Consider the following 52,145-nt stretch of genomic DNA (forward strand, 5'->3'; position numbering starts at 1 on the left):
CTTACGGTATTTAAAAGGAGTAATAGCTTAACAGAAAGGGTAGCACACACACGAGAGCTCGTTAGACGAAGGATAAGACACCACAGTAAGACGTTATATTTCTGAAACCTCTATTTTCATTGGGCCGATGTAATCGCTGTACCCGCTTCCTCTCTTATTTTAAGGCTGATTGTATACTTGTGACTTGTTAGTGATCTATTGTCTTAACAATCATGAATGAAGTAGCTCGTTCCGAGGGAAAGTGTGGAAGCTGTGTGCCGGAGAATGAATCACAACCAAAGACTAAAGTACTAGGTCATGCTTGCTTGTTGTGTATAATTTTGTTAAAAAAAAAAACATAAAAAAATAGTAACTTAAGGCTGCCGCACACTAGCCGATTTTTTGTCGCGACTAACCGCGTTGAGGCTTAGGGCCGAGTCATCCAAAATCAAGATGGCGCCTATTCCACTGACGTGACTCTCGTGACATTTCCTAATTGGTTAAGGAGCGCGCGAGCCCCGACAAATTGTCTTGGTCCACCGCACACTAGCCGACAAGGCCCGACAAGACGTTTTGAGATCTAGAACCGTCAGATATCGCCCGACAAGCCCCGATCATGTCGCAGACTTGTCTGAATTCACCGTACACTAGACGACAGAGTGAAGATTTTTTGTCGGCCGACAAAAAATCGGCCAGTGTGCGGCGGCCTTTAATCTCTTTTATTTTCTGTCAAGTTCAAGACCCATGATCGGACGGATGAACTTTCGACAGAAAGTAGCGTAGCTAATGTTGGCTTTCCTTTTCATTTTGAAGCCAAAAAAAAATATGCCCATTTCATATTGACCTGGGAGAGGGGGGGGGGGGGTGCGTGGCGGGGCTCAATAAGTGTGAGTTCAACAGCAATAGTGGCCAAATGTCGTGACTTTTCAAAGTTATTGGGGAACATAACGTGACTTCACGTCCTTAGATTTTCTTTCCTTTTTTTCTGAAAAATACCAGCAATCCAAGATGGCGGATCCAAGATGTATGATGTCATTTTTATGATTTCATCATACCTAAACAACATTATGAAAACTATCTTGCAGTAATAAAAGGAACCAAAACGAAACGGAAAACAAACAAACGCTATTTGATTCAATTTTGTGGAGATCATTCCCGCTCCACAGTCTAGATGAACACACGTTCGGTTACGGGTCGGAACTTTTCTTTCTTGCCTTCTTGTTTTGTGTTTGGATGCCCCTGTTCACTGTTTTGACCGCTTAAACTTTTAAAGAACGGGAAAAGATATAAGCAAGGCCTAAAATAATATGCTCTTGTTTAAGAGATTAATTTCTTCACCTGACTTCCAAGTATAAAATAATTCTCTAGGAGACATATTGAATAGACATTTAATTCTTTCACCAAGGCAAAATGAAATTGCAGCATGACTAACAGTGAAGATAAATTTTGCAAGACGACGCAGTTGTACCAATCATGTCTAGATTGTCACGTGACTCCAAAAGAAGCTCCCTAAGCTCTCAGTAAAATACATGTTTCACGAATTCCAGCAGCCAGAAAAAAACACAGAAGGATGCATAGATGTGTTGAAATACACATAGCAGATTAAAGTGCCCCTATGATCAAATTCTCGATTCCACTTTCGTACGCAATAGGTCTTTCCTAATTATGTTGCCAAATTTCAATCTATTACGAACATCAGAACTCACGTTTTTTGGCCTTTACTTCCGAGAATTTGCGGCCGCAATTAAATTTCTTCGTTCCAAGTCTTGATTGAGAATTGGAGTAAATGACGTCATTTTCTCAAAAATACTGCATGGGTTGAAATTATGAAACAATTTAGTACAGCAATTCCCATAAAGAATAACAAAAACTTTGGCTCTTATATTCGTGCAATTTTTCTACACTAATTGTTATTATAATTGCATCCCGTGTGGTATTTTTGAGCAAATGACGTCATTTACTCCAATTCTCAACCAAGACTTGGAACAAGGAAAATTAATGGCGGCCGTAAATTCTCGGAAATGAAGGTCCAAACAACGTGAGTCCTAATGTTCGTAATAGATTGAAATTTGGCAACATATCTAGGAAAGACCTATTGTGTACGAAAATGTAAAAAAATGGATATCGAGAATTTGATCATAGCAGCACTTTACACGAATCCTCTGAGAAATTTTGTTAAATTGCAAACGCATAATTTAGGCCAAAATTTATCCTTGGTTCTGAATCTAAAACTTTCAAGATATCAATGACATATTCACAAAAAATTTTGCAGCATTCAAATGCTAAATAGGCAGAAGCTGTGATATTTGAGTGATTATTTGTATCGCAAATCGAATGTGTACTGCGTGGTGTAGTGGAGATCATTGTCACTCTTCAATCCGGATTTCAAGACGGTCACAGGTTCGAATAGAGGAATTTTATTTTTTCCTTTTTCTTTCCTTTTTATCTTTTTATTTTACTTCTGTTGTTTTTCAACGGACACACTTGTTTACTGTTTCTACCCCTTTCAAAATATTGAGATAGAATTTACAAAAAATCATAAAAGTAAACAATCAAAGAGTAACTGTCCGTGGTTGACTAGTAATTTCTCGGACTGACGACAAGTCAACTCAGTCAGGGCGGTAAATCAGCATTGAGATGAAGGTATGAATAATTCCACCGGATTAAATTTATAATTATTTGACAGCAGCTAAGCAAGGTTACCAAAATATCCACGTTGGACGATTATTATTCTTATTGTGTTCACAGTAGGAGCCATAGTTCTTAAATTATTTCAAAACGTTTATAACATTCTCAAACGGCAATCGCGTTTGGTTTGTCACGTGACCACAAGTGACGAAGGTCCTATAGAACAATGAAGGCACGAGCAAAGAAAATTTACATTTTGATTAACCGAAACAAACGAATAATTTTCCTCTCTTACTCTCGCAACATTTTTGCAACGAAATATAGAACACTTTCTCCATGTTTCTGTCAAATTACAGAAACACTTGTGAAAGTTTGACGAACACGAAAAAGATGTGGAAACATTCGCCTGGGCCTCGCATTCCTATAACTCGAAAAAACAAGGAGATTGTTTCTGTATTTTGAATGGCTTTTCACACATTTTCTCCTGAGTTGGGTTATCATAAGAAAAGTGAACGAAAACGATATTCAATCGCATATAATCCTCTGAAAAATTATTATAGTTATCTACGCCACCCTCCCCCAAAAATGCCGCGAACGACAGAAAATTCTACTTAAAGGGCCCTAGTCAGCCACACCTTTGTTTTTGCTTTCATGTGAGCGTTTGGCTACTATATTTTATTCGGAGCATGTCGAAACGAAGGAAATCACAGTGAAACTTTTAAAGATAATTACACAGACCCAATACACTTCCTTCCAATGTGGATAAATCTAAAATAGTATGGAACTTATAAAGCTGTGCCAGTTGACAAGAGTTCTCTCAAATCTAATTTCAGGAGGATAACAGAGCAACTGAGTCAGGTTACGTTTCGGATCGATCAATGCATAAGAACAAGTGTTTACCTGGGTCCTGGACTGCGATAAAATCATCAATCTTGAATGACGGTAAATGCGTTCATCCTCTTCTTGCTTTGTCCTAGTTTGTATCCGCCTGAAAATGAGAAAGACTGGTCAGAAAGATTTAGATCAGAGTAATGGCTGGCATTGTGTGCTGACTGGTTCCTAACACAAGGTACCTGGCCAATGTACCCTGGTAAGACACTTTACCCTCAGAAAGCGGCTGTCTCAGCCTAGGAGTATAAATGGGTACTACAGTTCTGTTCTAACCTCCTATGTAGACGCTCTTTGGGCTCGTCACAGAATCTGAATTTGCTGGGTGGAAGCAACCTTTTACAAGTCAGTTCTTACACCCAGCTCTTGTAAAAAGCCCAAATCCATTCGATAGTCCAGGTTTCAAAACAAGTCCTAATATTTTGTATCTCTTTTGTGGGACCAAGTCTGCATCACAGATCAAGAAACTCAGGAAGAGAATTTGCTGGGTGGAACCAACCCATTTACAGGTCAGTCTTTACACCCATCTCCTGTACAAAGCTCAAGATCCATTCAGTCATGAAGACAGTCCAGGTTCCGAAACAAGTTCTCATTTTGTACCATTTTTTGTGGGACCAAGTCTATGCTTCATAGATCAAGAAACTCAGGAAGAGATTTTTGGTGGAACCAGCTCCCTTGAGGGCCAGTTCTTACACCCATCTCCTGTACGAAGCCCAAGATCCATTCAGCCCATGAAGACAGTCCTGGCTCCAACACAAGTTCTTATTTTTCACCTGTTTTTTATGGGACCAAGTCTGGGCCTCACAGATCATGAAACTCAGGAAGAGATTTTGCTGGATGGAACCAACCCTTTTACAGGTGAGTTCTTTTACCCAAGATATCTCTTGTACTATGCTCAACTGATCCATTCAGCACTGGTGGTGCAACGATTAATCGAATTCTCCATTAATTGCGATTATGACCATTCGGTTCGATTCACAATTCTTTGATTCCTCGTTTTGATTTTGCATACCTTTCTCAGAGTGCCCTCAGTGAGTTATTATATTGTGAAGTCAGAATCCAGAACTCTTTAAAATGTGCGTTTTTGATTGACGAGTAAACATCCAAACATGACACCATGTCTCTACGTCACAGATCAAGAAACTTTTTACAAGTCAGTTCTTACACCCTGATCTCTTGTTAAAAGCTCAAGATCCATTCAACGTATGAGGACAGTCCAAGTTCCCAAACAAGTCCTAATTTTTGACCTTTTTTGTGGGACCAAGCCTCTGCCTCATAGATCAAAAAACTCAGGAAGAGAATTTGCTGAATGGAACCACCCTTTTACAGGTCAGTTCTCACACCCATCTCTTGTACAAAGCTCAAGATCCATTCAGTGCATGCAGACAGTCCAGGCTCCAAAACAGGTTTCTTATCTTGTAACTTGTTTTTTTTTGTGGGACCAGTTCTTCACTTCACCAATCAGAAAATTCAAAAAGAGAATTTGCTAGGTAGAACTAATCCCCATCTGGCCCAGTTCTTTCATTATACACATATCTCTTGTTCAAAAGGTCCATTTGGTACATGCAAAAAGTCCAGGTTCCTAAAAAAGTTTCTTAGATAATATCTTGTTAGTGTGATTCTGATGTTAGACTTATCTTTCTTGTCATATCGTACATCTAGAACTGAAATGTCCCTAGTAACTCTGTGATCACAGGCCAATATGTACACTTACCATACTGCTCTGATAGTCCAGCTCAGTGATCATTAAGATACGATGCTTAATTTGAATCTCCAGAAATTGTTAGGGGTCTTCACATAAGTCCCAATCCCTCTTCTATTATCTTCCCAGTGTTACAGATCCCTTGATCAAACAAAAAACAACATTAGTTTTAAAGGTCAAACTGATTCATCTGCCTAATATATCAAGTTAAATTGAAGCACACAAGTTTGGACCTGAAAAAAATAGCTATCTGGTTCAGCCGATTCCCATTTAGCAATTATAATACTATTACCCTGGGAACTCAATGTTTGCTTTAGTATTCTCTCATAACCCATTTTTGGCTGATCTATTTAACTTTAATACCAATAAAACTTTAAACCATTGACAGTTTTGCTTCAGGTGTCCATATAACCTAAATTAGGCAAGTCAAATTATTCTCACATTTTGATTAGTTCTTACTTATGACTGGATGATTAAAACACTTCTTGGCTCCTCTACTAGTTAAAACAGACTCCATGTTGCCATGCACTTGTTCAGTAAAAGTTCACAGAAGACATCAAAATGTGGCAAGAACATCAGTGACACACTCAGCTATCGCCTTGTGCCCCGTTTTTTTTGTCACCACATTTTGACGTCATCTGCAATCTACTACTGAACAGATGCACAGCAACATTTGTTAACAATCTATTTGTTTAATAGGCAATTTTAATGAAAAAGATTTTTCTCAATTTTCAGATAGATTGCTATGGGACCTTATGAAAAAAAAAATTAAAAAAATTAATTGGAAACATTGAATCTTTGAAACAAAGTCATTATTAAGCTCTAACTGACAGCTGTCACCAGACTCATCAAGATGTCACACGGTTGTTACCTGAAGCAGTGATCAGGACACAAGCACAGATGGTTTATTGTTGAGATATTTTTAGTTTTGTATTGGATCTTCTGCCTGCAGTTTGAGTACAGCTGTAGCTGTGCATTTGGAAAGTTTTAGCTAATATTTTTCATGTCATCAAAGTGTACTTCCAGGCCTGTGCTCTAGAAGCACCCAGGTGCCACAGGCAACTAACTTTGCCTTTAAGCGACTGCAAAAACTTACTTTTTTCATATAAGCTGAAGTGCTGGGCACTTTTAGGCTCCTAGTAATTCTTCTTAGACCACAGCACTGACTTTTAAAATAAATCCATACAGAATTGGCATTAAGCTTATTCCTATAGCTAAATTTAACACATCTGCTAAAGTTTATTTGTATCATAGTAACCTTAAATGGATAATCAAAGTGCTTACTGATTGGAGAACTTACCTCTTCTTCACTAAAAGTCTGCTTTCCTTACTGGTTCTGCAACTACATGTAAGCCAAGCTTGTGTTGTATTGCATCAGGAGAGAATGGTGTTTGGATGTTTAGACAAACCAAGTCCTAAAACCTAAGGAAGGAAATTGTACATACAAGGGTGAAGTTACTGAAAACAAGAGGAAGCTTTTGGCTGCTGCCATTTTGAATTTTGAATTTCTACGTTTAGAGTAGTCTGCATGTAGCTGTACCGATGCTTGTAGATAAGGGTAATTTCAATGGAATGTCGATCGCTGATATCCATTGACACTTGGTGTATGGCATCTGCAGATTGCAAACTGTCGACAGCACACTGCAGACTGGAGATTTTTTACCTAATAATGTACTTCCATTTATGTTACCAAAAGCTAACAGTAAACAAGCTAAACTGAGCACTATTCAGGTTAAGCTGAGCACTATTTAGGCTAACCTGACATCTATTCAGGCTAACCTGAGCGCTATTTAGGCCTAACTGTAGTCTGCAACTGGTGTCTGCAAATGTAATACACTGGTTGACACTCTACTGTGGGTGCCTTTAGTAGACATGATCATAGTGTATGACATTTGCAGACTACAGACTGCAGAATTTTCAACTAATATATGAAGGCTATGTCGTATTCCCCTTTCCATTTTTGAAAGCGAAAGGTAAACAGGCTAATGTGAGAACTATTCAGGCTAACCTGAGTGATATTCAGGCTAACTGGAGTACCATTTTGCCTTAAATGTAGTCTGCAGTCTGCAGCCTGCAGTCTGCAAATCAAATACACCAACATGATCCAAGCAAGAGCGTCCTTTGTTTCCCTTTATAAATTATCTAAGAACTAAGAATCTGTACAAAATACGGCCTGTAGCTGATCCAAACAGAGAAACAAGTAACGATTTTGATTTTAAAAGTTAAATATTACAGCTTTATAAGAAGTTACCTAATCAGCTTGATGTAAACAGACTCATCTCTAATGGGGACAATTTTCCACTATTTATCTTTCACACGTGCAAGATGGCGGAGACGAACTACGCTCGCAAAGATCAGAGGGAAAAAGCGGTTGGCAGACAGGAGGGAGAGGGGGGGAGAGGGGGGGAGAGGGGTTGTCTGCGCAGCGGGTGGAAGGGGTGGGAGAGGGCAAGCCGTCCCCAACAACTGTGGATCACCAAATTCCACCATTATCAAAGAGTTTAAGGTTTAGTTATTCAACAAGACACGAAAAACTTCGGCTCATCTTCTTGCGAACATTATAAATGCAGAACCGCAAATAATTCCAACTGACGAATTCCTGGATGACTGCTTGTTTGTTTGATTGTAGGAAACTGTTGAAAGGAATACCATGAAAGTGTCAGCATCAAGTTTTGCGGCGCGTTTGTTTCTTCCCCTAATAGGCTCGGATCCTGGGGAAAAAAATAAATGACCTTTTCAGAGTATGCTGAGTTATATGGTATCAGAGGCAACAGTATTCACAGGCTAGCTGAAATCCTGTTCACCTCTGTATTCAGCCGCCTCCGTAAACCCACTAGATTGCAAAGAATGCCAATTTTCCTCTATCAATCCGTTAAGCAAAATTAACGGTACGACATGTGCGAACCACGAGTACAGTAGAACCTACCGCTAACGGCCACCTCTCTACAACGGCCACTTTTTTGTATAAAAAAAAATAACAATAATAGCCACTCTACAATTTTGGGCAAAGATGGTCCCACACTCTGAGGCTTTAAGTTTCCACGCATGTAGTCCCATGCATCTCGGGTGCGAACAGATGATCCCATACTTCTCGGGCCAAGAAGAAGAATTAGAATACACATACTCCTAAAAACTCTATACAGATCCCTTGATCATTCATACTGACGAGAGAATACTTTCCCACTAATTTTCAAAACGCGGAAAAATTCAGTTCCTCAGGCTTCGTGTTAACGTCGCAGTTTCTCCCTACTTTAAGCGCTTTCTCCAGACGTTACATTGACTGTCCTTTCCTGTTCCAATTCTCTAACGCGTTTCCTTCCGAGTTTGGTCATGAAGTTCAGCTTGCATCGTCTTTTACATCCTGTATTAACTACTTACGAGAATTTTCTTCAGTCTCTGTGTTCATTAACTTGACGTTTCCCGGTTGTGTTCCTCCCCCAACCCCGCTTTCCGTATTCCTTGTTTTGGCGCCACTCCCAGAGCTTTAACTGTATCTAATTTTTTTTTTCAATACGCTACTCCTAGTACATTTGATCATCAGTTTAATTTGGTTATCTCTTGCCTCTTTTCACGTCTCCTCTTGTCCATTAGTTCGCGAGTTCCCTAGTGTGTGTCAGGTCCAACTCCCCCCCCCCCCCCCCCCCCCGCTTCTTAAAATGAAGTGGCGCTATATTTCGGCCTAGAAGCTCGAAATCCAACGTTTAAATATTTTCCTCTGCCCATTTCACTGAAAACCAAGACCATCACGAGTCAGTTTAGAGAATCCAGGACTGGAAAATATCCGCCAAGTTCCTGGAAATCGACCTAGAGTAGGTCAAAATTACGCTGCGCGTAAGGCGGTCCTGGCTACTTTTTCAGCCTTAAAATGAAAACGGACTACATTTCGGCCTAGAAGCTCGAAACTCAGCCTTCGAACATTTTTCCTCTGTCCATTTCACTGAAAACCAAGGCCAGCAGGAGTTAGTTTAGAGTCCCTGGGACTGGAAAATATCTCCCAAGTTCCGGCAAATCGAGCAAAAAAATGCTGAAAATCACGAGGCGCGTAAGGCGGTCTCGGCTACTCTATCAGTGTTGAAATAAAGTGGGGCTATATTTCGGCCAGCAAGCTCGAAAACGAGTGTGCAATTATCTGTCCCCTGGCGATTTCACTGAAAACGAAGGCCATCACGAGTTAGTTTAGAGTCCTTAGAACTGGGAAATATCGCCCAAGTTCTTGGAAATCAAGCCTAAGTGGGTCAAAATCAAGGTGTGCGTAAGACGGTCCCGGATACTTTTTTAGTGTTCAAAAGAAGTGGTGCTATATTTCGGCCAGTAAGCTCCAAACCGAACGTGCAAATATTTCTCCCCTGGCGATTTCACTGAAAACCAAGGTCATCACGAGTTACTTTAGAGTCCCTGGGACTGGGAAATATCGCCCAAGTTCTTGGGAATCAAGCCTAAGTTGGTCAAAATCAAGGTGTGCGTAAGCCGGTTTCGGCCAAGTTTTCAGTACTAAAATTAAGTGGGGCTATATTTCGGGCGGCAAGCTCGAAACCGAGCGTGCAATTATTTTTCCCCTGTCCATTTCTCAGCAAACCAAGGCCATCACGAGTTACTTTAGAGTTCTGGGGACTGGGAAATATGGTCAGAGTGCCTGGAAATCAAGCCAGAGTTGGTAAAAACCAAGGTGCGCGTAAGGCGGTCTTGGCTACTTTTTCAGTGTTAAAATTAAGTGGGGCTATATTTCGGCCAGTAAGCTCGAAACCGAGCGTGCAATTATTTCTCCCCCTGGCGAACTCACTGAAAACCAAAGCAATCACGCGTTAATTTAGAATCCCTGGGACTGGGAAATATCGCCCAAGTTCTTGGAAATCAAGCCAAAGTTGTTCAAAATCATGGGAGGCGTAAGGCGGTCTCGGCTACTTTTTCAGTGTTGAAATTTAGTGAGATATTTCTTAATTACTTGTAAGCATATAAATATAAGCGACAAGGTGAACAATATTTTGTTTATCACAAAACAATAACTGACGTGAACACGACTATTTCGCATTTCGCATTCAAAACTAGCCTAACATTTTTTAAATTCATGAAAGTGGAGTTAAAATACTTAGGATTTGCGAATTCAAATGATGCGATCTTCAAGACAGATCTTGAAAACTGTTAAAAACAAAATATAAAGAAATAAATACAATCAAAATCAACTAACACGTACTGTTGTCCTTGAAGTCTTACCGTTGCATTAAAAGACTGAACAGTTGAACGTTTTATTCACTGATTAATAAAACAAACTGCAGAGGTGTTGGAAGGCTACGATCTACTTTTTTCGTCCCCACCCTGGGACATTTAGACAGCTTATGTGTCCCCACCCCGGGATATTTGCCCATTTTTTTAAAAAAACCTAATGCCCGGGGGTTAGCCCGGGGGGGGGGGGGGGGGGCACTGCTGAAATTGACTGACGCATAACAATGAATTTTATTTCGCAATAGTTCAATACAGACTCGATCATTTTCGCGGCAATAATAAAAGGGATCGATAATCGCCCATGTATGTCAGTGACAGATTTTAACTACGAGGAAGACATTATTCTCCGGAAAAGAATGTTGGTAACATGTTATTTTTATGTATCGGCATTGCGTGACGGTTGTTGCGTTACTTTTCAGCTTGTATCAAATGCAAATGACTTCGCAAGGACGTCGACTGGGTAGACCGGGTAGTGGAAATTGTCAAAAAATATTCACTTCAATGTTCTGCCTGGAGACCAGTATTTTAATCCACGATATTTGGTTTTCTAATCCCGTGGGTTAGTAGGCCCTTAGTTACAAACAGGCTCTCATATCCAGGTTATCTACTACGTGCTACCCGGCATATATCTAGCCAGACGGTTTCCCCGTCATCATTTTAAAACCGGCATATTATCTTCAATTAACCATTTTGTAATGTTCTCTAGCGCGGCATCTTGGAGCGGCTTAATGATGGCGAGGTGTTAGTAGGAGATGGAGGAATGGTGCATGTTCTAGAAAAGCGAGGTTATGTGAAAGCAGGACTGTGGACCCCCGAGTGTACAGTGGAGCATCCAGAGGCAGGTCAGACAGTCTGTTATGAGTGAAGCATCTAGATTGCTAAACGGCCTGTAGTGATCCGTTCTTTTCAGGCCTATTATTAAGTATTTGTTATGTTTCAGTCTTCCATCGTGCGTTTCCAGAAAATATCCACACCCGCCGAACGTTAATAAAATTCGTAGGGTAATAGGTTTCAAGGAGGGTCTTCAAAAGCCGAATTTATTATAGTGAAGAATGTATCTTAACTGGATGAGCTGGTTTCAAACCAAGACATGTTATATCTTGGGATGGGGGGCGGGGGGCTATGGATATGGATTTCTATGAAAAAAAATGTTCGAAGGTAATTTTGCTGATGATGAATCGTAACATATAAATTTACGACATACTATATAAACCGTGGTTCCTTTAAACCCGGGTTTAAAGCATACCCACATTTACACGTAGTTTAATGCTAAATTTATTGACTGATTCCTTTGTCGTGTGACTAGTTCGACAGCTTCATCGTGAATTCCTACGAGCAGGAGCTGATATCATTCAAGCATTCACATTCTCATTGGAAGACAACCTGGTTAACTATTTAATTCCAAAAAGCTATTTTAAATATATTTTCTAGACATAAACAAGAACATTGACCTCTTTAAAAATTTGGCAACGAGTCAGTGATTTTCAAAGAAAAGATTTTTGGAAATTGTGATATTCCGGGTGAACGGGTTATTGAATTGCGTCGCACATTTGGATATTGTGTGTATTGGAAGAAGAGTTTCGTTCTGCTTGCTCTGTAATCTGTCAGTCTTCTGACGTTGCTTAGGCAAGGGAACTGTTTTTCTGACGTTTGTGGAAAACGCCAAGCGGTTCTTTTCGCGTTGTCGCCAAAGGACGTGACCATACTGTGCGTTCTGCTGGTGGGACAAGTTTTGGAAGTACTCGTGAGTACTGGTGCTAGTTTTTGATTGGACAATATGAACTAGAGACTCGCTGAGTGTTTGACCGATGAAATGGCTACAAATGACTCCTGTCCCCCTCACCCACCCACTCCGGATAAATGGATCACTTTTCCAATGTTTCAATACTGGTGTAACTAACATATCTAGCTATCTAATCAGTGGCAAGAATTCATCAATTGTACAAATATGCAAGAAGTGTATTAATGTACAAACTCGCTTTCAGCCCAACAACATAAACCAGGCGGCCTGTAACCTTGCAAAGGGCGTGGCCCAGGAAGGAGGGGCTTATTTTGCTTGCTCTATCTGTCAGACTGGTTTTCTGTGTTCACAAGGTGCTGGAAAAGACGTTGTGATGAAAAAGTTTAGGGAAGAAATAGAGTTTTTTATACAGAATAACGTCGATATGCTCATTGGTGAGGTAAGTGTGTAGCAAACCCGTGTCAATAATTATTATACCTAAGAGATTGTTTTGTTTGCAAGATTATAGTTTACTGATACTGCACAGCTAAAATTTAAAGTATAATTATCTTCGAAATGCTATTAGAGTTTGATTTAATTTGATGCTAATTATTGCGTCAAATTAAATCACCTGAAGCTGAAGTCCACGGTTGGATCAAGACGTTTACGCCTAAGATTACGGCTTTTAGAACAAAATTCTATTTTTGTGGAATGGTAATTAATTGACTAATATTTATTTTTCAAAATACGGACTTTTTTTCTTCCCTCTCCCTTGCCAATTCATTGTTATACTTAGCGTAACATACTGTCCCCTCTGTCCATCAAGTTCTTTGCGAATGTGGTAGAAGCTGATGAAATCCACAGGTAAACCAGCAGCCATTACAATGTGTATTGGACCACAAGGTGACCTCACAAATGTGTCCCCCGGAGAATGCGCCGTGAGACTCGTAAGGGCAGGTATTGAATATGTCGCATTCCGGTGTATAGCTTGTATGAGAAGTGAGGGAAAACGCAATACAGTCTTAGAAGAGGTTCCATACCCAGCAAAAACGTTGCTTAATTGCTTTGTGGTCCATGGCGTACTTTGTAGGAGGATGTTGACGAAGTCATTGCTCAGACTTTGCCATAGTACCATAATTATAAATACACGTGCACCTGATGCACAAACAGATAATAATAATGGGCATCCGTCAGTCTCGCGAGACTATGGACACGCGCTCTGCGCGCGCTCTTGATGTACTAACATGTATATACCGCAATAAATACCTCGAAGACCCTCCTAAGCCCTTCTGTGAATAATGATGGAAATGTTAACACATATATACACCGTTTGCCATTCAAAGTATAATCTCGCTCTTTTTGCAATGTCCAGTTAGTTATCGCTTACTAACATTAACACAAGTATTCTTTTTGACTAGGTGCTGATATCGTTGGTGTCAACTGTTGCTTCAGTCCCGATATGAGTTTACAGACCATTGGTTTGATGAAAGAGGCGTTAGACAAGGAAGGACTCAAGCCTCATCTGATGATTCAACCTGCCGGTGTTCACACTCCAGATGTCGAACGCAGAGGATTCGTCTCTTTACCAGAATTCCCTTTCGGTAAAGCCTAGTTTTCATTACGACATAAGCACAAGCTTGAACATTAATGTAGTGAGTACCACAACTCAAGCATGAGCACGTAGGTAAGCATGTGCAGAATGGTCTCAGAGATCTTTGGAAGTTCTCGTGTGATCTAGGAAAATAAAACAACTAAGATATCTTTTTGAGCAATATAAACATCGTTAAACAAACAAACCTTTACTAATTTGCCATCAGGATTTTCTTGGACTTGTAAATCATAACCAAATGCTGCCTTGCTGATAATATCAAGAGCTAGATTTTTCATCAACAAATAAACTTCCACAGATGATTTATCTGGCAAATCCTTCAATTTTTGGGTTAGAACTTCAGTTTTGTCCGCGATAACTTCCAGAGCATAGCTCAGGAAACCAGAATGAAACAGAGGCAAGATTAATCGCCTGTGCTTTTTCCATGTTGTTCCTTCCAGGGCATTCAGGCCGTTCTTTCCAATAAACATTTGAAAACGTGCCTGTGTAAGCTTGGAGATCGCATAGCTCTTGGATTTAAGGACTTCCTCACACAAGTGAGGATCAGCAACAGAGAAGATGTCTGTTCCGTACAATGGCGGTCTCCCCATTTGAATCCGAACCACTTTTCCATATTTCTTGTGAAGTTCCAGGAGTCGGATGTGCCTTTCTTCTACATTAGAACGGAAAACGGCTGTGTTTCCTGAAATCCAGTGAGGCGGAGGACCAGGCGGCAAGTCAAAGGTGGGTCTAAAGGAAAATTAAAACTAATGGCTTTAATGCGCGCTGCATGATCTAATTACAACATTTTGACAGCAGTGTGTGATTTAGCCCATTTGAGCAAGTTTGTACACTGAAAATGTCTTGCCACTTTAATATCAACCACTAAATAGACCAAGAAGATTAAACTGCCCTACTTTACACCGTGATATAAAAGGTCTTGTGAGAAGATCAACAAAGACATTCCAATGAATTTCTTGGCTGGTTGCTCCTGTCAAGTTTATTCATATTTACAAGACTCTCAGGCTAAAATAGAGCTATGTCAGGTACCTTTTCCTCGATAAGCGTGTTATTGACACTTTCAAGATGAACCAAGTAAGGAGAATGACGACCAAAGATAGAAAAACTTCCTGAAGAAACACAACACCACCGACCGCCATATTCTCTTCCATAGTCTCCTCCATATTTGCACGTCATGCATTCTCCAAGGTTCGATTTCCTTTGTGCGAACTCACGAAACGGTTGGAAAATTTACCAGGTTACCAGAGGATCGGAACTCGGGAAGAGTGGAACGAATGAATGAACGAATGCGTGAAAGATGCCCATTCCGAGTAAGACATCATAATAATAAAATAAAAAGAAAATAAAACGTAATAAAACGGTCTGGTAAATAAAATGGCCGTAAAATGTTCGGAAATCGAGAAATATCTCAAAGTTTCATCATCTGCGTTAGCACAAGGCTGGTCTCTGGAGGACACAACTTTTCACTGGTACTTACAAAAAAAATTAAAAATAACCGTTTAATTGAGAACCCTGAAGTCGCCTCAGCTAGTAAGGTAGCAGGAAACTCAAAGGAAGCGTGAGTATTACTGAGAACTGTAAAAATTTAAAAAAAAGATATAGAGCCAGGCTACTTTTTTTTATCCCGGCTGACGGTTCATTCACCCACTCTTATTTCCACCACTCTACAGCAGCCACCTCTCTGCAAAGACAAAAGCCACTAAAGCACGTCCCAACAGCCAAAATGACCCCTCGAAAACAGACAGTTAATCAACGACTGACGAACGTGTGTACAAAACCCTGTTTTTTGTGCAAAGGGACTCAAAATTTGATCCATACCGCGCGCCATTGAAACCTGTTTAGTTTCTGTTTTATTGACATATTTTTTACGTATTTACATGCTACACTAGGCACTTTTTAAAGATAAATGCTGAACCCCATGGAAACAAAAAAGAGGTGTTGTATTATACCCCTACCTCCCCATAACGGCCACCTTTGTACAGCGGCCACTTTCCTCTGTCCCTAAGGTGGCCGTTATGGAGAGATTGTAATGTATTCCAAGAACAAACTAACGTTGTATTAAACTTGACGTTTCGTGTGCTACAACATACATCTTCAGAACTGACGGTTATAAAATATGACAAGATTTAAAAAGACTAAAACTAAAGCGAGGTATTGGTAACTAGCTAGATAACAATGAACAAAAGAAACCATATCCGGTGTGAATTAATAAAGAAAGAGTTTTTCACTACCGACGATTTCATTTACGGCGTGTTACTAATACCTCGTTTTAGTTTTAGTCTTTTCAAATCTTGTCATATTTTGTAACTGTCACTTCTGAAGATGTATGTTGTAGCATAAGAAACGTCAAGTTTAAAATACCATGCGAAACTTAAGTTGTTCTAAAGATAGACACGTACGTACCGTTCATCTTTTGGGTGGAATTTCAATGTTCTGCTCCGGAAATTATTATTAGCTGGTTATAAGGAAGAATCAGAATATGTCCGCAAAGCCGGGATGGTTATTCTTATAGCGATACGATGATGAGTGACTCTTGCCAGGTTTTTTCTCCCTCGCCACTCCCTTCCCCCCGCCCCCGTCAACAAATTTCGAGTTTAAATTAGCCTGCGATCCACAGGCGTTCTTTTCTTTTCTTTTCTTTTTTTTTTCTCCTTACCCCTGCTGTTATAAAAAGAACGCCTGATCGCAGATTAAGTTTAAAGCGGTGACAGCAATAGTGAAAAAATACAGCTCACGTACGCATGGAATCTTTCATGCAGCGGCAACATCTTTATTTCCTAGGGCCCTCTAGTTTCTCTTCCCTAAATGCTCTTAAGATAAGGCGCGTGAACACTGTAGAGAGAAAAATATAAAGTGCACGCCTTTCAATTCCTTTCAATTTTTTTTTCTTTTCTCTGGAGGACTCTCCGGAAGGAACAGTTAGATTTTCAGTAAAAGTTTGGTCGAAAAGCGACAAAGACAAAGAAAGTAATGTGCCCAATTTATTTATTGTTTAGATTAAAAATCTGTCATGATGCCCTGTCTAATCATAGGTTGTTAAATAAAGTACATTTTTCACATAAACTTGATATCAGTTAGGTCCCAATCCTCCCGTTTCACTCAAAGACGGACAAAATGGACGACCACTGGCCGGTTTGAGATTCTCCCAGTAGCCACGGTTAGCTCTGTAAATAACACCACAGCAAAATCTCGAGGTCAGTGATCATCACTTTAAACCAGAAAAGAAAAACAACGTCCACAAATTCAATGATTGTCTACCTGTGTACAAACTTTTGCAAACACCTGCGCTATGTAACGCGATTTTCAATTATGAGTGACGCTGGAGTACAATCCTTAAAGAGAACTTTATTCGTAAAGTGGGATGCGTAAGATTCCAAAACACAAAACTCGCCTCTATCACCAAACCTCACCTTGCTCTAACTTCAGGTAGCGAGTGATTTTGAAGCGCCTCTCCCCAAGGGCCGTGCTTTTCGCTTGCAGCAGGAAATTTGCCTCGTTCTGTAGCCAGCTGAAAGAAGAACAACACTTTTGAGTCATGAATGATACCTTGTATAAAATTCCTTTCGTTCATTTTTTTTTGGTTATTTTGGATGCCTTCCAAGCTTCAATTCATTCAAAAAATAGTTGTCAGCTTTCAACAGCAACCTTCTTTCACGAACCCTACCACCTCCGCGATAACCCAGAGTGGTTAATTGAGCAAACATTTATTCATAAGTCCTACCTCTTCAGCAATAGCCCGGATGTGGTATGGTTAAAATCCACAGCAGCCTCCGATGTACCTCACTCCCATGTCATAGGCCCGCCGAGCGTACTTATGCACATCCCAGCGAGTTATCACATGCGAGGTTCCATAGCTATAATAATAACAAAATGGAACTTAATGGTATGTCACATCAGCACTTGCTATCGTTTCTGTTGGCTTATCTGGCAAAAACATCAAGTTGGCAATTGATCCAATTGCATGTTAAACACTCACTGTTCTCAGTGCGCAGTCAGATGAGTTTAACGTATTAATATTTTGAGTGGTTTGCGGTTAGAAAATCTCTATGAACACTCAATAAGACTGGAAAACAATATCATTTTTTTCTCCAAGAGTATTAATCGGAAACGATGGGAAGACGTGAGGCAGATATTCGAGAGAAAGTATAGCGCGCCTCAACAACAGCAATACATCTGACCTCTCGTTCAGTGCTGTTTATTTTCCTAGATCACACGAGAACTTCCAAAGATCTCTGAGACCATTCTGCACATGCTTACCTACGTGCTCATGCTTGAGTTGTGGTACTCACTACATTAATGTTCAAGCTTGTGCTTATGTCGTAATGAAAACTAGGCTTTACCGAAAGGGAATTCTGGTAAAGAGACGAATCCTCTGCGTTCGACATCTGGAGTGTGAACACCGGCAGGTTGAATCATCAGATGAGGCTTGAGTCCTTCCTTGTCTAACGCCTCTTTCATCAAACCAATGGTCTGTAAACTCATATCGGGACTGAAGCAACAGTTGACACCAACGATATCAGCACCTAGTCAAAAAGAATACTTGTGTTAATGTTAGTAAGCGATAACTAACTGGACATTGCAAAAAGAGCGAGATTATACTTTGAATGGCAAACGGTGTATATATGTGTTAACATTTCCATCATTATTCACAGAAGGGCTTAGGAGGGTCTTCGAGGTATTTATTGCGGTATATACATGTTAGTACATCAAGAGCGCGCGCAGAGCGCGTGTCCATAGTCTCGCGAGACTGACGGATGCCCATTATTATTATCTGTTTGTGCATCAGGTGCACGTGTATTTATAATTATGGTACTATGGCAAAGTCTGAGCAATGACTTCGTCAACATCCTCCTACAAAGTACGCCATGGACCACAAAGCAATTAAGCAACGTTTTTGCTGGGTATGGAACCTCTTCTAAGACTGTATTGCGTTTTCCCTCACTTCTCATACAAGCTATACACCGGAATGCGACATATTCAATACCTGCCCTTACGAGTCTCACGGCGCATTCTCCGGGGGACACATTTGTGAGGTCACCTTGTGGTCCAATACACATTGTAATGGCTGCTGGTTTACCTGTGGATTTCATCAGCTTCTACCACATTCGCAAAGAACTTGATGGACAGAGGGGACAGTATGTTACGCTAAGTATAACAATGAATTGGCAAGGGAGAGGGAAGAAAAAAAGTCCGTATTTTGAAAAATAAATATTAGTCAATTAATTACCATTCCACAAAAATAGAATTTTGTTCTAAAAGCCGTAATCTTAGGCGTAAACGTCTTGATCCAACCGTGGACTTCAGCTTCAGGTGATTTAATTTGACGCAATAATTAGCATCAAATTAAATCAAACTCTAATAGCATTTCGAAGATAATTATACTTTAAATTTTAGCTGTGCAGTATCAGTAAACTATAATCTTGCAAACAAAACAATCTCTTAGGTATAATAATTATTGACACGGGTTTGCTACACACTTACCTCACCAATGAGCATATCGACGTTATTCTGTATAAAAAACTCTATTTCTTCCCTAAACTTTTTCATCACAACGTCTTTTCCAGCACCTTGTGAACACAGAAAACCAGTCTGACAGATAGAGCAAGCAAAATAAGCCCCTCCTTCCTGGGCCACGCCCTTTGCAAGGTTACAGGCCGCCTGGTTTATGTTGTTGGGCTGAAAGCGAGTTTGTACATTAATACACTTCTTGCATATTTGTACAATTGATGAATTCTTGCCACTGATTAGATAGCTAGATATGTTAGTTACACCAGTATTGAAACATTGGAAAAGTGATCCATTTATCCGGAGTGGGTGGGTGAGGGGGACAGGAGTCATTTGTAGCCATTTCATCGGTCAAACACTCAGCGAGTCTCTAGTTCATATTGTCCAATCAAAAACTAGCACCAGTACTCACGAGTACTTCCAAAACTTGTCCCACCAGCAGAACGCACAGTATGGTCACGTCCTTTGGCGACAACGCGAAAAGAACCGCTTGGCGTTTTCCACAAACGTCAGAAAAACAGTTCCCTTGCCTAAGCAACGTCAGAAGACTGACAGATTACAGAGCAAGCAGAACGAAACTCTTCTTCCAATACACACAATATCCAAATGTGCGACGCAATTCAATAACCCGTTCACCCGGAATATCACAATTTCCAAAAATCTTTTCTTTGAAAATCACTGACTCGTTGCCAAATTTTTAAAGAGGTCAATGTTCTTGTTTATGTCTAGAAAATATATTTAAAATAGCTTTTTGGAATTAAATAGTTAACCAGGTTGTCTTCCAATGAGAATGTGAATGCTTGAATGATATCAGCTCCTGCTCGTAGGAATTCACGATGAAGCTGTCGAACTAGTCACACGACAAAGGAATCAGTCAATAAATTTAGCATTAAACTACGTGTAAATGTGGGTATGCTTTAAACCCGGGTTTAAAGGAACCACGGTTTATATAGTATGTCGTAAATTTATATGTTACGATTCATCATCAGCAAAATTACCTTCGAACATTTTTTTTCATAGAAATCCATATCCATAGCCCCCCGCCCCCCATCCCAAGATATAACATGTCTTGGTTTGAAACCAGCTCATCCAGTTAAGATACATTCTTCACTATAATAAATTCGGCTTTTGAAGACCCTCCTTGAAACCTATTACCCTACGAATTTTATTAACGTTCGGCGGGTGTGGATATTTTCTGGAAACGCACGATGGAAGACTGAAACATAACAAATACTTAATAATAGGCCTGAAAAGAACGGATCACTACAGGCCGTTTAGCAATCTAGATGCTTCACTCATAACAGACTGTCTGACCTGCCTCTGGATGCTCCACTGTACACTCGGGGGTCCACAGTCCTGCTTTCACATAACCTCGCTTTTCTAGAACATGCACCATTCCTCCATCTCCTACTAACACCTCGCCATCATTAAGCCGCTCCAAGATGCCGCGCTAGAGAACATTACAAAATGGTTAATTGAAGATAATATGCCGGTTTTAAAATGATGACGGGGAAACCGTCTGGCTAGATATATGCCGGGTAGCACGTAGTAGATAACCTGGATATGAGAGCCTGTTTGTAACTAAGGGCCTACTAACCCACGGGATTAGAAAACCAAATATCGTGGATTAAAATACTGGTCTCCAGGCAGAACATTGAAGTGAATATTTTTTGACAATTTCCACTACCCGGTCTACCCAGTCGACGTCCTTGCGAAGTCATTTGCATTTGATACAAGCTGAAAAGTAACGCAACAACCGTCACGCAATGCCGATACATAAAAATAACATGTTACCAACATTCTTTTCCGGAGAATAATGTCTTCCTCGTAGTTAAAATCTGTCACTGACATACATGGGCGATTATCGATCCCTTTTATTATTGCCGCGAAAATGATCGAGTCTGTATTGAACTATTGCGAAATAAAATTCATTGTTATGCGTCAGTCAATTTCAGCAGTGCCCCCCCCCCCCCCGGGCTAACCCCCGGGCATTAGGTTTTTTTAAAAAAATGGGCAAATATCCCGGGGTGGGGACACATAAGCTGTCTAAATGTCCCAGGGTGGGGACGAAAAAAGTAGATCGTAGCCTTCCAACACCTCTGCAGTTTGTTTTATTAATCAGTGAATAAAACGTTCAACTGTTCAGTCTTTTAATGCAACGGTAAGACTTCAAGGACAACAGTACGTGTTAGTTGATTTTGATTGTATTTATTTCTTTATATTTTGTTTTTAACAGTTTTCAAGATCTGTCTTGAAGATCGCATCATTTGAATTCGCAAATCCTAAGTATTTTAACTCCACTTTCATGAATTTAAAAAATGTTAGGCTAGTTTTGAATGCGAAATGCGAAATAGTCGTGTTCACGTCAGTTATTGTTTTGTGATAAACAAAATATTGTTCACCTTGTCGCTTATATTTATATGCTTACAAGTAATTAAGAAATATCTCACTAAATTTCAACACTGAAAAAGTAGCCGAGACCGCCTTACGCCTCCCATGATTTTGAACAACTTTGGCTTGATTTCCAAGAACTTGGGCGATATTTCCCAGTCCCAGGGATTCTAAATTAACGCGTGATTGCTTTGGTTTTCAGTGAGTTCGCCAGGGGGAGAAATAATTGCACGCTCGGTTTCGAGCTTACTGGCCGAAATATAGCCCCACTTAATTTTAACACTGAAAAAGTAGCCAAGACCGCCTTACGCGCACCTTGGTTTTTACCAACTCTGGCTTGATTTCCAGGCACTCTGACCATATTTCCCAGTCCCCAGAACTCTAAAGTAACTCGTGATGGCCTTGGTTTGCTGAGAAATGGACAGGGGAAAAATAATTGCACGCTCGGTTTCGAGCTTGCCGCCCGAAATATAGCCCCACTTAATTTTAGTACTGAAAACTTGGCCGAAACCGGCTTACGCACACCTTGATTTTGACCAACTTAGGCTTGATTCCCAAGAACTTGGGCGATATTTCCCAGTCCCAGGGACTCTAAAGTAACTCGTGATGACCCTGGTTTTCAGTGAAATCGCCAGGGGAGAAATATTTGCACGTTCGGTTTGGAGCTTACTGGCCGAAATATAGCACCACTTCTTTTGAACACTAAAAAAGTATCCGGGACCGTCTTACGCACACCTTGATTTTGACCCACTTAGGCTTGATTTCCAAGAACTTGGGCGATATTTCCCAGTTCTAAGGACTCTAAACTAACTCGTGATGGCCTTCGTTTTCAGTGAAATCGCCAGGGGACAGATAATTGCACGCTCGTTTTCGAGCTTGCTGGCCGAAATATAGCCCCACTTTATTTCAACACTGAAAAAGTAGCCGAGACCGGCTTACGCGCACCTTGGTTTTGACCAACTTAGGCTTGATTTCCAAGAACTTGTACGATAATCTAGTCATGTATATTTTAATAATAACAATAAAAATAGTAATAATAGTACTGATACTAATAATACTAATAATTTTATTTGTAAAACAAACGGTTTTTACCATCACTCGATCACTCATAACTCTGATCCATATTGAACCGTCTAAATGGAAAGTTTGGACTAAATTCCTGACTACCTTGAGTATCGGTGCAAGTATAACAAGTAAAGTAATCGAAATAACATTTTGTTTTGAGCACTTGTTTAGCGTGCTGTCTTTCTGTGTACACCATCTTGTAAACACAAAGCTTGGAAGCCCTGTATTCAAGGTGTTGCAAAAGATTGGGGACAAAAATTTTGTTCCAGGTCTCTTGCGAAAAAATTGTGGCAGGCTTAATGAAAATCAGCCCAGAGACCGTTTTCTTTGCTAAAACCCTGAAAATGTGTATAAAAATCACATTTACAAATACAATTTTTAAAACTGCTCAATGATGGTAGGGTCCTATAACTAATTTCACCTGACATAAACCAGGTATGAAATGCGCGCTGCTCATCAGTAACATACCACCCAGGTATAAAATTCCACCGCCTAGTAGACTGACTATTCATCACAAGATCAAAGTGTTTGCTACTCTGTAACATACCAATAAGACATAAAAACAAAGTGTATTATCCTGCAAGGTGACTTGATGAAACACAAAATCAATAAGTGTGCTACTAAGCAAGGCAGTTATTAAACCAAAATAAAAATTTGCAGTTCACTGAAATGAACTAGTCAAACATAAAAACAAAGGGTATGCTACCAGGTAAGCTGACTATTAAACACAAAATCAAAGTGTAGACTACGACCACACTGTAAAGTACCTGCATTAACGGGTAAAAACAAAGCTGATTACACTACAAGTCTGTAAAGTGACTTTTAAACTCTTAAAAAATATGCATATATGGGAAAATGTTCATAGCAACACTGTACCCATGTTTTAACATGGAAAAACTACGATATACAAATATATCTGCTGGTGTTCTAGACGACTTTCAACTGCTTTGGTTTTTCAAGTTAACTTCTCCTGGTAAAAAAGAAATGGATTTTCCGTGGCCCAAATGCAATTTTCACTTCAGTAGAAATAGGCCTGCTTTCATCCAACTTCAGTGAGAAGTTTTTCAATATCAGTGCAATTACAGCTTTCATCTCCACCACAGCAAAAGGCTGACCAGCACAACGTCTGTTTCCACCACCAAAGGGGAGAAATGAGAAGGTTCGCGCTGCCATTTTGTCTTCCCAGCGTGTCGGATCAAACTCTTCCGGTCTATCCCAAAGATCCTCCAGGTGATGAAGAACATAAGAGTCCAGAAATAATACAGAGCCCTTAGGAATGTGAAATCCTTCAAAACAGAGAAAGAAACTTTTTTAAATAATATTAAACATAATTTCATCTGTGCAATTTACAGTGCCTTAATTAAAATACTATTAGTTACTTGAATTCTAAAATAATAATTATTTTAGAGTTCAAGTAACTAATATTAGTCATTAATTATTAATATTATTATATTATTAGTTATCAGTCACTAACTATTTATAACTGGTCTATTGTAGAATTTCTTTCCTCATGATAACCTTAGTGATAATGATGGACATGATGACAGCACTGACAGGGATGAGGACCAGGATGACTGGAAGGACAGGATGGAAAACAAGGAGGGTGAGAAGGAGCAGGAGGCACAGGAGGAAGACGACGGAAATAAGGATGATGAGGGAGACAAGGAGGCAGTCAAGTCATTGACAATTTACTGGTGATTAGCTTTTATATTGCACTTTACATAAAATATAATTGAAGGGCTGTGAGGTCAACAGTAACAAGCTACGTATATTTTTTATGTTTTTTTTGCCCATATCAACTTTTCTTTGTTTTCTGTTTGAGGCATTGAATTCATACCATACCTATTTTGTTGTTGTTTGGCTTTCGTTTTGAAGAAAACAAATGAAATGCTCTTTGTCACGTTGTATGCAAAAATGGATCCATTTGGCCTTACTAAGAAGTCTATATTAATACAGTCTACATTCAAGCCTACAGGCATATCTCAGGTACTCACTTATCTCGGGGTGCTGTAACATGAAGTGCCTAAGATTATTTCTACTCATTACAGAATCGTGCCCACTGAAAAATGTTGCATGGGAAAATGCAAATTAGCAAAAAAGAAGACAGAGAGCATGCCTAAGGCCTGTCAATCAAGTAATCCCTAGTGTCGCCCGTTTGACAATGTTGTTCTAGTTCTGGGTAATCAAATTTTGCCCTATTCATCAGAGAAGAACAGAAGTAATTAGACAGTGTGTTTCAAAGAATATTTACGATGCCAGTAAGCGGAGATGTCAGATAATATTTCAATGTTCTAGGGAAAACATTCTCGCCTTCGCTACATACTTCTACTCTTAATTTGTGAATTGATATTTTAAATCACGTGTGCTTCATTACAAAATCTTCTGGAAAGTTTTAAAGTAAATCAATTGATTCAATTGAGTAAAGCGTGTCTTTTGAAGTTTGAAACTCACTTTCACACAAAATATATATGTAAGGTATAACTTCTTTGCTTAGTGTATTTTTGCCTCGTGGCTCACTGTCAGTTGCAAAGAAATTGATGTGACTTTACGTTTACTTTTCAAAAGCAGGCCTCAAGCGCGTTCAATCGGCAAGTTTTAAGGGCAAAAAATGTTTCCATAACAATGTCTGCCCTTCACACAGATTAGTACTTAAAGAAAAATTAAGACTAACTGGAAAGTTTTACTTTAAAACACAAAGAGATGACTGGATTTTCCCATGGGGTACACTGCTTGGCACTTTGATATTTTGCCGTAAAAGATAACTTGTGTGATTTCTGTAAACACCCAACATTCTGTTGATATGCATAAGTCAGGCCTTTTCAGATGAAAAGTGCATTTAAACACTTTCAAACAACACAAATTGCTCCAACTGTATAAGTATTGTATTGAAGTATGCCACGGGAGAACTTTAATTTCCTTTTTGGAATTTGTCACTTAAGGATCCTAAGTGACCGAAACCGGCAGTAACCTTTTTTTGAACCTTGTTGACAGGTCACTCTGCCTGTAAAGCATCGTGGGTACCCCACTTTTCCCAGGCAATCCTTTTCAATGGGTGCGAGTCTGTAATGTCTCCCAGATAAGATACTAGTTCATCACAAGGTTAAGAACACAACATAATGACCTCAGCAATGACTCGTACCTGACTCAATCTAAAGTTCATTGCACTAACTATTACAACACAGTATGCCTCTGCAACAGTACAACAGAAATCCTTTTCCAATTACAAACAATATTTTCAGCCACACATGCCTTTCTTTGTACTATACAGTAGAAGTGCTGTTACCTCCCAACTCTGCATCTTCAACAGCTCCTCTGCTGAAACCAGTTATAACAGGAACAAGTCGCTGAGACTCCTTTATACAATTTGCCACATACTTGAGTTCTTTTTCCATCGCTGAAGTCACAACACTTGAATCACCCAGTACTCTGTCAACCTCTTCCTGTGCTGTCACCTGAATTTCAGGATGTTGGGCTAAAAACAAATCAGACTAGCAAGGTCATAATAAGCAGCCACTTTAATTGATCAGCCTGGAACACAAAACACTGTTACACTGCCATAAATAGAGCCATACATGTAACTATCCCTAAAATTTGCTGTTCTAACAGGACCATGAAACTGCCCATTGAAAATTCTGAGGGGGTGGAATACATTAAAAGGCAAAATGTTTTAAGGAAAATATCAAAGCTTCTGGCTGCCATCAGCTGATTAAATTTCACAAAATCCACAACGTGCAACCAAAGGCACTGCTGTCGCCAACTTACAAAATGGTACAAAAACAGAAAATTAACTTGCCAACATGCAAAGGGTCTGGAAAAAAGAACTAATCTTGCCAACATGCTAAGGTACATGTTAAAGAACTGTTTGTACTAATAACTACCAAACTACAAACTCACAAACAAAAACTTAAAACATGTGTGACTCCCTAGGGAAAATGTCAAGTAATGTGATGTGTCACTTAAACAGGATATGAATCAACCAGAAGCAAAACAGTTGCCACAAAACTAAACTGGAATTTCTGGAGGGATGGAGGAGGAGATTAAAAAAAGGCCTTTGGTGGGGGTTTGAGATTTTTTCTGAAACAACACATGTTCCTTTTTTATTTTACTTCCAATAATAATTAGCTAATTACACACAAGGAATGGAAACAAAATGCATGGATTAGGCACCATACCGACATAGCTCCCTACACACATTGCATACCTACAGCATGAAGCATGCAGACCTGCCTGCTATGCATGTTAAGATGCAATAGGCTCAAAATGCATGCCAAGTATTATCATTCTACACTCACCCAGGTGGTATAGCACCCAACAGAGCTGTGATGTGGTGGTCTCAAATCCACCAAACAAAAATGTCAATATTTCATCATGGACTTCCATTTCAGACATTGAGTACTTGGACTCTGGGTCTTGTGCTTTCAACAACAATGTCAGTAAGTCTTTCTTGTCATCCTCATCATCTTTACCTTTGCGCTTATTAATAATCTGCTCAACAAGGTTGTCAAGTAGCTTACGCTGCTGACGGGCCTGAAATGCTTTGAAAGGATGCATCCAAGTCCATAATCTTGGGAGTGCCAAGAATGCAACTTCACCAGCATGCTCCAAGAATGACGTCACAGCCTACGGAGGTAGGAAGGTAAATCATACCATCATCTGTCTAGATAAGATAAGAATGTAGCTGACATGACAAGTATAGCCTCCTGGTACTATGTTCAGGTTGTGACTGACAATATGTCTGCACTAGTTTTCATTTTATGTACCCCAAGCTACCTGGCCATGGTTGAAGATGGACTCTTTCAAGAGAGTAAACATTAATTGTGTACTGGCAAGATGACAACCACTTGTGACATTGGCTACGATTATCCTGGATCTCATGATGCAATGCACTCTGTTACATTGAACCTAATGCCCCAGTAATATCTCTCCAGTGCCTGACAACCCTCCCTGAGTTACCCTGGGCTGGAGGGGGGGGTACTTTGGGAATTTCTGGGTGGGGATGTGCCGCTGGGACCCTGGAACCCTTAGCCTATACCAGAGCTAGTTCAGCTGAATTTTGCTACCCTATTCTAGAGTAAACTCCCCAAATCCCCCCATCTATCAACACTATTGAGGCTGATTTGCGTAAATTTAAACTTGCCGATTTGATTTTTTTATATTTTGAGTGGCAATTCCTGGTTTCCTTAGTCTAGATAAAATCTTCAACCACCAAGTCAGTTTTGGGAAAAATGATACCCTATTCTAGACCCAAACACTCTGATTTATATACCCTATCCTAGAGTAAACTGCTTGAAAAGCATACCCTTCACAGCGGCACATACCTATATAGCCCATATATGGCAGTGCCCCCTCCCCCGACAGCATCCAGTCAACATTCCTCTCTGAAGTGAACTCCACTTCTTTGACCAATGAAGAACAAACTTTATGTGAAGGCCCCTTAACTCAAAAGGAATGTTTCGAAGCCCTGAAGAAGATGGAGTCTGACAAAACGCCAGGCACGGATGGACTTCCCGCCGAATTCTACAAAGTTTTTTGGAAAGACATTTCTTTTTTTTTAATCTCGGCCCTCAACTATGCTTTTGACTCTGGCTGCCTCTCAGTAACACAAAGACGAGGGGTTATAAAACTAATTCCAAAAAAAGATGCGGAACTATACTTCATCAAAAATTGGAGGCCTATTACCCTTTTGAACACTGATTACAAAATCGTAGCAAAATCTATTGCAAACCGAATTAAATTAGGACTTCCAAACCTTATCAATCATGATCAAACAGGATTTTTGAAGGGCAGATTTATAGGCGAAAATATCAGACTCATTGACTCTATTATCCAATATGCCACAGAAAAGAATATCCCGGGCCTGTTACTTTTTATTGACTTTGAAAAGGCATTTGATTCTCTCGAATGGTCCTTCATACATGGAACATTAAGATCCTACGGTTTTGGTGCTTCGCTAATTAACTGGGTGAAAACCCTGTATAGTCATACTGAAAGCTGTATTCTGAATAATGGATGGGCAAGTAATTTTTTTGAAATTCAAAGAGGTGTTAGGCAAGGCTGCCCGCTCTCACCTTATTTATTTATCCTATCGGCAGAGGTGCTGGCCACGGCAATTAGGAAAAATACTAATATAAAGGGAATCTCTGTAAATAATGTGGAAATTAAATTAAGTCAGTATGCCGATGACACAACACTTATATTAGACGGGTCACCTTGCAATGCTTGACGATTTCAGCAAAGTCTCTGGCCTCAGACTCAATGATAAGAAAACGGAAGCTCTATGGATTGGCGCAAGTATTGGAAGTGATAAAATTCTGTTATCAGGAAAAGAGCTTAAATGGCCAAAAGACAAAGTAAAATCCCTAGGTCTATGGATTTCAACAGATCCCGAACTATCTGCCTCTTTAAACTACAATGAGAAACTTGAAAAAGTGAAAGAAATCCTGAGATGCTGGAAATACCGCTGACTCACATTGTTAGGGAAAATCACTGTTATCAAATCACTAGTGGTGTCCCAATTGGTTTATCTACTCTCGCCTCTTCACTCAAACTACAGGGTTTTAAAAGAAATAAATGATTTACTCTACACTTTTCTATGGAATGGTAAAGGCGACAAGATAAAACAGAAGGTAATGATCAATGATTTCGGTGGTGGTGGCCTAAAAATGATTGATATTAGTTCCTTCAATAAATCCCTCAAAACCACATGGATTAAAAAATATTTAGATAAGAACAATAAGGGAAAATGGAAAATCTTTTTTGATATAACCCTAAAAAAATATGGCTGTCAAAACTTTTTTTCCTACAACCTCAACGTTAGAGACACCTTATCGACAATAACAACTTCGGATGCCTTTTTAAAAGAACTATTAGGAATCTGGGCGGAAGTTAACTTTGAACCTGAAATAACATCGAAAGATCACTTTCTGGATCAACAACTTTGGCATAACTCCCTAATAAAGATAGCCAACAAAACAGTTTTTTTTTAAAATTGGTTCACCAAGGGAATAACTCGGGTGAAACATCTTTTAGGACCAGACAACAACTTTCTCTCGTTAAATGATTTCCGCTGTAAGTATGAAATAGACCCTCGCCCTCTCAGCTTCTACGGATTAATATCGGCTGTAAAGTCTCTTCGGACTGATTCTAATATTCAAGATTTACAGAACACCGACCACAAATATGAGCCACTTACAACAAGAATTTTGCAGGTCAAAAAAGCAACTACAATAATATATAAAAAACTGATTAGTAACAAGAGTTTAACCCCAGAGTCAAGTCAAAAGAAGTGGCTAGAGGATTGTGGCCTACCAATAAATGACAACATAAATTGGAATGCTGCCTATCTTTTAGCTAAAAAATGCACAAAGAACACTAAGCTGATAGAGTTTCAGTTTAAATTCTTACATAGACATGTACCAACCAATAACTTTTTATTTAGAATAGGTCTACAGGGCGATGAAAAGTGCAGTTTTTGTCACACCTCCTCTGAGTCAATAATTCATCTTTTTTGGTCATGCCGCCAAAATCTCACTTTTGGAATAAACTTACTGAATGGCTGAAAAACTTAAATTTACTTCCTAGAGATTATGCTTTGACAAATATTACTGCTTTGGGTCTGAGGCCAGATATCTCTCAATTTGCGCTTCTTATAAATTACTGCTTTCTCTTAGCATGATATCACATATGACTCGCTAAAACAAAAAATGATCATCCAAATCTTACGCTTTTCATATGCACACTAAAATTACAATATGAGATAGAAACAAAAAGTGGAGACACGAAGAAATGGAAACCTCTTACAGGATATATGAGGATTTAATTAATATTTTAGATTATATTTTCTGTAGGGTTATCTATCTCCTACCCATTAATCTATTTCTAATCTCCTGTCAGATGCATAACTCATTTTACTTTAAATGTACCACATGCCTTTGGTGTGTTTTTTTATGTTTCTGTACTACAACCTCAAGCTGTAATGATAACTAGCTATTTTTCTTCTCATTTTTTTTTTTTTTGCCGCTTGTCGTCACTGTATTTCTTAATTGTGTAAGTCGTGTAACTGTATTTGTTAGTAATGTAAGTCGTTTAGTTATTGTAATTTAAATAGTGTAAATAATTAGAGCAATATAATGTAAATAGAGTTAGTGTTGTAAGTAAGCATTGGTTTCCCTTGTGTTATTGCAAATAAATAAATAAATTAAAAAAAAAAAAAAAAAAGGACCCTGGGTGGGTTAACCTTTCACTGTTTTGTTTAAAAGTCAAACAACTGTTGATATGATTTTCCACAAGTTGTCTTTGGGGGGGGGGGGGGGGGGAGAGAGTGTTAATCCCCACAAACACAGAAGGTATCGGGCAAGGAACAAGCTGGCTAGAGTTAAAATAATTCTGAATCACAACAGCCCTTTGTCTCCCCACTTATTTTCTTCTCCTTTTGAGAGAAGAACAATTCAATCAAAGACTATCTATCAACTACCCTTAAAAATTTAACAATCTCTTGCTGGGAAAAAAATCAAAACAACTAAGATATCTTTTTGAGCAATATAAACATCGTTAAACAAACAAACCTTTACTAATTTGCCATCAGGATTTTCTTGGACTTGTAAATCATAACCAAATGCTGCCTTGCTGATAATATCAAGAGCTAGATTTTTCATCAACAAATAAACTTCCACAGATGATTTATCTGGCAAATCCTTCAATTTTTGGGTTAGAACTTCAGTTTTGTCCGCGATAACTTCCAGAGCATAGCTCAGGAAACCAGAATGAAACAGAGGCAAGATTAATCGCCTGTGCTTTTTCCATGTTGTTCCTTCCAGGGCATTCAGGCCGTTCTTTCCAATAAACATTTGAAAACGTGCCTGTGTAAGCTTGGAGATCGCATAGCTCTTGGATTTAAGGACTTCCTCACACAAGTGAGGATCAGCAACAGAGAAGATGTCTGTTCCGTACAATGGCGGTCTCCCCATTTGAATCCGAACCACTTTTCCATATTTCTTGTGAAGTTCCAGGAGTCGGATGTGCCTTTCTTCTACATTAGAACGGAAAACGGCTGTGTTTCCTGAAATCCAGTGAGGCGGAGGACCAGGCGGCAAGTCAAAGGTGGGTCTAAAGGAAAATTAAAACTAATGGCTTTAATGCGCGCTGCATGATCTAATTACAACATTTTGACAGCAGTGTGTGATTTAGCCCATTTGAGCAAGTTTGTACACTGAACATGTCTTGCCACTTTAATATCAACCACTAAATAGACCAAGAAGATTAAACTGCCCTACTTTACACCGTGATATAAAAGGTCTTGTGAGAAGATCAACAAAGACATTCCAATGAATTTCTTGGCTGGTTGCTCCTGTCAAGTTTATTCATATTTACAAGACTCTCAGGCTAAAATAGAGCTATGTCAGGTACCTTTTCCTCGATAAGCGTGTTATTGACACTTTCAAGATGAACCAAGTAAGGAGAATGACGACCAAAGATAGAAAAACTTCCTGAAGAAACACAACACCACCGACCGCCATATTCTCTTCCATAGTCTCCTCCATATTTGCACGTCATGCATCCTCCAAGGTTCGATTTCCTTTGTGCGAACTCACGAAACGGTTGGAAAATTTACCAGGTTACCAGAGGATCGGAACTCGGGAAGAGTGGAACGAATGAATGAACGAATGCGTGAAAGATGCCCATTCCGAGTAAGACATCATAATAATAAAATAAAAAGAAAATAAAACGTAATAAAACGGTCTGGTAAATAAAATGGCCGTAAAATGTTCGGAAATCGAGAAATATCTCAAAGTTTCATCATCTGCGTTAGCACAAGGCTGGTCTCTGGAGGACACAACTTTTCACTGGTACTTACAAAACAAATTAAAAATAACCGTTTAATTGAGAACCCTGAAGTCGCCTCAGCTAGTAAGGTAGCAGGAAACTCAAAGGAAGTGTGAGTATTACTGAGAACTGTAAAAATTTAAAAAAAAGATATAGAGCCAGGCTACTTTTTTTTATCCCGGCTGACGGTTCATTCACCCACTCTTATTTCCACCACTCTACAGCAGCCACCTCTCTGCAAAGACAAAAGCCACTAAAGCACGTCCCAACAGCCAAAATGACCCCTCGAAAACAGACAGTTAATCAACGACTGACGAACGTGTGTACAAAACCCTGTTTTTTGTGCAAAGGGACTCAAAATTTGATCCATACCGCGCGCCATTGAAACCTGTTTAGTTTCTGTTTTATTGACATATTTTTTACGTATTTACATGCTACACTAGGCACTTTTTAAAGATAAATGCTGAACCCCATGGAAACAAAAAAGAGGTGTTGTATTATACCCCTACCTCCCCATAACGGCCACCTTTGTACAGCGGCCACTTTCCTCTGTCCCTAAGGTGGCCGTTATGGAGAGATTGTAATGTATTCCAAGAACAAACTAACGTTGTATTAAACTTGACGTTTCGTGTGCTACAACATACATCTTCAGAACTGACGGTTATAAAATATGACAAGATTTAAAAAGACTAAAACTAAAGCGAGGTATTGGTAACTAGCTAGATAACAATGAACAAAAGAAACCATATCCGGTGTGAATTAATAAAGAAAGAGTTTTTCACTACCGACGATTTCATTTACGGCGTGTTACTAATACCTCGTTTTAGTTTTAGTCTTTTCAAATCTTGTCATATTTTGTAACTGTCACTTCTGAAGATGTATGTTGTAACATAAGAAACGTCAAGTTTAAAATACCATGCGAAACTTAAGTTGTTCTAAAGATAGACACGTACGTATCGTTCATCTTTTGGGTGGAATTTCAATGTTCTGCTCCGGAAATTATTATTAGCTGGTTATAAGGAAGAATCATATTATGTCCGCAAAGCCGGGATGGTTATTCTTATAGCGATACGATGATGAGTGACTCTTGCCAGGTTTTTTCTCCCTCGCCACTCCCTTCCCCCCGCCCCCGTCAACAAATTTCGAGTTTAAATTAGCCTGCGATCCACAGGCGTTCTTTTCTTTTCTTTTCTTTTTTTTTTCTCCTTACCCCTGCTGTTATAAAAAGAACGCCTGATCGCAGATTAAGTTTAAAGCGGTGACAGCAATAGTGAAAAAATACAGCTCACGTACGCATGGAATCTTTCATGCAGCGGCAACATCTTTATTTCCTAGGGCCCTCTAATTTCTCTTCCCTAAATGCTCTTAAGATAAGGCGCGTGAATACTGTAGAGAGAAAAATATAAAGTGCACGCCTTTCAATTCCTTTCAATTTTTTTTTCTTTTCTCTGGAGGACTCTCCGGAAGGAACAGTTAGATGTTCAGTAAAAGTTTGGTCGAAAAGCGACAAAGACAAAGAAAGTAATGTGCCGAGACACCCTTTATTAAAACCCAATTTATTTATTGTTTAGATTAAAAATCTGTCATGATGCCCTGTCTAATCATAGGTTGTTAAATAAAGTACATTTTTCACATAAACTTGATATCAGTTAGGTCCCAATCCTCCCGTTTCACTCAAAGACGGACAAAATGGACGACCACTGGCCGGTTTGAGATTCTCCCAGTAGCCACGGTTAGCTCTGTAAATAACACCACAGCAAAATCTCGAGGTCAGTGATCATCACTTTAAACCAGAAAAGAAAAACAACGTCCACAAATTCAATGATTGTCTACCTGTGTACAAACTTTTGCAAACACCTGCGCTATGTAACGCGATTTTCAATTATGAGTGACGCTGGAGTACAATCCTTAAAGAGAACTTTATTCGTAAAGTGGGATGCGTAAGATTCCAAACCACAAAACTCGCCTCTATCACCAAGCCTCACCTTGCTCTAACTTCAGGTAATGAGTGATTTTGAAGCGCCTCTCCCCAAGGGCCGTGCTTTTCGCTTGCAGCAGGAAATTTGCCTCGTTCTGTAGCCAGCTGAAAGAAGAACAACACTTTTGAGTCATGAATGATACCTTGTATAAAATTCCTTTCGTTCATTTTTTTTTTGGTTATTTTGGATGCCTTCCAAGCTTCAATTCATTCAAAAAATAGTTGTCAGCTTTCAACAGCAACCTTCTTTCACGAACCCTACCACCTCCGCGATAACCCAGAGTGGTTAATTGAGCAAACATTTATTCGTAAGTCCTACCTCTTCAGCAATAGCCCGGATGTGGTATGGTTAAAATCCACAGCAGCCTCCGATATACCTCACTCCCATATCATAGGCCCGCCGAGCGTACTTATGCACATCCCAGCGAGTTATCACATGCGAGGTTCCATAGCTATAATAATAACAAAATGGAACTTAATGCTATGTCACATCAGCACTTGCTATCGTTTCTGTTGGCTTATCTGGCAAAAACATCAAGTTGTCAATTGATCCAGTTGCATGTTAAACACTCACTGTTCCCAATGCGCAGTCAGATGAGTTTTACGTATTAATATTTTGAGTGGTTTGAGGCTAGAAAATCTCTATGAACACTCAATAAGACTGGAAAACAACATCCTTTTTTTCTCTCCAAGAGTATTAATAGGAAACGATGGGAAGACGTGAGGCAGATATTCGAGAGAAAGTATAGCGCGCCTCAACAACAGCAATACATCTGACCTCTCGTTCAGTGCTGTTTATTTTCCTAGATCACACGAGAACTTCCAAAGATCTCTGAGACCATTCTGCGCATGCTTACCTACGTGCTTATGCTTGAGTTGTGGTACTCACTACATTAATGTTCAAGCTTGTGCTTATGTCGTAATGAAAACTAGGCTTTACCGAAAGGGAATTCTGGTAAACAGACGAATCCTCTGCGGTCGACATCTGGAGTATGAACACCGGCAGGTTGAATCATCAGATGAGGCTTGAGTCCTTCCTTGTCTAACGCCTCTTTCATCAAACCAATGGTCTGTAAACTCATATCGGGACTGAAGCAACAGTTGACACCAACGATATCAGCACCTAGTCAAAAAGAATACTTGTGTTAATGTTAGTAAGCGATAACTAACTAGACATTGCAAAAAGAGCGAGATTATACTTTGAATGGCAAACGGTGTATATATGTGTTAACATTTCCATCATTATTCACAGAAGGGCTTAGGAGGGTCTTCGAGGTATTTATTGCGGTATATACATGTTAGTACATCAAGAGCGCGCGCAGAGCGTGTGTCCATAGTCTCGCGAGACTGACGGATGCCCATTATTATTATCTGTTTGTGCATCAGGTGCACGTGTATTTATAATTATGGTACTATGGCAAAGTCTGAGCAATGACTTCGTCAACATCCTCCTACAAAGTACGCCATGGACCACAAAGCAATTAAGCAACGTTTTTGCTGGGTATGGAACCTCTTCTAAGACTGTATTGCGTTTTCCCTCACTTTTCATACAAGCTATACACCGGAATGCGACATATTCAATACCTGCCCTTACGAGTCTCACGGCGCATTCTCCGGGGGACACATTTGTGAGGTCACCTTGTGGTCCAATACACATTGTAATGGCTGCTGGTTTACCTGTGGATTTCATCACCTCTACCAACCATTCAGCTTCTTCCACATTCGCAAAGAACTTGATGGACAGAGGGGACAGTATGTTACGCTAAGTATAACAATGAATTGGCAAGGGAGAGGGAAGAAAAAAAGTCCGTATTTTGAAAAATAAATATTAGTCAATTAATTACCATTTCACAAAAATAGAATTTTGTTCTAAAAGCCGTAATCTTAGGCGTAAACGTCTTGATCCAACCGTGGACTTCAGCTTCAGGTGATTTAATTTGACGCAATAATTAGCATCAAATTAAATCAAACTCTAATAGCATTTCGAAGATAATTATACTTTAAATTTTAGCTGTGCAGTATCAGTAAACTATAATCTTGCAAACAAAACAATCTCTTAGGTATAATAATTATTGACACGGGTTTGCTACACACTTACCTCACCAATGAGCATATCGACGTTATTCTGTATAAAAAACTCTATTTCTTCCCTAAACTTTTTCATCACAACGTCTTTTCCAGCACCTTGTGAACACAGAAAACCAGTCTGACAGATAGAGCAAGCAAAATAAGCCCCTCCTTCCTGGGCCACGCCCTTTGCAAGGTTACAGGCCGCCTGGTTTATGTTGTTGGGCTGAAAGCGAGTTTGTACATTAATACACTTCTTGCATATTTGTACAATTGATGAATTCTTGCCACTGATTAGATAGCTAGATATGTTAGTTACACCAGTATTGAAACATTGGAAAAGTGATCCATTTATCCGGAGTGGGTGGGTGAGGGGGACAGGAGTCATTTGTAGCCATGTCATCGGTCAAACACTCAGCAAGTCTCTAGTTCATATTGTCCAATCAAAAACTAGCGCCACTACTCACGAGTACTTCCAAAACTTGTCCCACCAGCAGAACGCACAGTACGGTCACGTCCTTTGGCGACAACGCGAAAAGGACCGCTTGGCGTTTTCCACAAACGTCAGAAAAACAGTTCCCTTGCCTAAGCAACGTCAGAAGACTGACAGATTACAGAGCAAGCAGAACGAAACTCTTCTTCCAATACACACAATATCCAAATGTGCGACACAATTCAGAAACCCGTTCACCCGGAATATCACAATTTTCAAAACATCGTCTCCTTGTTAATCACTGACTCGTTGCCAAATTTTTAAAGAGGTCAATGTTCTTGTTTATGTCTAGAAAATATATTTAAAATAGCTTTTTGGAATTAAAAACTTAACCAGGTTGTCTTCCAATGAGAATGTGAATGCTTGAATAATATCAGCTCCTGCTCGTAGGAATTCACGATGAAGCTGTCGAACTAGTCACACGACAAAGGAATCAATCAATAAATTTAGCATTAAACCACGTATAAATGTGGGTATGCTTTAAACCCGAGATTAAAGGAACCACGGTTTATATAGTATGTCGTAATTTTATATGTTACGATTCATCATCAGCAAAATTACCTTCGAACATTTTTTTTCATAGAAATCCATATCCATAGCCCGCCCCCCCATCCCAAGATCTAACATGTCTTGGTTTGAAACCAGCTCATCCAGTTAAGATACATTCTTCACTATAATAAATTTGGCTTTTGAAGACCCTCCTTGAAACCCATTACCCTACAAATTTCATTAACGTTCGGCGGGTGTGGATATTTTCTGGAAACGCACGATGGAAGACTGGATATGAGAGCCTGTTTGTAATTAAGGGCCTACAAACCCACGGGATTGGAAATCCAAATATCGTGGATTAAAATACTGGTCTCCAGGCAGAAGATTGAATATTTTTTGACAATTTCCACTACCCAGTCTACCCAGCCGACGTCCTTGCGAAGTCATTTGCATTTGATATAAGCTGAAAAGTAACGCAACAACCGTCGCGCAATGCCGATATATAAAAATAACATGTTACCAAAATTCTTTTTCGGAGAATAATGTCTTCCTCATAGTTAAAATCTGTCACTGACTTACATGGGCGATTATCTATCTCTTCTTTTATTATTGCCGCGAAAATGATCGAGTCTGTATTGAACTATTGCGAAATAAAATTTAGTGTTACCTTTGGCATGTAAATTTAAGATTGCAATTCCCATTGGATTATTTACATATAACGGATAAAAAGGGTAAGGGTTAGGTTGAAAGGCAACTAAATAAACGTTTATGTATGGAATCGAATATACACTTTACGGTTTCGCCAGCCAGACCAGGGTACCTTCATGTCACGCATAAATGATCCAAATTATGCAGTTTAGCTCAGTTTGTGAAACTTTTCCAATGCTAAATGTATTTACACAGCTACAAGTCTGCCCTCACCTTTTCAGCATTAGACATAGTGTAGGAGTCCAAATATTATTAAGAACTGAAGATAAACTTGGAGCTTGGAGCTTACACCCTCGGGCTCCAACAAAGCTTGCTTGCGTGACAGGGGACCCGAATTAATGACTGTTATTTACCACTGTTATTAATGATTATGTTATTGCTGATACAGTGTTTGGGTTCCCTGTGCTTGCATGCAGGCGGGGATGCAGGCTGGGTTACAGAGAGCTTTGTAAACTTTCTTGGTGGGGACTGTAGAGAAATCCTTCTTCACTCCCCTCTGATCTTCTCTCGTCCCTGCCTAACCTGTCAAGCCTGTAAGAAGGGATGCCGCCACATCGCTTCCCTCTTCGTCAAAGCTGAAGGTGACCCTGCTCGCAGGTAGTAGTTTACAACGTTTTTTGGAGGAAAGGTCCGTTCCAAGTTTATCCCCAATCTCTACAAATATTTAAACTCTGACAGAATGCCAAATCCTGAGGTGAGTCATCACTGATGCGTGTAAACATATCGAGGTTTGAAACCGTAAATAGTCGTCAAAAATGTTTTCCCACAATGTTTTAGCACAAGGAATATATATATATAAGGTCATGACGATTTTAATAGCCAGAAAATCAAGGAAAATTCAAAATGCAAGCTATGTGAGGCTTTGTAATCTTGAATTCGCATTCTACAAATCAGCACATGTCACTCTATTTCGCAATAATCGGAGCTCCATGAGAAATAACACGCAAACTGCGGTGATAAACGTGGCAATAAAACGCATGTTTAAAAAAAAGTTCATTTACTTGACGTTTCGAATGTTTCAACGTACATCTTCAGAAGTGACCGTTAGGAATAGAAGTAACAACTAAATTTAAGTAATTAACAATAACAATGACAGAAGCTGAGAAAAATTTGCATATAAACAGTGCAAACTAATAAAGATAAAGCTTTTCGCTGCTTACATTATCATTTAGGGCGGGTTTTAATTCCCTCATTAGCAGAGTCTCTTTTATCTTGCAATGTGTATCTGTCCGACCTTTTGCTAATATATCCAAGTGGTCCCATTTGAAGTTGTGACCAATTGACGTGACGTGGTCTGCAATACCAGAAGCATGACAGCTACTCGTGATCGATTAAAATGTTCAGTTTTTTAAAAATCGATCACGAGTTTATGTATGTTGAAACATACGAAACGTCAAGTAAATGAACTTTGTTTTCTTAACATGCGTTTTATTGCCATGTTTATCAACGCAGTTTGCGTGTTATTTCTTATTAAGCTACGATGGCCAAAGAAGAAGAGTATTTACGACAATCTGATTGAAGTTAAACGAGTGAGGGTGTGCTGCATAAAGGGTGTGCTGCTCAAGCTAACGTACGAAGAAAAAACTCTCGTTTTGTCGATTTCCATTAAGCCGTTACTCGTTAAGCCGTTACTTAGCCAGCAGAACAGGCCGAATACGGTTTACAATAAATTCCCCAGTGAGGATTTGTGTCACGCAATCGAACCCGTGAACTCCTGCGTTTCAGCAGGACGTGTCACAAAACACTGGCGGTTTAGACTAGCTGCGACGGAGGCCATGTACAAAATACTTAGAAAATATATTAACAATAGTGAAATGGTCGTAAAACCCAGCAAACTTAAGAAGAGCAGACGCTAGGATTCATGGTAAAAGGTCAGCGACCGAACATGATCTATTCTTGTAATTTGCGTTCATAACTTATGCAAGAATTACGCAACCGAAACGTTTCTACTGGTTTAGCTGTTCACAAAGGGTTAAACAGGTATTGTATTTTGTGCTCAATCAAGGTCAATAAAGCGCACAAAAGGTGGAAAGCAGAAGATTTTTTTCAAACTTTTTCTTCCCATGAATGCAAAAGTGGCGTGACATATAAAGTTAAATCCTGCAAAGGAAGGTGTACCTGCCTATGAGCCGTCGCTTTAAGGTCAAAAGTATTTAGCCCTAATGGACTAATAGGCCCTTTGCACGATCCGGTCACATGGTACGGAATTAATTATGCTGGCACACAAGTTACACAGTGGGACTTCCAAAACAAAGGAAAGTCGGGCTGGACTGGTACGAGTTCCTTTGTTTTGGAAGTTGCGTCCCAGCATAATGTGACCGGATCGTGCAAAGGGCCTACTGGGGACACTAAACAAGAGTAAAATGCTAAAAATGATTATTTAAAATTACAATGCTTTAATAATCAGAATTATAATCTATTCACTGCACTGATTGATAACATAGTCTGATAAGTTAAGATTTCTAATTTTGTTAGTAGTTAGAGTAGGGGCATTTCTTATATCTTCACTTAATTTAGACCATAATAAAGAGCTATAAAGGTCCTGCGTATCTAATAGCATGTTTACCATAATGTATGGTATTGAAACGTGGTAACAAAATCACTGTTCCGTGGCGAGTGCGTAGAATCTTTACGGACGAATAGGGCGGAGACGTTAGGGCGGAGACGTCTGGTGCAAAACCGTTCTTAACCTTATACAGGAGTACAGCGATATCTTGCAGACGCCTGGTGACCTTAAATTATGTGAAAGACAGTTGACATTGTTTTCCGACCATTCCTTGTTTCAGCTTGGTATATTGGAGCGGCTTAACGCCGGTGAGGTGTTAGTAGGAGATGGAGGAGTGACTTATGCTTTGGAAAAGCGTGGATATGTGAAAGCAGGACCTTGGACTCCTGAGAGTACAGTGGAGCACCCAGAAGCAGGTCAGTTGTCTCGTTTACTCTGAAGAAAGACTAACACTCAGAACGTCAGCTTTGAAGTCTTTGAAAACGATGGTGTTTCCCATATCACCAATTTCAGTTGGTAATTAGCTAAAAATCTTTTTTTCCCTCCTTAATTCTTTCCCTTCTTCTTTATCTTCCTCTCTCCCTTCCTTTGTTCCTTCCACCCTCTCTCCCCTTATTCCGTCGGTCCTTTTTCGGTAGCTTTTAGTTCGAAAAAAATCGGAGAAAAGTAAAACAAATTTCTTTTCAACAAACGGAAACGATAACACATCTCCCAAAAAACAATTTACACCTGCAGGACAACAACTTAACTCGCGAACATACACGTGTAATGCTAGTGGGTTTCTAAACACATTTTTGTTTGCTCCACCCTTCCTCTCTATCTTCCTCTGTCGTTCCCACCTTCCTTTCTTCTTGCCATGAACGATCTTTCAATTTTGTTTCAGTTCGACAGCTGCATCGGGAATTCCAGCGAGCAGGAGCTGATGTCATTCAAGCATTTACATTCTCGATGGATGATGACTTGGGAAGTGACCAAGCTAAATATGGAGTGGGTATAATTATATAGATATTTTGTGAGCACCAATAAAATTGTTTTTACATTTAACAACTTAGTAACAAAGTGAAGATCTTCGTGTAATTTGAAAGACAACAGACACAGTACATTCGCGGATCCAGACCTTGAGCTAAGGGGAGAGGGGGGCGGTTTTGTTTTCCTTGCCCTGCCAGCTTTCCTTGCCATCTCCAAATAGTAATTACAGAACAGCTGAAAAATGAAAAAAGCTCTCGCCTACGCGTACGGGTCATGCTTTTAACATTTCTCGGCCACATATTTTAATTTTATGACTATGCTTTCTAATTCTGGCTTTCCTCCCAATGTTTTTTGGCTTTTTTGTTTTTTTGGCTTTCACTCCTATCTGACGTTGAATTTTCCTTTCAGACCGAGAAAATAAACCAGGCAGCATGCGATCTTGCCAAAGAGGTGGCCAAGGAAGGCGGGGTGTATTTTGCTGGCTGCATCAATCAGACTGCTTTCCTCTATTCACAAGGTGCTGGAAAAGACGTGGTGATGAAGAAGTTTAGAGAGCAAATTGAGATTTTTCTCCAGAACAATGTTGATTTAATTGTTGCTGAGGTGAGCTGTTATTTATATATAGATAAGATTAAAGTTGACGACGATGCGAACGACTCTTGCCAGTGTTTTGACTTCAGCATTGGAACCTGCTGTAACGTTCATTCTTTTATCATTTACCGAGTAATTAACGGTCAAAACTCAGTCAATTTGCTCTACACTATTCAAGATTACCAAGAAGGAGACAAGCGACGAGCGCCTAAAAAAGTTATTTAAAAGTGTTATTCGTTGCTTCATCCGACTACAGTTTGTAGATTTGGGTGACCTGTGATCATTTAAGTTACTGTCTTTTTCTGGGGATACCATTACACTTTGCTATATTTATCTTTCCTCTCTTTAAACATTAATGTCTTCAGCCATAACTGTTTCCTCTTCCTTCAGTTCTTTGCACACGTAGAGGAAGCTGAATGGGCAGCAGAAGTTTTAAAGTCCACAGGCAAACCAACGGCCATAACGCTGTGTATTGGACCTCACGGTGATAAGAAAAATGTGTCAGCTGGAGAATGTGCTGTGAGGCTAGCAAGGGCAGGTACTGTGAAACAATCCAGTGTAGCTCACATAAGTGAAAATGGAGATGGAACAGGGAAGTCCTCTTTATGAGAAGAGGATAAGACTGAAAGGACTGATTCTAATGACCCAGCGGTGCTGGGCAACCAAGCATGCCCAGTAACACCCAGCGAATTTGAAAATTACTTCTGACGACTACAAGAGATTAGAGCTACTCGAATTGTACAAAAGTTGCGAGTGCTCGCTACGCAATCAGTCAAGCAGTGAAAGCTTAAGCTTTAATCCAACGATCCGAGACTATTACAGTTTTGTTGTTGGTCGCCCAAATAAACCGCATGTTTGTCCTGATTGGTGGGAGCACGTTGCACGGACTTTTAACGGACCAATGAAAGAGCTAAGCTCTAAAAAAACAAGTTCGAATATAGGCTTAGCTGGTTTTCATTCGGATCCAGGCTCTATCCTGGTCGAATTGGAATTTTGAGATGTTGGCTTTTGTGGAGGAGGGAAAACCGGAGCACTCGGGCAAAAACCGTCGGAGCAAGGCTGGAACTAACAACAATCTGAATGCACATATGGCACCAGGCCCGAATCGAACCTGGACTTCATTGTGTGAGGCGAGCGCTCTCAACCCTGCGCCATCCCTACTCCCCTCACAAGTTTAGATTGTTTTAATTTTTCTGTATTATTATGTCATAAGGGGCTGATATCATTGGTGTCAACTGTTGCTTCAGTCCCGACATCAGTTTACAGACCATTGGTTTAATGAAAGAGGCGTTAGACAAGGAAGGACTCAAGCCTCATCTGATGATTCAACCAATTGGTTATCACACTCCAGATAGTAGCGGAGATGGATTTCTATATTTACCCGAAACCCCGTTTGGTGAGTTAGTTTTTGCCATCCATGTCCAATACTGTCGCACTCATGCCTACGGACCGGACGGAACGGTAAACAAAAAATAACTTGCATCTCATTATCGCCACAGGGCAATCTTGGTGTTAATTTATGTTTCGTGCGCTTCATCATTCCTGTCAGTGTACAATGTTAATAGCGTGAAACAAGTAATTACGTAGATCAGCCATAATAACCATAACAAACAAGTATGACTGTGCCTCGTTCTTTAAGCATCTGGCCAGAAAATACACCGGGTCTTTTTGACGAATTTATCGCACCACCCAATCAATTAATCAAATGAAATGAAAAGTAGAAATCTTGCTCATATTCGACGGAATCAAATCAACCGCATACTTCCATGGACGACATTCTGATGCTGTAGAAATGTCGGCCGTAGTAGACCATAGTATACGTAGACCATATAAATGACGTGAATGGTTTAACTGCAAAGATTTGGACATTTTGTGGTTTTATATCCATCGTCGAGAGTGTAGTCCGCTGAAAATGCCGTAAATTTGTTTGTCTAAAATATCTGTGGAATTGAGAGGAATCAGCGGGAAATTTCCAGGCTCGGCTCTTAAGATCAATTTTATTTCAGCTTGAAGCCGGGGATATTGTTAAATGACCTGTTAAACTTTCTCAACTCGCCAGGATCTTTTTTTTAAAGGAAAAGAGAACGCCCAATCTTTCATTTTTTCAGAGGTTGTTACGAGTTAAGCCATTTTCACGGTCTTGCAATCTCATCGCCTGTATTTCTCGATCAACAAGACTGAAATAATTCTTTCGGTTCTCGCAAAGTAAACGATATTTATTATTCACTTGTTTAGCTCTGGAGCCTCGTACACTAACTCGTTGGGATGTGCATAAGTATGCTCGGCGGGCCTATGATATGGGAGTGAGGTATATCGGAGGCTGCTGTGGCTTTGAGCCATATCACATCCGGGCTGTTGCTGAAGAGGTAGGACTTATGAATAAATCATATATATTTACTCAATTAACCACTCCCCCCCAAGGGGATCTTAGAGCCAGTAGAAACAAACGAAGAAACAAATAAAATTCCAACTGGCAGTAGGCAGATCAGTTGCCTATTTACAAGCGTGGCCGAGGCGTTAAGCTTGGGACACCCGCGATGTCTGGATTTAAGTCCGGTGCTACAGTAAGCTCCTTTTTTTTAAAGGAGGCAAAAAGGAACCGGACGTTTGCACGCCACCTCAGGGAGGGAAAGTTGATTGGAGCTGAAATGATAATGGAGCCTTCTCCTCCTCCCACTCTTCATAGGCTTTTTTTAACTTGGGCCAAATTGACCGAACAAGCTTGGTCAATAAAGATTTATTATATGGGATAAAGAACAAACAGCGCGTAATCTTGACAGGATCTTGCCCGCTCGGGTAGCCAATCATAGCGCAGAATTTGGTTCATCTTACCCGCTCATGGGGGGCGCCATATAATAAACCAGAAATATTGTTACTTTTAGCTTGTTCCAGAACGAGGAAGATTTCCTGCAGCTAGTGAAAAGCACAGTCCCTGGGGAGAGGCACTCAAACACCACGCAGTAGCTGAAGTCCGAGACAGGTAAGACTGGGGAGAGCTCTAGAGACCTCCAAACAGCTTGGTTTCTAGTGCATGGTCACATACAGAGTAACCTCGCTTATTATATGCCAAACTGGTTCCTCTTGCCCTGCTCCTGGTTCCTCTTCCGTAACTGCCCTTGCCACCGCTCTTAATTTTCTGTGACTAATATTATCCGCATCTTGTTTTAAACTATTGTAATTAATTAGATTTAACTATAATTTTTAACTATCACTAATTATTAGATTTTATTGTAATTTTTATCAAATTTAAGATTTTCTATCACCATTCTTACTAGCTTCTAGGGTTGCGCCTCGCATGGGTAACTATTTTCCCGTTCGCGCAATTCCTATTGGTCCTTTTCTTCTTTTTAATTATATTGTAATTTTGTGACCAATAAAGTTGATAGACTAGACTAGACTGGAAACTCATCATCGTCATCACCAATAGGCGCATAAGGCCGTAACATTCTGTTTACACTGTGCCCTATCCCTGGCTACCGCTCTCACGGTGTTCCAGTTATTCCAGCCTGCCTGCCGTCTTTCTTTCTTTACTGTTCTACTGTCCTCCTCCAGGCATTTCTAGGTCTTCCTACTGCTCTTTTACTTTCTGGTCTCCATCCTAACGTCATCATGCATTAACTGGATTAGAAATTCTTTGACAATAAGACATCGTTTATTCGCTTTCCTTTTATTTATTAAAAACTAAATAGCTACAAATATTGACCTTATATTACTTGTCCCTGTCTTTCTTTACAAATGGAGAATATTATCACACACAGACTGACATCTGAGTGATTTTTTTCTTTTCAGAGCAAATCGCGCCTACTGGGAGAATCTAAAACCAGCCAGCGGTCGTCTATTTTGCCCTTCGTTGAGTGGACCTGGACCACGCAGCCAACTACAATAGGCCAAGGAACTTTGTACAGTGAACCTTGCGGATTTTGCATTATAGTTGATTACATGTAATGTGGCTTTACTGTAGGTCTTGTATATTGTACTTCATGCAAGTCACTTATAAATCAATCAAGTGTTTTCAGTTCTTCACTCGGTGGAAGGAACAAACGTTATTGTATATATCACTTTTTTAAAATGTTATTTTGGGTCATTTATAAAGTTATCAGTCGCAGACTAGCCTGTTCCAGGCTCTCTCGAGTAATCACACTAGACAAGCTATACTGTAAGGAATTGCTTAGATAATAATGACAATCGTCCAGGAGTAGAAACAGACTCCCAGACGCCTTATTATTTCCTAATGTGGTAAAGCGAATCCAAATTGCTTGCAAAGTTTCACCCCACCGAGTCATTAAAAAATCGTTCTTTTTATCGACACTACGCTTTTCCGATTTTTTATTCAAACTATAAATAAGTCTTACCGCGCGATTTATCATGCTAAATTTAGTGAATATGAGCAGTGTAACAAGGGTCCGTTGCAAACTCATAAAAATATGCGACCCAAAACCTGCCACTTTTTGCAAAAGAAATCTTTGTCAGCGTCGTCCACCTGGAATACATTTCTTTCTAACAAATTCGCATAGTTACTAAATTTGGCATGGTAAATTGATCTTTGGATGTGGTGTTTTGTTTATATTATATCCGTGTATAAAAAAACGTTTTTTGGAAAGTTTTCCGAGCGATCGAGAGGCCAACATCAATTTTAAATGGGGAAAGAGGTTTAGTGTAAGGAGTATGTTTGCTTTACCTGTGAAGCTCAGTGGAACCGAACGTACGACTACTTGTAAAGCATCCTCCTCGATGACGGACTTTGAAAAATCGTGTTTTGTTAGTTTTGGAGTACAGTAGCTCACAGTGTGATCATGTATGACGATGGCATGTGCATTCAAGATTACATTTACCATTGGATTTTTTACACAAAGAGACTTTTTTAACCTGATCGTAGCTGCTCTAATCCAAGATGCCGCGCTAGAGAATATTATAACATGGTAAAAATGATTTTATACTGATGACGGAGAGACAGTCTAGCTATTTTTTTTTTTTTAGCTCGGGTTGAAGATAACTTGGAGATCTTACTAAACGAAAAAAGAGGGGCCCGTCCAGCTCCCCTGATGTTTTACGTGCTCGTCGGCTCGCTGCGCGCGCGCTCGCCGAATTTTTTGCCCTTCTCCGAAAGCATGTTCACGACCTAAGGGTCTTTTATCCCACTGAATAACAAGTTACGCAACAACTGTAACACAAAACAGGTTTGATCTTTGATACCTGATATCAAGGTACTTAAACGATCCAAAGGGAAATGCAAACAAAAAGTCACATGCCATCATTACGCAAAATTGAGAACAAAGTCTACGATAAACTCTATTCTGCAATAGGTCACGGCCCCTCTGAGTCCGAAGGTGCCCTAAAGCCTATGTACACAGCTGCAAATAATCTGCCCTCACCTTTTCAGCATTAGACGTCATGTAGGAGTCCTAAGGACTGAGAATAAACCTGGAGGATCTCGCTCACGCGCCTACGGGCTCTGCGGTGTAACAAAATCCTCGCCAGAAAGCTTGCGCTACTGATTACAGTAGACAAATTCTTTTCCTTTCCCCTACCATCCCCTCCCGTCCCTACCAGGGTAGTTTTTGATGTTCTTTGGAGCAAGAAGGTTCATTCCGGCGAGTTTATCCTCAATCTTTACGAATATTGTAACTCCGACACAATGTCAAATAGTGAGAAGGTGAGTAGCTACAGTAGCGAAGCAAAGTACGCATAATCTGGATTATTGCTGTGTGCACGGGATAGTGGACTTTAGACATGAGCACGAGATCAATTCGAAAATAGTACTCGTTCTCAATCTCGCTATACTCTTACTCCAATCCTAAGGTCTGAAACTGAAAATCATCGTAAAACGTTTTCTTTCGCTAGTACTGAGAATATATACATATTCTTATGAAGATTTTAATGGCGAGAAAATCATGTGACCGATCCAACTAGAAATCAAAATGTATAAAACTTTGTAAGGTTGGGTCAGTCGCATTCTATACATCGCGCCCATTTCATTATCGAAGCTGGACGATTGAAGTAAACGAGTAACAGTGTAATAAGAGGAATCGGGTTACGAAAGTTTCTTGTTTGGCCGGCTAGCCGCAGTCGCACTCCTGCAAAGCTATCCACTTTATATAGAGTTAGAGCTACTCACAGTCATTCAGTTGCTCAGTTTGCAGGCGTCAGTGTCACTTTAGTAGTCATTCATTATGAGAGAGCGTGGTTAATAATTGGTCAAGACCTTCGTTGTAAGAGATCGTATGGAAAATACTGCTGTCGCAATTGTACGAAATTGGATATAAAATTTTCCTTAAACTCACCTAAGTTGTCTTCTTGTCGTTTCGTATGATTTTAACGTGTTGAAGACATCTTAGCGACGAATTAAGGCTTTTTGCGAGTGAAAAAAGTGAAAATAATACGAAAAAACTTTGTCGGTGTTTCCATTTGCACTCCTTCAGCTACAATGTAGGTGATTTGTTTCACTGAACTGTTCAAGGAAGATCTCGCCCATTGGAATTGCGCATCCTTATTTACTGCGCACGTAATTCATGTCAAAACGTCACGTCAAGCGTGCGCGCTTAGAAAGAAACTTTAGGGCTTTGCACCGGGTGCGCTAATTTCCCCCACTATTTACTCTCTTCGATGTTCGGTGGCCCCCTCTTTTCTTTTCATAGATAGCTCCTCTTCCTGATTTTCTCCATTTTACAGAGAGTAAAAGAGGTTATTATTCCTGTCTTCCGCCACCGAGAAAACAAGGTGTTGTTAGCGGTTTTCTGGCCACTACTTAAAAAAAAAAAGACCGAAAGGAGAAGAAATTTTACATTAGAAAAAAACGATTGTGTAGTCCTTGGAGTTTAAACTCGACTAGTGACCTATAGTTTCTGTCAGTTAACATTGTTTTCCGACCATTCCCTGTTTCAGCGTGGTATACTGGAGCGGCTTAACGCCGGTGAGGTTTTAGTAGGAGATGGGGGACTGTGCTATGCTTTGGAAAAGCGCGGATATGTGAAAGCAGGACCTTGGACTCCTGAGTGTACGGTGGAGCACCCAGAGGCATGGAAATATCGACGTCATCAGTCTGTATGTTTGGCACGATCCATTATTCTAGCCGTTTGAGTCCCACGCGCGAGCGAAGATTGAGTCTACGAGCGAAGTGATCCGGCACAGTCTGGTGCGGAAGCCCGTGTGTTCCCCAAAGGTGATCCTCTTCGGAGGCGCCGTCATTCTTGTTGGTGTACAATGTTTACAACGTGAAACAAGGAACTAAGTAGATCGTTATTTAGCCGAATAGCTGTAATAAACAAGTATGCGGACTCTGCCTCGTTCTTTAACCTTCTCAGAGGTTGTCTGCGGTAACGTTATGAGTTAAGCCACTTTCATGGTCTACAATCTCATCGCATGTATTTCTCGACCAAGGAAATCGAAAGAACTTTCAGTTCTTGTAAATTAACGAAATTTATTACTCACTTGTTTAGCTCTGGAGCCTCGTACACTAACTCGTTGGGATGTGCATAAGTACGCTCGGCGGGCCTATGATATGGGAGTGAGGTATATCGGAGGCTGCTGTGGCTTTGAACCATACCACATCCGGGCTATTGCTGAAGAGGTAGGACTTTTGAAAAAATAATGTAGTGTTTATTCAATTAACCACTCCCCCTGTTGGGGCTTTTAGAGCCAGTATAACACAAGCGATGAAACAAATAATATATATGAGCATACTATGATTAAAAACCCCAACAAGCAAAAAGCAGACCGGTCACCAATTTACAAGCGTGGTAGAGATATTGAGCTCGGGACTACCGAGAGAAACGCCAGCTAGTGGTCGTATATATTAAGACGGGACGTGGACCCACGATGTCCGAATTTCAAGTCCGGTGTTATAACCGCTCGGCTAAGCTGCCTCTTTTTTAAAGGAGGTAGATGGGAACCAGACTTTTGCACGCCACTTCATGGAGGCAAGTTGATTAGAGCTGAAATAATAACTGAAAAGACTTCTCTCCTTCTCCTCGCCCCACACTTCCCCTGCTGTCTACAATTTTCTCCAATGCTTCACTAACTTGAGCCAAATTGACCCATCAATTTAACTTATTTAAATTTATATACCTTCATAAGACTCTTATAATTTCTTTTTTCCGTTTTTTTTGTGGCGTACCTGTAAACTAGCTTTTTAGCTAAGCGTACCGATCACGTTAAATATATTGATTGATTGATTGATTGATTGATTAATTGACTGATTGATTGATTGATTGATTGATTGATTGACCGAAAAGCTTGGTCAATAGAGGGTTTATCATATGGGATAAAGAACACATGTACTTGTGGGACAGAGCGCATAATCTTGAATGCCGGGCAGGATAGCACCATCGTGCCCGCTCGGTTAGCCAATCACAGCGCAGAATTTGGTTCATCTTGCCCCATCAGGGAGCGAGCCATGTAACAAACCAGAGATATTGTTACTTTTAGCTTGCTCCAGAACGAGGAAGATTTCCTGCAGCTAGTGAAAAGCACAGTCCCTGGGGAGAGGCTCTCAAACACCGCGCAGTAGCTGAAGTCCGAGCAGGTAAGACTGGGGAGAGCTCTAAAGACTTCCAAACAACTTGGTTTAAACTTGAATTGTAGATAAAGGTAGGTTAAGTCTGCATACGAGCCAGGTGGCCCACCAGGCCGGAGTTTATCCCGGCTTCTGTAGCATGAAGCGACTGGGAGTATTTCTACTCCCCCCTGGATGGGGTGTTAGTCCATCGCAGGGTTACCCACAGCACTGAGTTTGCCGCTACCCATTTATACACCTGGGTGGAGAGAGGCACTGTGAGAGTAAAGTGTCTTTCCCCAATATCCCCAGCGAGGACTCGAACCCGGACCGCTCGATCCGGAGACAAGCGCACTAACCATGAGGCCACCGCGCCTCCCACAGACTTGAATTGTAATTAATGTAATTAATTTTTAACTAGTCATTTTACTGACATAGTTTTTAAGGCGCATTTGATCACATTCATATGCTAATTTGCGCCATAGAATTCTGTGCTACAAATAAATAGCTACAAATATTGACTTTATGTTGTTTGTCTCTGTCTTTCTTTTTACTACCACACACAGACTGACTTGTGAGTGGATTTTTTTATTTTCAGAGCCAATCGCGCCTACTGGGAGAATCTAAAACCAGCCAGCGGTCGTCCATTCTGCCCTTCGCTAAGTAGACCTGGACCACGCAGCCAACTGCAATGAACCAAACGAACCTTGCGAATTTTGCATTATAATTTATTACTGATGTGGAAAAACGAAGACAACCTTATAAACCAACTATATAAATATTTTCCTCAATTTTCTAAACTTACTAGTCCTCCATCTCCTCCTAACACCTCGCCATCATTAAGCTGCTCCAATCCAAGATGCTGCGCTAGAGAACGTTATAACATGGTTAAATTGATTTTCAAGAGTGATGACGAGGAGACAGCTCGGGTTGAAGATAACCGGGATATCTTACTAAACGAAAAAACAAACAAACAAAACAAAACATGAGTTTTTATTTGTTTTTCGACCTCGCCAGGAACCTGTTCACAAGCTAAGGGTCAGTACTATCCCACCGAATCGGAAAAACAAAATATCGTAAATAAAAATACTAGCCCTCAGGCAGGCAGATAAACTGAATATTTTTTGGACAATTCTCAATACCCAAGCGTGGATGAAATTGAACTAAGCTGACAAGTAACGTAACAACTGTAACACAAAACGAATAGAAAACAATCTTGATCATTGATGCCTGACATCAAGGTACTTAAACGATCCAGTGGCAAATGCAATCAAGGATTCACATGCCATCATTATGTAAAATTGAGAACAAAGTCTACAACATA

At 40.0% G+C, this 52,145-nt stretch overlaps 4 protein-coding genes and 2 pseudogenes across 6 annotated transcripts; 2 read left to right on the top strand and 4 right to left on the bottom strand.

The window, feature by feature from the left end:
• Positions 1-4,226: 4,226 nt before the first annotated feature.
• LOC149113044 (betaine--homocysteine S-methyltransferase 1-like) lies at positions 4,227-13,756 on the top strand. Its single transcript, XM_089288479.1, has 7 exons — positions 4,227-4,353; positions 4,775-4,824; positions 11,124-11,259; positions 11,724-11,803; positions 12,403-12,597; positions 12,983-13,094; positions 13,556-13,756. The coding sequence occupies exons 1-7, from the start codon at positions 4,227-4,229 to the stop codon at positions 13,747-13,749; spliced, it is 894 nt and encodes a 297-aa protein (XP_089144605.1). The 3' UTR covers positions 13,750-13,756.
• On the bottom strand, positions 11,677-14,965 carry LOC149113045 (cytochrome P450 4X1-like). The gene is made up of 2 exons (XM_089287750.1): positions 14,776-14,965; positions 11,677-14,475 (listed from the first exon to the last, which is right to left on the bottom strand). Exons 1-2 carry the CDS (start codon positions 14,907-14,909, stop codon positions 13,872-13,874), a joined length of 738 nt encoding a protein of 245 aa, XP_089143876.1. The 5' UTR covers positions 14,910-14,965; the 3' UTR covers positions 11,677-13,871.
• Positions 14,966-16,714: 1,749 nt separating this feature from the next.
• LOC149113046 (S-methylmethionine--homocysteine S-methyltransferase BHMT2-like) lies at positions 16,715-21,102 on the bottom strand (annotated as a pseudogene).
• A 1,533-nt stretch (positions 21,103-22,635) lies between these two features.
• On the bottom strand, positions 22,636-32,302 carry LOC110069006 (cytochrome P450 4X1-like). Its single transcript, XM_020776424.2, has 5 exons — positions 32,113-32,302; positions 31,272-31,812; positions 27,000-27,327; positions 25,991-26,179; positions 22,636-23,993 (listed from the first exon to the last, which is right to left on the bottom strand). Exons 1-5 carry the CDS (start codon positions 32,244-32,246, stop codon positions 23,668-23,670), a joined length of 1,518 nt encoding a protein of 505 aa, XP_020632083.1. The 5' UTR covers positions 32,247-32,302; the 3' UTR covers positions 22,636-23,667.
• Positions 32,303-33,739: 1,437 nt separating this feature from the next.
• On the bottom strand, positions 33,740-38,495 carry LOC110069009 (S-methylmethionine--homocysteine S-methyltransferase BHMT2-like; annotated as a pseudogene). The gene is made up of 7 exons (XR_016206857.1): positions 38,478-38,495; positions 36,606-36,800; positions 36,092-36,269; positions 35,448-35,630; positions 34,827-34,959; positions 34,515-34,612; positions 33,740-34,268 (listed from the first exon to the last, which is right to left on the bottom strand). The product of XR_016206857.1 is annotated as an S-methylmethionine--homocysteine S-methyltransferase BHMT2-like (transcript).
• A 174-nt stretch (positions 38,496-38,669) lies between these two features.
• LOC110069008 (betaine--homocysteine S-methyltransferase 1-like) lies at positions 38,670-50,925 on the top strand. Of its 2 annotated transcripts, XM_020776426.2 has the most exons (9): positions 38,679-38,958; positions 41,051-41,186; positions 41,654-41,757; positions 42,148-42,342; positions 42,721-42,868; positions 43,544-43,726; positions 44,566-44,696; positions 45,213-45,310; positions 46,120-46,638. In XM_020776426.2, exons 1-9 carry the CDS (start codon positions 38,944-38,946, stop codon positions 46,214-46,216), a joined length of 1,107 nt encoding a protein of 368 aa, XP_020632085.2. In that variant the 5' UTR covers positions 38,679-38,943; the 3' UTR covers positions 46,217-46,638. The 2 variants fall into 2 exon arrangements, with proteins under 2 accessions (XP_089143875.1, XP_020632085.2); XM_089287749.1 differs by lacking the exons at positions 44,566-44,696; positions 45,213-45,310; positions 46,120-46,638 and adding exons at positions 49,767-49,897; positions 50,755-50,925 and having other exon boundaries at positions 38,670-38,958.
• Positions 50,926-52,145: the final 1,220 nt, after the last annotated feature.

This window comes from Orbicella faveolata, unplaced genomic scaffold, assembly GCF_042242905.1.
Source record: "Orbicella faveolata isolate gen_17 unplaced genomic scaffold, um_ofav_v1 contig_15, whole genome shotgun sequence".
Lineage (NCBI taxonomy): Eukaryota > Metazoa > Cnidaria > Anthozoa > Scleractinia > Merulinidae > Orbicella > Orbicella faveolata.

Bases quoted from the DNA above. Each gene is read 5' to 3' on its own strand.
- LOC149113044 (XM_089288479.1), top strand. From the start codon at position 4,227: ATGAAGACAGTCCTGGCTCCAACACAAGTTCTTATTTTTCACCTGTTT. The intron at 11,804-12,402 runs GTTAACTATTTA...ACTCGCTTTCAG, and splicing joins TCTCATTGGAAGACAACCTG to CCCAACAACATAAACCAGGC. The intron at 13,095-13,555 runs GTATTGAATATG...CTTTTTGACTAG, and splicing joins CGTGAGACTCGTAAGGGCAG to GTGCTGATATCGTTGGTGTC.
- LOC149113045 (XM_089287750.1), bottom strand. From the start codon at position 14,909: ATGGAGGAGACTATGGAAGAGAATATGGCGGTCGGTGGTGTTGTGTTT. The intron at 14,476-14,775 runs GTACCTGACATA...ATTTTCCTTTAG, and splicing joins ACACGCTTATCGAGGAAAAG to ACCCACCTTTGACTTGCCGC.
- LOC110069006 (XM_020776424.2), bottom strand. From the start codon at position 32,246: ATGGAGGAGACTATGGAAGAGAATATGGCGGTCGGTGGTGTTGTGTTT. The intron at 31,813-32,112 runs GTACCTGACATA...ATTTTCCTTTAG, and splicing joins ACACGCTTATCGAGGAAAAG to ACCCACCTTTGACTTGCCGC. The intron at 27,328-31,271 runs GTTTGTTTGTTT...CTACCTCCGTAG, and splicing joins CTGATGGCAAATTAGTAAAG to GCTGTGACGTCATTCTTGGA.
- LOC110069008 (XM_020776426.2), top strand. The intron at 41,758-42,147 runs GTGGGTATAATT...TTTTCCTTTCAG, and splicing joins GTGACCAAGCTAAATATGGA to ACCGAGAAAATAAACCAGGC. The intron at 43,727-44,565 runs GTGAGTTAGTTT...TCACTTGTTTAG, and splicing joins TTTACCCGAAACCCCGTTTG to CTCTGGAGCCTCGTACACTA.